Source organism: Ammospiza nelsoni, chromosome 1 (genome assembly GCF_027579445.1).
Source record: "Ammospiza nelsoni isolate bAmmNel1 chromosome 1, bAmmNel1.pri, whole genome shotgun sequence".
Taxonomy (NCBI): Eukaryota; Metazoa; Chordata; class Aves; order Passeriformes; family Passerellidae; genus Ammospiza; species Ammospiza nelsoni.
In genome coordinates this window covers 28,466,089-28,538,177 of record NC_080633.1, presented here as the reverse complement: position 1 = coordinate 28,538,177, position 72,089 = coordinate 28,466,089, and the positions used below count along the sequence as shown (strand labels likewise).

The 72,089-nt window shown below is 41.5% G+C and overlaps 1 protein-coding gene and 1 long non-coding RNA gene across 3 annotated transcripts; both read right to left on the bottom strand.

The window, feature by feature from the left end:
• Positions 1–33,000: 33,000 nt before the first annotated feature.
• LOC132080215 (uncharacterized) lies at positions 33,001–59,874 on the bottom strand. The gene is made up of 3 exons (XR_009419530.1): positions 59,796–59,874; positions 35,436–35,486; positions 33,001–33,246 (listed from the first exon to the last, which is right to left on the bottom strand). It is a non-coding gene; the product is annotated as an uncharacterized LOC132080215 (long non-coding RNA).
• Positions 59,875–68,301: 8,427 nt separating this feature from the next.
• Positions 68,302–71,519, bottom strand: ARL4A (ADP ribosylation factor like GTPase 4A). Of its 2 annotated transcripts, none has more exons than XM_059472611.1 (2): positions 71,469–71,519; positions 68,302–70,825 (listed from the first exon to the last, which is right to left on the bottom strand). In XM_059472611.1, the coding sequence occupies exon 2, from the start codon at positions 70,757–70,759 to the stop codon at positions 70,157–70,159; it is 603 nt and encodes a 200-aa protein (XP_059328594.1). In that variant the 5' UTR covers positions 70,760–70,825; positions 71,469–71,519; the 3' UTR covers positions 68,302–70,156. The 2 variants fall into 2 exon arrangements, with proteins under 2 accessions (XP_059328594.1, XP_059328587.1); XM_059472604.1 differs by lacking the exon at positions 71,469–71,519 and adding an exon at positions 71,052–71,291.
• Between the last annotated feature and the right edge of the window lie 570 nt (positions 71,520–72,089).

Here is a 72,089-nt window from a genome sequence, read left to right as displayed (position 1 = left end):
TGTTAAGTACATTCCATCCAACTTACGTTTTACATTTTCACCTTCAGTCACGGATCAGTTCTCAAGTACTCTTACCTTCCCAAGTTTCTTCATTGGTTTGTTTTTTAACAGTAATCCTAAACAGTATGCCTGGAGGGGGTAGATTGCAAATGCCATGACATTTTCTCTTTCTATCAGAGGAAAAATTTGTAAGGTATGAACAGCCTGTGAACATTTTGGTATCTCTTCAGACCAGATCTAGAACTGTAGTCATATAGATAATGAACTCAATATCAAAATTTTTGTATATCCCATCCTGAATTATAAGTTATCTTTAAGCATTTGAGGGAGCCAGAGTTCCAAGAGCTTGGAAGCAGTCTTTGTACAGGTAAATTTCTTTCATTATTTTCTCCATAACAAAAATCCTGAATTCTACCCCTAAAAAGACAAAAAACAAGAAAACAAACAAGCAAATACAACGAGAACAAAAAACTGGAAAAAATCACCAAAAAACCCTTTTTGGATGTTGAAGGGGAAGGATCTAAAATGTGTAGGAGCTTCACTACTTCAGCTGCACAAATTCCTGTTTGCATATGCTAAGAGAGGTTTCTTTATATGCATTTCATTTCAGAGTTCTCCCTCTATGAATTTTAATGTTTGGGAGTTTTATTTTTAAATTTTGCATTAGATGAATTCTAAAAGATGGCTGTGATGATGAGATGTGCAGGCCCAGATCTGAGTTGAAATTGTTACTGCACAAAACCTGATTTGAATGGAGCTGCACAGGAACATTTTTGAATCAATTCTTCATAAAATAATAGTTCATAAACAGTATATAGTAAATAGTTCAAAAATAGTTCATAACATAGTTCATAATATTTTGAAACACATATTCTAATAATCCTTTGAGGCCCCATATTTTGTTTTAGCTCAACAAGTATTTAATCCTATCCAGTGATCTATCTTTCAGCCATGAACTATTCTTACCAGAAAGCTTATTTTTATAGTCATTTTCATAGAATAATTCTTTTCAACTGCTTGAAAATGCATATCTTTAAAATAAAGGTATAGGTAGGTCTGCACAACCTTAAACAAGTGCATTTTCAAGTGAAATTTGACATAAGATGCCTGAGAGGTTTAGCTTCTCTTCACCACACATTGCTGATAAATTCCCATTTTTGCTACAGGCTTTGCCAAGTGGGTAGTTTGACATGTCTGAACACAAGAATCAGAATATAGAAAATCTTGGTATAAAGAAACAGTCCCTGGGATTTGCAATTCCCACAATGTCTCTTCTAATTGCATTTTTACCCCAACTGATTTGTCTGCAATTAACAGTTCTGCCTCCCCTCTCTTTGACACTGACTTAATTTCTCAAGAAGACAGATTGTTGAAAAATTTGCTCTTGGCTGAAGGATAAAGACCCAAGTGCCCTCAAAAAAGGGCAGGGAGAAGAATCCTTTCCTCGGGCTTTTTAGTAGAGTGATAATACATTTATGCTCATATCTTCACAGAAATGAAGGCCAGGGACTTCCCTGGTGAGGAGCCTTTATCAGTCAGACACTATCACTTTCCCCCAGACTCCTCATCTCAGACCTGCATGGTTAACACCCCTTAGTCATTTAGTACAGCCTCATTTGCATGGAGCGCAATGAATTACATTGACTCCAAGGCCTAGGCTATTCAAGAGCAAAACTAGACAAAGTCATGCATATCATGGAGTTTGGCTGGCAAAGACTGCTTTAGTAAAATAGCTTTGGTTTTTGCAAATTAACAAAATTCAGCTTCCTACAGCCCTTACTACACTGTTTTGATGCCAGGTGCAATTAGCCCATAACAAAAGGGTACAACTGGCAAAAAAGAAAATTTAATAGCTGAGTCACAAGCAGTTTCATTCCCCTTTCTTCAAATTCAATAGAAATCATAAAGCAAAGACAGGTTAATTTCCTCCTACAGTGAGTTATTCTGGATAGCATGTGCAATGCATGTGATAGCAGAGCAGAAAAAAAAAGAAAAAATCTAAATACAAGCCTTGACCAAGTAACTATTACATATTTCAGTCTTATCTTTTCCTTTGTCTCATTGTTAGTCAAGAGGTTCCGATTCAACACAAGAAAAGACAAATGTAACACCTCATTGTGTTTTGCATCTGATAATCACTACAAAACCTGTACCACGGTCTCAGCTTGAAATCCTAATGGAATAGATCCTCCAAGCCTCTCCAGTCCAGTTTGAAGTTTACCTTCAACCACAGTTCCCAAATTTAACCTTCTATCCCACCTCAGACAACAACCTGTGGTTGGGGATTGTGGTTTAAGAAAGGCTCCTGGAGAGCTACAGAAAGCAGAAAATATTCCCACCTCCAAAGTAGGATAAGATTGTGAGCTTGTAGAAGGTGAGCAAAGAATGACCTTTTAGGAGTTCACAATAGGGCAGGTATGAAATTCAAATAGGATCAGAGGCAAACAGCAAAATCCCCTGTTGGCAAGAACAGGTCCCTAAGCATGGAGTGGCCTCATCTGTGTCTGTTTCAACCATAAGAACAAGCTCTTGAATGCATAACTCAATTCCATAGTTTCCCTCCCCTCTAAAACTTCATCCTCTATCTCTCCATGCACCTGCTGTTGCTTTACTTGGAACACTTAGTTCTGCATTACAAAATAATAAAAAGCAGTTTTGATAAGTGATCTCAAAGCCTATGCTATTTCTGTAACACGCAGGGATCAGGCAAGATTCAGGATTAATAACTAACCAGATCAGACCCTGTGGGAGCCAGCCCTCCCTCCCACTCTGCACCAGTCCAAAGACAGGAGGTACTCTTAAATGAGGTTGGCAGCATCTACTACAGCAGGGTGGGGAAAATAGAATAGCTCATTGCATGCCAGCTTTAAAAGCAAACTCCCCAGGGTAAGCATACAGACAAGGAGCCTCTTTCAGTTCTGCATGGTTCCTGATTTTGTTCCCAGGAGAGCCTGCTCCTCCCAAGCAGATCCATTTGCCTGCAGTGCCATGGGCACCCCGACCTCCCTCTCCCACTGGCACTGAGGTGCTGGCAGTGCAGGTGGGCACCTCCCAGCTACACCTGGCTAAAAACAACCTTGTGTTCCTTAGCAATCCCCATCACACTGTAATGGAGGGCATTGACTGTAACTCCTTATCACAGCACTTACATCAGGAAAAAAATTGCCCAGGAAAGAGCTAATTGTCTTGCCAGGCCCATAGAACACATGCAGACAACAGGAGAGAGGAAAGCCCCTGTCTCAGGCTGAGACCTCATGACAGAAGTTCTGTTGCAAGGCCTTTCTCCTCCCACACCAGGCTGAAAAGCCACCGTACACTCACTGACAACCTGGCAGCTCAGGGCCACCACGCCATGCAAGGATGCTGCTGAGGCAGTCAGGGAAGCACTCCTCCTCCTCCTCACAGCCTTACAGGCCATGTTCCCATGTGCCAGACACTGTTCCAAGTGCTGTCCTGCCACAGCTGGTAAAAGCGGCAGGGCACTTATCTGACCCCAGTGCTGGAATTGGAGGGGAAGCAGAGCCTGGATGGGTCACTTGGCACCAGCCCACACCAGGAAAAGTGTCAGAGATTAATTGATCCAGGAAAAAATGGCAAACTCAACAATACTCCCAGATACAGCCAGTTCATTAGGCTGAGATAGAACCACCACTGCCATGTCCAAGAAGGACATTTACTACTACTGTCATACCACCCCTGGCAGGCTCAGCATCTGAAGCGACAGACTTGAATCACCTTTTTCCACAGCCTGATGTCACTGTTGGTGGTGTTCTTACAAACAAAGGTCAGCCTGTGAACTCACAATGCTACATGGTGTATGTATATTTGGAATAAAGCAATCATCCTGCATTTTGCTGCCTAATCTACACAGCACATGCAGGACTGCTGAGTGGGGGAAACCCAACATGTCTATATTTACACATGCATGAGGAACCACTCAGAAATCAGCTCTGCCTGCAGAGAGATGGGGAAACAGAGGTGGCAAACCTCCAGAGGAGGTTCGAACACAGGGCTGATAATATAGAGATGGTTTTGTCATTGCTGAGTCGAGACCTTTTCTGCTTTTCCAGCTGCCACACTGGCAAGGGGACTGGGGGTGCATGAGGGGTTGGGAGGAGACACAGCTGGGAGAGCTGACCCAAAGTGACCAAAGGGATTTTCCACACCGTGTGACATCATGCTCAGCATATAAAGTAAGGGGAAGAAGGAGCAAAGGGGGATGTGTTTGTCTTCCCAAGTAACCATTATGTGTTATGGGGCCCTGTCTCCTGGACATCTGCTTCCCCATGGGAAGCAATGAATTAATTCCTTCTTTTGCTTTGCTTGTGTGTGTGGGTTTTGATTTCCCTATTAAAGAATCTTTATCTCAACCCATGATTTCTTCATCTTTTACCCTTCCAATTCTCTCCCCAATTCTGTTTTTGAGGGAGTGAGTGAGTGGCCCTGTGGGGTTTGGTGGCTGACTGGGGTTAAACCATGACACACAGCCTCAGCCCACAGCAGTGGAGATGCTCAACATTTGATAGTTACAGTCAGGTCAAGGCCACCAAGGCTGCCTCTGACCTCGGGGTCATGCAAAACTGAAACTCTGCAGCCTCTCCCCATCTCAGCCCTGCAGCCAGGCACTGGGAAGAGGCTGAAGAGTGGAACAATAATATTTTCTTAAATCAAGGGATTTCCCATAAGTTGGGTACACTGGAGTATTCAGAAAGCAAAGGTCAGAACAAATGTCTGCAGTGAAAAATCTATAAAGAAGGTAAGTTTAAAAGAACCACTGAAGGTGACTTTTGCACTTTCTATCCAACACCATGTTTCCCCTCCACATAGTGCTGCTTCTTTCAAGACCAAAAGCAGAAATGTCACAGTGCCATCAGACCACTGCATTATCACTTATAGCACCTTTTATTTCAACTTCTTTCTCTTTCTCTGAAAATCCTTTTCTCTTTCTCTGAAAATCCATGTTTTACTGTCTCAAGAGTGTTATATCCAAGTTCAGTTGCAAAAGTATTTGGAATCTGAAAATAAAACCCATAAAACAGCAAGGACCCAAAATGACACATCACCCCAAAGCAAAATTCATATTACTTTCTTTACACTTCCCTTATGGATGTAACTGAGCAGTTCAAAACATAATTAGATGTTGAAAACGAAAAAAAAAAAAAAAAATTTTGTTATGTTGTACTTGTGGGGTTAATAAAAGAAGTATTCTTAGTTAAAATTAGGTCTGTTTTAACTTGACAAATGCAGAGTTAGTTTCAGGATTCCTCAGTTTATTCTAGTGAACATCAGTGCAGTCAAGCATCTTCTGTTAAGACCAAAGAATATAAGTGCTTCACAAGGGCTCTTTGCAGAAAAGGATACTGAAGTGATAAATTTCTGGATTTTTGCTTTATTAAGAATCTGGAAACCAATACACATGTTATCACAGTACTGAGCCTTTTACAAGGACTGGAATACAGCTCAGGTTAAAAAACAGACAAGATTAAGGCCTACATCACTACTACAGTTAGTAAGTGACCTGCCCCAGGCTGACAATCCTTTATGAACTCCATGACCTCTTTGGAGGTTTTAGATGGGACCAAAAGGACACTAGACAGTCACCTGGTATTAACATTAAAACTTTAAAGAGAACAAAGAAAACAACCTAAACTATCATCCTTTTAATATGTAAACTATGGTAAATTGGAAGACAGCAAAATCATCCCAGTCTGAATTGTTTTTCTTCTTTGAATGCTTGGCTTGCTGCTCAGTACAGAATGTTCCATCTTCCACTTTTTTTTAAGAAGACACATAGGATCTTCAGAAAAACAGCACATGCTCACAGAGAAAAACAAATCTCAAAGGACTGGCAGATACTTGTGATTTCTGAGCAGCAGTGGGGTTTTCTAACTACAAATTGTTCAGATGTTGTGGGCTTGACAGAATCTATTCCAAGCTTGTTGTTTCCCTGCTCTCTTTCACAGATTTGGAGTCTCTGATGAATGCTATGTGTACCAGCCCAGATGCTCTGTTCTAGCTATAAAACAGTTTTAGTCAGCTAACTGGATAAGAGAGCCTAAAATAGTGCAGCTCTTTACTCTTTATCAGCTTAACATTTTCCACTACACACCACTAGACTCTCAGAAGTACAAACCAGCCTGGTTATAACTGACATACATATTCTGGGGTATTGTTTAATGTTGCCTTAATATTGGATTGAAAGTAACTAGGATTTAACTTGTCCTGTCATTCTAAAATCTTTGTCCTGTCATTCTAAATTGTGCCCAAATATCACAGCTAACTGAGCATTTAACCATTACAGCAATTACTTGCAAATTAACAGTATTTGGAAGGATTTGATCTTTCTTTCAGTTTTAGAAAAGACCTTTAGGAGTTTTGTGCCTTGTGTCCTCAATCCAGTTCTGTTTTCTAGACTCTCTCTAGACACTAGAAAGAGCTATATTGTTTTGTTTATTGTTTTTATTGTTTTTTAACCATTACTATGGCCATTTCTCCAGACCCCTAAGATCAGAAGCAGAGATCTAAAACTTCTCCTGTTCTAATCATGGCAGAATCACGTATCAAATTTTAACACCAAAATAATTTTGACATGTTGAATCTCTCAAATCCCTTGTGGCACCATGCCTTTTGGCAAAGCTTGAGACACTAGTCACGCCAATAAAGCAGTTTGAATTGAGCTGCCTTTTTGCCCAATCCCACTAAAACCATAGTAATTGGTTCAGACAAAGAGGCTCAGCTGTTTCAATGAGGACTAAAGCTACCAGACAATCTTGACAATGGCTTTTTTTCAAGCCTGGCAGAATGAAATGTAATGCAAATGTTCCTATTCTTGTTACTGGCCTGGAACATTTACATCTTTCCAAGCTGTCTGATTTTTCATGTGTGTTCACATTCCAGGACATGTTGACCAGTTTCAACCAAATGTACCAGAAGGTGAAAAGTTCCACACATTTCAGACCTCATTATAATCAGACTCATTATAATCAAGAAATCCTTATAGGAGGAAGATGAATGCCTCAAAACCAGAAAAAGATTCCCTCAAACTCAAACCACTTTAATCAGAAAATTAATTAAGAGACACAAACCCTAAGAAGACACAACATAACAGCCAGAACTTTGTCTCATGGAACTATTTGAGTTAGCAATAGTTGAGTGGATTTTTAACTCCTTATAGAAAAATTTTTCCAGCTCTAGGAGGGACTGCTTGACTTCTTGTGAAAGTAGCAACACCATGCACATTCACCTTGGGTACTCAGACAACACTCCCTATCAGAAGTGTTATATCAGAACCTGCTCTTTTGTGGCTCACTCAACACATCTGTCTAGATATGGCTCTCATTTTTATCAAAACCAAATATAAACACAACAATGCTCCCTACACGAGTTTCAAGTCTTATGTAAAAATGTGACACCTTCAGGATTTTCATTATTCTGTATTATCACACAACAAGCCACATCAACACCAGGGACATAAACATGCAGTACCAGGGACAAAACCTTGGTAGTCTTTTAATATTAAAATAGTGATAGTATTTTGGCATCCTTATGAGAGTTTCAAATGCAATTTGTTTTCATCAACCCTTCCCAGTAGTAGTTTGACGTTTCAAGAAAATTATGAAATAAGTTTTATTCTACATTTTGAAGTGAATTATTTGATTCTACCAAGAACATCTAAGGAGATAACTAAGGCAAAATGTCAAAGTGAGGTTTTCTGTCCAGCCAGATCAGAATAGCTTTGTTATTAATCTTCTTTATAAACAAGATTGAGGATATCTCTAATTGGAAATTCCCTCCTGCCCACCCTCTCTTCTTCTAGTAGGACTCTTCTAATCTACTTGGGAGCAGCAATCATACAGAAAATCATCAAACTGATAAAGTTTTCCATCCCATCATTCTTTCTTCCTTTTGCTGACCCAGCACCTCTCACATTCGAGTCTTTTGCCTGCAATGTAAATGAGCAATTAATTCAATCTAATCTAGCATCCCAATGAAATATCCTTTTCCCTTGCTGAATTCTTATCCTATGGGACTTATTCTCCAGTTCTGCAGTAATCTCTTCCAGGATAGACAATCCACATCTAAAAGAAACATTACAAAACAATAAACCACTTAAAAACAAATTAATTTGTCAGTTTATGTTATATACTAGAAAGAAACAAGAGCTATGCATTCAGAAGAGGTATGAAAAATTCTTCACTTTTGCAGACCGTTTTGACTCTATTCTAAACACAGAAAAAAGAATCTCCCAGTTTCCCCTTACTTGGAGCTGCTCTGTAATTTATTTCTTACAGAAACCTCTGAAGCATTGCAGACTCCAGGAATTCTGCAGGTGCCTTTAACTGCAGTGCTGCACATTTCTAAGTACAGAAGTACATTTGGGTGCTACCAAAATCTTTTCACCCTGTGTCTTCATCAATAAGATTCAACAGCTTTTTTGCAACTGAAGAGTTTTAATGTAGCTCAGATCTCTCTGAAGTGGCAGACATACGGATTTCCCCTGGCAAAACTCCTAATGACGAACAAGTCTTACAGTAACCAGACAGGAAGGTGCTAATTTCCCTTACTCTGACAGAGAGGTGCACCTCTTGGCACAACCTGGATTCTGCTCTCATCTGCATCTCAAACATCCACTAACTGTGACAAGCCTGCTGTAATGTAGGATAATGTTTGAAGGTCCCTCAAACTGCAGCAAAGTAAAATTCTGCATTGAAAGAAAGGCAGCTTCACCACGAAGAACCATAAATCTCTTTGTATATAAATATGGAAAAAGCAAGTAGTTGTGCTGTATTCACAAATACTTATATTCCAGTCAGATACATGGTATTCCTGACAGTAGAATTAGTCTGAAAGCTGGCTACTACCAGAGTCATAAACAAGAGTCAAACACTGCTGCCATGCTCCAGTAGCCTCTTGGTTTCTGGCATACATCTGAACTAGCTGACCTGAATAAAAAAGGAAAACCAAACCAATACAACAAAAGAAAAGGCAAAAAATATTACACACCCCCAAACAAAAAACTTGATTTCAAATTAACAAGTTTGAAAAAGTTTGTCTAGCCTCTCTCAAAACGCTTAGCAGAAGTTCCTGAGTTACTGCTGATGTGCAAAGAGGGCTCTCTCTGTACAAAGGGGTCCTGTACTATCAGGATTCAGTGAGGCCATGCAAAGATCAGTCAATCTTTCTGTGGTTTTAAGCATTTTTCCTCAGATTTGTCAAAAGCATGCATGCAGTTACACATGGTTTCACACTTCCTATTGTACAGAACCCTGTTCTTTTAGGTACCACATCTCAGGCTTAAAGAGCAGGGAGCCATAGGAAGATAGAAAAGTCCTTTACTGAAAAGGCATTTCTTGTGAAATTCTCACCCTCTAGAAGAATGCTTCTCTTAGAAGAACATAAAATATTCTGTAACAGAAAGGGGAAACATGCTGAAAATCCTCATCTCAACACCTACAGGATAAAAACCAAAACCACTAGTCCTAGGGAGTGTAAACCAGCACCCAGAATCTGAACTTCTGCTTCTCATGTGAAAGACAATCAAGTTCCCTTTTGTTAAGAACATACTCAGTGAAAAATAAAAAAAAAGGGGAGGGAAACTGAAAATAGGAAGCCAGGCTACAGCTACCCACTTGACAGCAACTGCAAGGGCCAAAGAAATATCTCTCTGTGAAGAACAGACTTAGGTTCTTTGCAGGGTTTTTTGGCCTTCTTCAGAGCATCAACACAATATGCTCTGATACCAAAGCACGATGTAGTCTGAGATTTCTTGCAATTGGGGCATATAAGGCATTGTAAATAGAATTAGTGGTGGCACTAATGGGTCTGTCCTCCATCATCTGACTAAGAAACAGTAAGACCAAAAGGAAATAACAAGGACCAGTTCAGAATAGCAAAGATCTAACTGAAGGCCAGGATACAATGAGCCTTGGGAAGGTAGAAAAGACTTTTGCCTCTTCCTACCGGAGTTTTAACTTTATCTATTCTAAGAGCACTTAGGGATTTTCTCATGCCATATTTCCAGCTGGAAGTGCAGCAGAGATGACCAACACCTGAGATGTGGTACAGAAGCAGCTGCAAAGTCTGTTTGCATGTATTAGGTAAAGGCTGAAAGTCAAATGTGTAAAGGAAACCAGAGGTGGTTTGAGCACAAAGTAAGAAACAGGATTTATTCTCTTTCTTCCTCCATTGAAGCCTCATTCCTGTTTGTAACAGATGGCACATCAAGCATGTGCTGGGTGATCTTTGCTAACATTTCACATTTTGGAAACTGGCTTCCTTTAATCTGGCTGTTCAGGGAGGTACATGTGACAGTTGTAGTGTGCAAAAGCTGCAGGGCTGCATTTCTGGACTGCTCCTTGCTTATAAAGAAAACACTCTCCCAGTGAGGAAAGGTTAGGAGGGAATTGAGAATGAGGGAGACAGGGATGGAAGTTAATACAGTAGTTTAGTAGTTGGCTCAAAAGCTTTAGGGGAAAAGCCCTAAGAGTCAATAAAACAGAATAACTCCTTGGAAAACCTGCATAAAGAAACCTATAGGGGCTTACAGGCTGTAAAACTCCTGTACAGGGAAGCTTTTGCAGGGAGGCTAAAGCCTTGTGTCAGAACAAAGGGAGACCCTTCCACACTTCCAGATGTGGGGTATGAGTCTAAGGCAAGAAAGGTACAGATACTTATCTTTCCTTTCCATGCTTGTCTTAGCAGATAGTGACCCGTTCTGAGCTGTCTACAGTTTTAGAGGGAAGAAGGAAAGGAGACCAGGGGGAGTCCAGTACTGCATAAATTGAAGCTGAGCAGGGGGAGCAGCCAGCATTATGACACTATAAAGCTGGACTGGATTAGATCAGCTAATATAAACCTGCTTCTTACTGCTTGCTAAAACAAGAGTGAAAACTTTTGATGCTGTGCATCAGAAACAGGCTTCAAACTTCACAGCTTCATTAAAGTGAAGTGTTTGGTTAAACATCTTTCTTTTAAATATTTTTATTTTAATTTTAAGCATCTATTATTTAAATGTAAGATATAAAAGACAAAAGGTCTTGCATTTAATTACAGGTTATTCCTTTCAGTGGAGATATTGCATTATGTAAATGGTACCTTTTGACGTTGGAATAGAAATTGCCACAAGGCCCTTCTGGGATCTGTTCTGATTTCCCAAGTATTTGTTCTATTTCTATACACAGCTGATGGAATTGCACTGAAATAAGGGTTTATTTGTTGCTATTGCTGCAAAAGGGAGAAGAATGGTAAGCAACAAATGAGCAGTGCAACAAAAGCCTCTAAATTAGGCACTTCAAAGACTACAGGGTGAATTCAGATGACTTCAGCACTGCAAAGGTATACAGACCAACAGGGTGATTCCATGAACTTATGCTAGGAATTTATGGTTCCCCTACAGTCTATAGAAAGAACTGGATACCTCTGGAGAGTAATTCCAAAGCATATAACAGCTTTGGCTCCAAATTCAGCCATTCCATAGGAAATCAGAGCAGGCATCCTGTAATGTACATTGAGTAATTCAAGCACAGGCACACATCAAAACCTGGTGTACAGGCATGGAGCGACACCTTTATTCTCCAGTGGATATCCCAAAAACCAGCACACACACTTATGAGAAAAGGTGCTATGTCATTCTCTTGACTTGGTGCCATTATCACGAGAAACAACTGACATAGATGGAGGCTGAGGACTTGTCCACACTGTGGAGCTGAATGCTTGTGAGGATGCCACAAAAATCTGATACAAGGGTACTCCTCGCGGATGCACAGCACTGAGGGGTAGGTGTTTCAAAAGTACTATCACATTCCCACAACCCCTCAGCCTGCAGGAGTGCATAATCCAAGACCAGGTGAGGCATCTCTCAGCTGCAATTTGAAAAGATGACCCTAAAACAGAGTTTGGAAATAAATCTGACAGGTTGAAGCAAGAGATCATGCCTAAGCTGTGGAAGTGTTCTCCTGATGGCAATAACACAACTTCCAAGAGGAGCATCTATGCCTGAGAGTTTCTCTGCTCCCAGGAGAGTGGCCGGCTCAACAGCACTAGCTGCTCTGCTGGGGGTGCTGACCATTGACACAATTTTAAAAAGCAGCTGGGTCTTGCAGTGTCGACAGGACTGATCCGCTGCTACCGATTTCCCTGAGCCCTTCTGACCTTCCAATGAGCAACTAATGAGACACAGCCCCAGCAAACCACATTTGAACACTCTCAGGGGGCTCCTGCTTCGATTTGTACCAGTGCTCCAGGACAAGAGGCATGATGAGACCTTTGTCTTCAGAAGCAAATTAAGGAGGCTTTTGCTCCACTGTTTCCCTTCCATCCTCCCAGGAACAAGCATGAGACTGACATGGATGAGGAAACACAAGTGGCCCTGCCAGGGACAGAATAAGGGAGTGTGAAATCCTCATTCAAATACTGCTATTTCCAGCTGATTACGTGACAAGCACAAAAGGGAATCTCAGCACCGCTCACAATGAGCCCAAGAAACTTGGCAGGTTTCTCTGACGCGGCTGGGAAGCAGCCTGCTGCCGTAGTGATTCTGCTCCTCCCTCAAACGCACTCTGCTGGGAAGGAAGGAAAATTTGGAAATATAAACAGAGATCAGGGACCATTTGCAAGGGGACTTAACAAAAATCTTCTCTTTAGGCAGAAAAAACGTGATTGCTTTCAGTGGGGAATAAAAGAAAAAATAAAAAGAAAAATATCAAAGTCCTGCAAAAACTTACTAGCTCTGTTTAAAACAGCATAGGAATAGTAAATGCAGAATTGCTCTGAATTTGCTTCTGAAAGTCTATTTCTAAGGGTAGCTGGGGTGTGACCAGTATTTTTTTCCTCCTGAAAAGATGCCAGCTGCTGCTACTTTGGGAACACCTCTGAGTCAAACAAGTGGGAGCATGTCAGGTGCCTGTTAGACTTTAATTCTAAGCCTCATGTAAACATTTTTGGCTCATCTCCACAAAGGTGAGAGTAAAGTGTCTCAGAGTGGATTGTGCTTGCACTAGTGGAGATGCATCAGTGCTGACAGTGAAGAAAAAGGGATGTCTTGCAGATGAATGCAAGGCAGCCATCCTTTAGATCCCCTTCCTAGTGTGAATCAAAGGATGATGGGTAAGATAGGGAAATCAGAAGAGGTCTGGGAATAATCAGATTGAGAACTCTATTCCTTTCATTGTAATCTTTTCTGAGTAATAATCTTTAAATTAGGTTAAGGTTATTCTTTGGATCGAGATACAAGGTTTGAAAAGCACTATTTTTATGTCAGCATGAAATATCACTACTAATACGGACTTCTACAGATGTCATATTTCATTTCTACATTAACAAAATCTTAATTGGAGGAAATTTTTTAAATTTTTGACATTCTATGGAACCTTGTGATAATTATCCTGATGCCAACACTTTAAAGGGGAAGGTCAAAAGTCAGAAGCCAGTCACATGTCATCAAGAATGTCCTCTGGAGACTTAGTCTGCTAAGAGTCTTATCCTAATCCTTCCAAGGTATTCCTTAATAGTAACAAATCTGCACTGAACCCTCTGCAGAAAACTCCTGTGCAGAATGTAATGCCTGCTCAAGTAGCTATTTATTGCAGAAAAGGCAGAATTTTAAAGAAATTGCTTCTTTCATACACTGAGATTTTAGCAATAGCTATGAGTATAATTCAGCTTTGGATTTCAGATTTTTCTTTTAGTCAGGTTTCAGATTGTACTGTTCCAATACAGAATGAAATAATATTTAGCCTGTGACCTTTAGTCACAGAGACTCCTGGAACAGACAGCCTAATATCAGTGGTGTGCAGCAGGGCTGAAGGACACAGGCTACACCACGTGCGCAGCCCTTGAGAAATCTCCCCCACAGAACGAAGAAAGGAATGAATCCTTCTCCATGCCCCCTTGCACCCCCTCCCCCATTTTACTCTGGAACACCACAATTCAAATATATGTTTTGGAGGAGGGGATTAGTGTTCAAATAAGTCAACATGGGCTGTTTTCTTCCTGCTCTTAGTGCAATAGTGAAATGTCATAGAAAGCACCAAATACTAAACAGTTTAACACTTCTTTCCTCTGTGCCTTCTGCTTTTTCTTATACATTTTTAATTGGGCAAAGAGGACTAATGCAAATGAAATTAAATTATGGCTATTAAACTGTGTCTCCTGGGGAAGGTTTTCAGCATGGTTAGCAGGGAATAAGGCAAACTTCTCCTTTAGCATTAATGAGAGTTTTGCTCCCGGTTCCTCTACGCACAGTTCTGACAGCACCTCCTCCTTGACAAGCCCTTCAGCTTTCAGTGTGTTTGTGTGAATCGAGACTGGGCCTGTTGAGGACTGTGACACACACCTATTGCTCATTTATAACTGCAGAGATAGGTAGAGGCTCGGGGAGATTACAGAAATTCAGAAGTGTATTGTTAAAACAAGGAAGCAAGTGCACAAGAGCTGCAATTGCAGATAATCTCGTAAAGCACAAACACAGAGCATGGCTCCTCTGTCCAAGAGGCTCTGGAACACACCCTGCTTCTCCCTGGCTGCCCAGACACCCCTGTGCTGCTGCTTAGGATACCCCCACCCTCCAGGCTAAGGGAGAGCAGAGCACAAAAAGCCCCCCAGCGATGCTGGTGGTGGCACTGATGAGCCCAAACACATCCAAGGCCCCCAAGAGTGCCAAGGCCACTCCCCACACCACACCCGGGTTACAGGGACATCACTACAGTGACAACATTCCTCACTTCAAAACAGTTTTCTCCTGTAGGACAGCTAGGAAAAGGGCATTGAGTTGTTCTCTTTGTTTGGGCTTTTTTCTTTTTGGTTGGTTTTGCACTACACACAATTCACTGCAGAAGAAAAGCAGCTGCCAGAACTGCATTCCTGTCCCCTGGCTCCATAAATGACAAGACCCTCAGCTAAAAGTTTTGCTGGATGTAGGTTCTGCCCTTTTGACTCACTTTTTCTTCTTTCATTTTGGCAGAAGTAGAAAACAGGGAAATGAGAAATTGATATAGATTCCCTTTCCTTCTTGACTTAAAAAAGACTCCATTTTTTACATATCATGGTCAAGCAAAACAATTTATGAAAAGATGCATGGTTTTCAGACACTCCATGGAACTAATCTGCCTTTCTGACAAGTCTTTTTACTACATACTATCTAAATTTAGTTTAACTTTTAGTAATTAATAAGAGGAGTATCAGAAGCATTTCAGATAAAAATTTGTTGGTTTTTTTTTCAAATCACCTGAAAATAGTCATAGAAAGGACATTTTCTATTATAGAATTTCCTAGTCAGATAACACTTTCTGCTTTTTGGATCTATCATAAAGTGTGTTAAAAATTAATATTTTTTCACATCTATAACACTTATCTGTAAGAAGATAAACCTACTTTTAAATTTTTATTTAAGCTTGTATACTACAAAAATAGATAGTAGTTCAGAAACACATCCCTACAACCAGGCAAGAACTGAAGCAATAGCTTGGTGTAACTTAACTTCATATACAATGCAGAAAGAATTAAACCTCAGAAGGAATAAAAAATAATTATAGAACTTGGAACCTAAACACACAACCTGAGGCATTCAACTGTCTGCTTTGCTGGAAACTAGGAATAAACAAATGAACCGAACACGTACTGGTTTTTACAGCTACCTCTTCATAAAGAACACATTCCTTCCAAAACCAGCAAGAAACAGAAACGAGTTGGCAAGAAGATGAAATCCCTTTACACACAGTGTTTACGTTGAAAACGCAGGCAAAAAAGAGAATGTCAACTGCAGCAGCTCCAACCTTGTTTGTCACTAGATTAACTGGAGAGCCAGCAAGGACAATGACTCCACCATTCATGCCTATTAGGCTTGCTGTGAAAGGCTCCATTCATCCACCAGCTGGCACGGTGGAAAGATATCTAAAGATGTGAACAAGGCAAGGGGCAGAGGCAGCCTGGCCCCGCTGCAATCTAAAACCAAAGCTGCAATTAATTATATATGGAATGCAGCCAGGCTCTCCTAGCATTGTAATCAAATGGGACCACACAGAGAAAAGAAAACCCTTTATCACATCACATGCACTCAGAAAGACAGACAGACACACAGAGCCCTCCCTATAGGAGATTATTTTTTCCAATTCCTCACGACACTATTCCTGTTGACAGGCTATAGTGAGTTTATATCTTAAAACTTCAAATAAAACAGAAGTTTGCTGCTTCTGTTTTATTTCCAACAAAAGGCTTACATGCCTGTTTGTGTATTCTTTTATCAGCAAAATCAGCCACTTAACAGAATTTTTCTTTGTTTCGTATATGCTTTTTGCCCTCACACTCATAGCAATAATTTAATACTATTCCAGTGCTTGTACCCTAGAGATATTTAAATCTACAAGATTATCACTCAAACCACTTGCAAGTTATAAGTCTAACCTGGGAAATTCCTGATAATCCCAACCACACATTGGCACAGCCCACACAATTCATGATGCTGTAGGCATGTTTTAAATGAGACCAGCTTCAGCTAATTTCCCCTTAGTGTAATTCTCTAGGACTGCACAAGCATTTTTCCTTTGGGTAAAAAAAAAAAAAAATTATCACAAAAAGCATGGCTCTAAACCAAATGAGAAAAAAAAAGTGCCCATGGATAGCCAGAATGATGGAATGCCATCAATATCACCCATATCACAAAAGCAACAGCATTCCCAAAATTTATCTGCTGTGTGCAGTACTAAACTTACATCTTCCCATCACAATCATTATTAAACACTATTACTGTACTATTTTGAATATGTAACCAAATTAGGACCCCAGGATGTACTCCCTGGCATACACATCAACAGTGAGATACTCTAGCTGAAGTATTTGCAATCCGATAAAAACCCAATCAATCCAAAACAAAAAAAAAGTCCATTTTACATTTCTTTTGCTTAAAAGGTGGGCACAAAGGCAGTTGATGGCAGAAACAGGAAGCAAAGAAAGCTCATCCTAGGCAGTGATTTAACCCTATATGCATCCTCCTTTATATTAATTATCATTATTTCTGTAATTTGATTATTTTCTTGATTAATATAATTTCAATATACTTATTTAACCATGTAATTGCTCTTCAGAGTGCAGCACTAAAATCAATGAGAAACATCACTTAGAGAGAAAGAAAATGAACTACGGTCTTTGCAGGATGAAGTACAAGTTATCTGAAGATGGGATATTACTTTAAGCTTATTTTTTTACAGTGCAAACGTATCTTGGATTTCAAGGTAGAAAAATATTGAACAAAAATTAAACTATTTTTATGATGAATAAAAAGTTGTGAAGGCAAAGACAGGTGTTTAAACAACACAGATAGTGAAGGCCTGCATCTGTTTTGTTACAAATTACACAGAACCGACCCCAAAAACCCTTAAAAAAGGTAATACTGCAACAGCCATTTCTTATTATGAAGATATGTTATGCATTCACTGTGCAAAATAAAATGCCATCCTGTAAAAGGCTGAGCCAGGCCCAGTCCAGTGCCTGCAGTGTAGCTCTTGTTTCACTGCCTGCTGTACTTGTTGGCAGATGTTATTTTCACAAACTGTCACCACGTATTTTGACACAAAGGGAAAAGGGGCAGATTCAATGTGCATTCATGGATACAGATACTGCTAAAATATGCAGACATCTAAATCCCCACATAATCCAGCACATAATAGAGCACCAGTTAGCATCTCTCAGGAACACTGGGCTTTTCAGGAGAAAAACACAGGTCTAAGGATTTCTGGAGTATTTTTGCTTTGTTTATCACTGATCATTCAGCGCATTCATAGGACCACAACACATCAAAAATTCAACCTGAAAAGGAGAAAGAGAAGTTTCAAAGACCAGATGTGGCTGCACCAGCACCTGTTCAAATGGAAGCAGAGACTGGCAGAGGAACCTGCTGATGATGTGCTGCACATAAGTGTGCCTGAGTCCCTCTCTCCTGTGGATAGCCTCTGTGCAGGCATGTGGGAATATTATAAGCAGCAATGAGTGAAGGGAGGGGCAGAAGAAAAGCACCCTTTTGAACCTGAACCCCCAGGCCCCCAAGCACAGCTGGCTCAGTACTCAGAAAACCTACATGGAGAGGGGGATGGAGACACCCGAAAGGAGCTGCGGGCAGCAGTCTGAAGTTACATCATCTCTAGTGCACTGTGAAATTTGAACTTCTCAAAGTTGGAAAAATAGAAACACCTCCACAGCATGACTGTGCAGCAAAGGCAGGTGCCTCACCCCACATGGGGAAGGAGACTCAGCACTCAAGCACAGCAAAGTGCACTAAAAGGAGGCCCAGTAAACTGATCTTTTGGTTGTTTTGTTGGTTTTTAATCTCATGCTGGGTATTACTGGGGAAAACCAGGTTCCCCTGACTGTGAAAAATTCCTCCATTGAAAAAAGTATCATCATCCTTCATAGGTGTAAAATGGGTAAGGGCTATATTTTCAACATAATTTCAAAAGAGTAAATATCCACCAAGTTGGATTTTCAAATGCTTGTAGGTACTTCAGACTACTGAGAACTACACAAAAAGAGAAAGAAGATAAAATAGTACTCTGAATCCAGGATAACTAATAATTTGAGTCAGTTGTGGTAGACTTGAAGCATGTGGAAGGACTGGATCTACTAGCTGACCACTGCAATCCTCTCCGCAGGGAAGCATCAGCAACATTTTGACCATGTAGGGATCTGTGCATATGAACAGAAATACACACGCACCTCAGTCCTGTTAAACTGGAGAACCCACAATACAACGAGGAAAATATTTTGAGAGCAGTTGTCCAGTGATTTGGGGGATAAAGGAGGAGTAAAAGAACCAAATAAAAAGAGGTCCCCTATAAAAAATAAACAATTGATCTGTAAACATTGAAGAAATGCCACATTCAGCTGGACAGGGTTTAAACTTGCAGTGAAGTCAAATATCAGATATGGATATCATGGGCAAGTGTAGCCCAATACAATCTCTTGCCTTAATTGAAGAGGTTGGGAAACCCACAAGTAGCTCAACATATCAGTGGGGGATTTATCTGCTTGGTACCTCCTGAATATATATCAAGGACCAAACTGTAAAAGGAACTGTGACTGTGCAAGGCAAGTCTAACAGATACGGGGTCAAGGGGAAGAAGAAAGCCAAGATACTGGAACCAAACATCAAATCTCCTGTTCTAGAAGGTGTAATTAACCATTGTGCCTAATAGTCCTGTTTGTTTCACTGCATGTAAGGCTGAATCCAAAGCACTGCAGGCCAGGGCCATTTATACTGCTGGTATACAGCAGAATGCCTCTCCAGGCAATTCCTCAAAATTTTAATTGCTTTTAATTCCTCAAAATTTTAATTGCTTTTAATTCTCAGTTATTTGATGGTTTCCATTGTTCTAAGAAAAAAAACATGTCTTTGAAGACTGAAGAAAAAATATGGAAGGCTGTTCTACTTCGATAACTCTTTAAAGTATTGTGCCATCTCTACTCTTGATAGTAAACCTACCCCTAATTTTCATTAAAAATGGTGCTTCTTTTGTAATCAGAGCAAGAAAAGTCAGCAAGTATTTCACAACAACCCTGCTAATGTAGGACTTTATTTCCTTGTACTCCACAGAAACTATTTTGGGAGCACAGAGAGTTGTGAATACATTGGGATGCAAAGTGCCCAGCAGCTCCAGTAGAGAGTGACTATCCTCCCATCCAGCAGCAGCCTCCCATCTGCACACTGCTCCAGCGTGACTTATTGGCCTTTAGGAGGCCACTACAACCAACCCTGAATAATGTGTTTATAATATGTAAAGAAGAAGAAAAGAAGTGTTAATGAGAAATCAGCTCATTGTCATCTCATTTCTTCCACATATTCAGTTATTTGTCATCTGCTTGTGTCCTCTGACTGACAACATCCATGCCAGCTGCTGGCTGAATGGGAGCCTTCCAGCATGCCTAAATAGACTGTTTGTCTTCATTAGGGCTTTGTACAGATTCATTCAGCAAGGACTTGCAGACTGTCATTAGGCAGGTCCAGTCTTTCAAGTTCTGCTTCCACAATCCAAGATATTTGCTTTAGCAGACTTTCCCCTGCTTTTGTTCCTTTGATAGAGGAGAACCAGTTTCTATTACCCCAAGTTGCTGGGTTTTTTTGTTGCGTCCCTCAGCTGTGGTTTCCAGGCATATTTCCACACTGCACTACAAGGGGAGAGGGGAAATGCACACACACACTCTACAGCTTTAGGATAATAGATTTCTTTGTATTGCATTTATTTTCTCCCCGCCTTTCTTTCATAAAACAATTTAATAATGAATCCATATCAACTAGATGACTGAACAGCAAGGAAGAGAGACTTAGCCTGATTTTTGATTTTTCTGCATCAGGAGACAGATGAAATGAAACTGTATTAAGTAGATTAAAAAGGCACATAGCCTCAGTAGCTGAAGGTGAATAGAAGTTATTCTTAAAGTCAGGGCAAGATTATTGCTATATTTCAAAACAAACATTCTTGTCCTTCAGCATGCTTGAGAAAGGATGTGCAAAGCTGGAGTCAGGCTTTAGATGCCAGAGGATATTCACAAGAAGCAGCAGCTGTTTTTTCTTTGAATTATTAGAATCACAGGCTGAAAAAAAATTCAAGCACAATAGTAGGTCCTTCTCCTAGTTATTCTCCTTCTGAGGACAGGATCAGTTACTTACTTTTACCTATAAATATGTTATGGTTTAACCCCAGCCAGCCACCGAACCCCAGGCGGCCACTCACTTCCCCCAAAAAGAGAATTGGGCAGAAAATCAGGAAGGTAAAAGATGAAGAAATCATGGGTTGAGATAAAGATAGGGAAATCAAAAAGCCACACACACAGGCAATGCAAAACAAGGAATTAATTTGCTGCTTTCCATGGGCAGGCAGGTTTTCAGCCACCTCCAGGAGAGCAGGGCCGCATCGCATGCAGTGGGTACTTGGGAAGATAAATGCCACCATTTCCAACATACCCCCTTGCTCCTTCCCCTCAGTGACATGATGCCACACGGCCCAGAATATCCCTTTGATCAGCTGGGGTCACCTGTCCTGGCTGTGTCTCCTCCAGCCTCCCGTGCACCCCCAGCATCCTTGTTAGCCTGGCAGCAGGAAAAGCAGAGGGGCCTTGGCTCTGTGTAAGCCCTGCTCAGCAATAACAAAACCATCTCTAGATCACCAACCCTGGGCTCAGCACAGATCCAAAACACAGCCCTGTCCTAGCCACTGAGAAGAAAATTACCCCACCCAAAACCAGCATAGCATGGTCCTGTGGCATCAAGCTTTTGACTACAATTCACCACCTTCTCAGACTATCACAGGAGATATATACTAACCATAGGATGTATGTTATGCATTTCCCTTTCAGAGGTTGCTCTTCAAAAAGAGTCCAACTTCATCACAGCTCCAAAGTAATACTGAGAGAAAACAGTCCTTCAGGGGACAGCCACAGTCTGCTATTCTGTTAGATATCTACACAAGGCACCAGAGCTTTGGAAGAGGTACTGATAGACCATTACCAGCAATATTCAGGGAAAAAAAATTAAATGTAACAAACAACGCTACCCTTAATTTAAAATGTAGGACTAGGTCATCATTGTGTCCATATAGATAGAACAAGCATTATCTTAAAATAAATTAGGTTTATCTATTGTGATGCAGCATATTTATTTCAGCAATCTATTGGAAGAATTCTTTAGGGTAACTCATAGCTTGGATGTCAACTCATGATGACTCCTTGAAATCACCCTTAAATATCTTTTTGCTACATTTTATTGCAAATCCTGTAACTTGAGTTTACTGGGGAGTAAAATGCTGTTTTCAGAGTATCTATACGAACACTTTAGCTTTCATTTAGTTTGATTTGAAAATAATTAGGTCTAGCTTTATGACTTTATGCTTGTAAAGAAAAGGTTGAAAGAGTGCTCAAAGGCACAGGTAAAGAGAAAAAAATATGTATTTTGTGACACTTGTTCAAGGAAGGTATGTGTAAATGACATTTTATTGAGAAAGAGAGTAATGGTTTAAATATTTCTGTAAATTACTTTAAAGGGCATAATATTCAGTAAAAATGGAGGAGAACTTAGGAGGCTCAATAACAAAGAGAAAAAACACCAACTAGTTCTCCAAGAGAAACAGTCAGATCATTCTTAATAAATTAAAACATTTACTGCCAAAGGTAGATTTTCCAGAGGAATGAAAACATTCCAAGAGTTCTAACACACAACCTTTAATTTTTCAATTTGTTTTAAAGGTTGAGAAGTTTTTTTATTGGATTTTCAGAAAGCACAGCCTGGTTGTTAACACTGTTCTCTCTCTTTAGTCTAGGATAATGTATACATATTAATGCATTTATCCATCATCAGAGCAAGTAAAATAACATGGAAACAGGAGTTGTTTCCTCCAATCACAAGGCAGGCTGTGCTTTCTCCCAGAAGAAATCCTGCATTGCACTGTCTCCTGAGTCTCTTGCAACAGTCAGACCCATCTCTTCTGGGAGAAAGCACAGAGTCCCAAGAGGATCCTTGTGCAAAACAGGTTTTTCCAGTGGAAAAAAAATGGTTATTCACCAGAGAAATACAAAGCCTGAAAGGTTCTGAGTAGAATTAACTTTTTTCAGCAATTGAGGTAGATTTTGGTAAGTTAGGTAATAAAAAAAAACATGCATATTTATACCTCATTTGTAAAAACATACCTTTCGCCTTGGACTGTAAAATGGATGCACCACTTCTACCATACAACCTGAGGAATTAAAATCCTCTGTAAGAAAGATGCCAGGTACTACCTACAGCCCACAAAATACACAACACTCAATTTACATCCTTTGGATTGTATGACTGAACTAGCAGATTTTTTGCGCAACTATTTGATATTATAAATACCCTGTTTCCCCACAGGGAAGTTAAAAAAATTCAGTTTCACCTTATTTTGTTAAAGTTCAGGAAAGAACATTCTCAAAGCAGAAAGCATAAAGGTCTTTCAGGATTTCCAGTTGTCTTTTTATACCATCTAGGCGTTGTCTTCAAGATTGACATTATGTGTTAAGTAGTAGAATATGCACAAAACAGACAACCTCTTCTTTTACTTGCTCTCTCTCAATATCATCCTTTAACAAGACAAACAATAGTACATTTCCAGAATTTTTAGAACAACGTTGTCTTCTTTAAAGATGACCAGAAGGAAGATGATTTGCTGACTGTTAAAGAATATAAGGTTCTACCATTCGTTGCTTATTCTCTCTCTTTATCTATTTTGGTGTTTGGGTTTTTTCCCTTTTTACCACAAATTTTACAATCTAGAAATTGTTTCCTTGTTTACAAAATTATAGAGAATTCCTCTACTCTGCCATTATTTTTCTCCACAAAAATAAGTCCTGAAGAGAATTTCAATAAGGTATTCTAGTGACTGAGTCTTGATTGTTGAAATGCATTGTAAATTCATTCTAATATTTATCAGATTATATATGGTATTTATTAAATAATGTATTTATCATATATTTTACACTTATTATATAAAAATATATTTATTATTACTTCTAGAATTAACAGTCATAAAATTCATTGTTCCCTGTTGGCTAAATTATTTTGAGACATGAAGTTTCCTTTTCAGGGAAAGGGATGACAGACACAACTCAACACCCAATATGCTTTCCTGTCCCAGGTAGGGTACAGCACATGTAGCCTGACAGACACTCAATTCCTTAATTTTCAAGAAGACTGTGGGGCTGAGAGCAGGAAACATGGAAGAGAATTGTGAACTTGAAAACTGTGGTGTTCTTGATACAAAGTGGTTATTGCAGTCTGTTTGTTATTTCTGAGGTGAACAGCAAGAGGGACTTGCATCACTGCAAACATCACGTTTGACATCCACCTGCAAGCACAGAACAGCTTTAGAAGAGTTTGTTTAAGGAGGATGTGGAACTTGTACCCTCCAAGCATTCGAAGAACAGAAATAATAACCTTGCTTCTGCAAAGACTTGAACAGAACTATAACTTTCACAGGTTGCTACTATCTTTGCATGCAAAAGCTAAAGCACCCTTAAGACAACAGTCTCTGTTTTCCCAAGCCATGCTCAGAGCAGGCAAAACAAAAAATCAACAGTCAACATTATTTATTTAAGCCATAGGAAAAAAAAAAAAAAAAAAAAACAAACTTACATGTGTGTGTTGTGATTTGTTTTAAGGAAAAAGAGCTTAAAAATCAAAAACCTTATTACTAATTTAATATACTCCAATTATTTCACTTTATTTTTCAGAAGTCCTACTTTTAGAAGAGTAGATCAACTAGCCTCACATCCCAGAGATGATAAAAAAAAAAACACAGGAAACCCGGTCAACAATACTGAGGAAGTTGTTTCAGGAAAAGAATATTCTCTTACAAGAAAATTACAAGGTTTCCCATGCTTAAAGACATCAGTTAAGCTCTTACTTTCAGAGCCTAAGCTGACATGAATAAGCAATATATCAAACATCTCCCAAACCACAGAAGCACAATGCTTCTCTACAACCAGCACAAGAACTCTAGAAAAGTCAGTTTAGTTCCTAATAAAGTTAAAATTCCCTCAATTTTTTTTTAAATAGGTGAGCTAGGAGAAAAAACAAATCCCCAATTATATCCACAAATAGATCTGACCAAAATTGTGTCATGAAAAGAAAAAATCCATAGAAATTCTATCAGAAAAATGGGAGTGAGAAGTGGTCCACATCCAGAACATGGAAAAACTTAGTATCAGAAGGTGTAGTAGTAGCAGCTCCATAGCCTCAAAGTTTATGTGTTTGCCTTTTTTCTCCCCACAGTTCTGTAATTGTACAGACTCCTCCAAGAGGAAACCAAGAATTAATGCTTCTAGAAAAAAATAAATTGATCATTTTAGCCTCTCTCTTTATCTCTTCATCCTATTATCCTTTGCACCCACACAACAATGTGCTGGAGCATCCTCTCATGATCCTTCAAACAATACCAAGTACACACTTTGAAAAGCAAGCTTTGTTGACTTCTACTACTTGACTGGATAATTACCAGGAGTGCATTGCATTCACTAAAACTTCCAAGAACCCATTTACCCTATTATTAAAAGTGAAAAAAATACTGCTCCTAACTTCTTACTCTATACACCATGTTGCACCATGCAATGTCTAGAAAGTGTGATAAGGGCAGTATATAAAACTACCAGCTCATAGATAGCATCTTTGCTCCATGATATGGAATTATCCTGCTGATACAACACTACATATTGTCCCATTCAGCCTGCATTTATTCTGTAACCACAAGAACTTCAGCACAGGCAGAGTATCAATTATGTTGCATGTTAATGAATCTGGAGACACTTTTCCAAGCAGTATTGCCTACAATTGCTTTTCACAAGTCTTTCCCCCCACCCCACACTCCTTGTGTGAATGCCACTTTGCCTAACCCAATTCCAAGCTGCCCTTGTTGCCAGCAACAGCTGCACTCACAGCACCCTCCTCGAAGTGAAAGCAGTTTTACAAATGCCACAATTCTGCTTTCTCTTTGTTGTCTGTGGTGAAATGCTTACAGCAGACTGTGGGTGAAGCTCCACTTCTTCAGAAATAAGAGCTCTAAATTCCCAATGGTGTTTAGCATGACATTTTCTCATGTTACCCTTCTGAAAACCTGCAGCTTCCCCACTGCAATATGCTGTGCTACCAACCGAGCCTCAGACAAGGTTTCTGGGTCCAAACTTTGGTTTAGCTGTCAGGTGATGTTATCTAATGTCCCTGACCTAACAACACACTCACCCTTAAGGGCAAGAATGGACTTGGTTAAGCAGTTGTGAGTGTCAGCAGAGATACAAGCTCAAAACCAGGGAAATGCAGAGGAGTCCCTGGGGAATATGGACCCTTTCTTAACTTAATGAGTGCAGTCAATAACCTCAGCAATTTGGTGGATAGTATCTGCAGGTTAGGAAGTTGATCTTCATAGCTTCTGTGTGATCTGTTGCTCACCACCAGCAGGGATTATCTGAGCAGTCAGAGTAAGAACCTTGTTCTGCCCTCTCCTTCAGTGTAGTCATTTCCTGGCAGGCAGGCAGGATTATGTAGCTATTATGTGTGGCAAGATGATTGAAAGCCTAGGAAACCTTCTTTTAGCAGGTCAGCCCCAGTGGTGCCAGAGGTGTCCATAGGGATTCACATGCAAATAGCCTCAGAAATGACTGATGGGGATGAAGCAGGGAGGAGAGGAATTGCTGTTGACATGGCAAGGTCCCACATATCCATGAGAATAAAGACAGCATAAGAATTGTACATATTTAGACCTTAGCATTATTCATACCCATCACCTCTCACTATTGTAGGGAAGCAAACCACAGTCAGTGATTCAGCAGCACAGGCCCTGCATGCACAGCACTCCTGCTGAATGCAAATGCAACAAACAATTACTAATTTCTGTTCAGCTTTGTGCTCATTCTCCTTGGGGCAGAAACTGGCTGTTCCACTCACACAGCATAAGTGAAATATTTTCTTCTGGTCAACACTTAGGAGTGCAACCAAAATTTTTAAATTGTTCTGTTCTTGCTACAGCCACTGTTCACAGCTACAGGGATACAAGGATAAACAAGCAAGGGATTCTGTTTTGAGGAGAGACACACTTAAAAGAACATTATTTCAGTCAATTTTCTTCCCTTATGAGAGACATCCCTTGGAATATCTTGAGGTGTATCATTTCCAAATGTTAAGCCTTCATTATAAACCTTGACCACAGATATAGTGGGGGATTTCCTGGCTTTTTGGCAAATTTAATAAATACCTGTGGTGGCCAAAATCAAATGTTTGCTGCCAAATGCTAATAAGGAGCACAGGACATTGGATTGAAAGGGAGTGCAAAGTAGCTGAGCAAAGGCAGGGACTGATGGGGAATCCCAAAGTAAAAATAACATTGACACTGTTTTTCCACTGTTTTTCCGTATTTAATCAAGAAATCTACATGGGTACTATGATATCATCAATAATTTGAAGACTTCAGAAAGAGACATCTGGCATCAAGTTAAATATTCCTGCCCTATCTCAGCCATGAGAACCAAGATGCCTGTAGGAAATGCAGGGTGAAATTTTAAAGATGTTCACAATAGTCTGACTGGTATTCACACCTCTGAGCCCCTCCTGAATCCCACAGGAAAGTCTGGTGTACTTTTTTTGTTTATGCTAATGCAGGGGTCAAGAGGCTGCTAAGGCATTTTGTTTCCCTTTAGCATTCAGCAGGCTCTCCCTCTGCCCTCTTGATTGAGCAGCAGTTCATGTTAAATCAGAGGAACACTACAGTAAAACTCACCCTTGGGACAGGTATAGGAAAACCAAGTGAGAGCATGCAAGAGAGCTCTGGAAAGGACAGAGTGAAATGAAATAGCATTTGGATATCTAGAATGGAAATCCAAAAATGGAAGCTGTAAGTATACTATAACTACAAGTGTATATCTTCAGTTTACAGCTCTAATAAAACCTCAGCAAAGTTGATCTGATCTGTAAGATCCCATTTCTTCTGCAACAAAACTTCTTTTAGAAAATTCAGAGGCAAACAAAAGCAGTAAAAACCACCAAACAACTGCCATATTTGATTTGGGAAAAAAAAAAAAAATCAGGCCAGAGGCAGATAAAATATCAGTTTCCAAATAAAATAAGACAGAAAGCAATTATTTTTCATAGCCACTAGGAACAGGAAAACAAGAATGCTAGCTTAATTTCCAATAAAATTAAATACTAGAGTGAATTCTGAAGGCACTGAGAAAGGGTTGGAACACAAAGTTAAGACTAGCTAGGGAGAGTGGAAAATCATTCCTGAAGGTTTTCCAGAGCAGGCACCAGCAGAATGTGCTCTAAGGAGGGCTGAGTACACTTGACCTCACACTAGCACAGGCACAGATTAATTGGTCCCTGACATTCTCCCCAGCACACAGCTCCAGACTTTGTTGAAAAGGCAGAATAGGAACTGTCTTATTTAAAGAACAAAGCAAGTTTCTGTTCTTCCTTTTTCTTCAAGGAACACAATATGCCTACCTCTGCTATCAGGTTATCTTTGAAAGCAGTCTGCAAACTATGGCTGCTTTCAACATTGCTGCTGAAGAAGGGAACAGAAATTTCTGCTGTAATTTGAAGTAATTTTCTACCACACACTCCTGCTCATTAATCAACAGAGCTTCAGTGCATACTCGTATCATAAATTTCAACTCCTTTTTGCAAACTTTGTGGAGAAGCCTTGTACAGCCCTCAAGCAGTTTATCCTAAATAAGGTGTGGCTCTTGAGCAAATTCGGCAGAAGAAATAATGAAAAAAGAATCAGTAAATTTCAGTTTTGCTTCTTTGTACACTAGCATTGGCCCAACAGAAACTGCAGCTGGCCCAGGGACTGGAGCGTCGTCTCTGACACGGATATGAAAGCTTAGTGGAGGAAGGACCATGCACACAAAAAAATTAAGTAGTTTCAGCTTTCTTTCATGAAGTTTATCACAAACCTACAGTTTATTAAAAAACATCCACAATAATACTGTTTGTCCTGCAAGCAGCAAGGAAGGAGCAACAGAAACAGTTTATACTATCCTGACTAACTGTGTTTGGGAGGGAAGTGTTCAGGCCCACAGTGAGGATAAACAGCTCTATTCTAAGCTCATTATTTGTAAGCATAAAAAAGGATCTAAGTCATTCCTTTTCTGTCTCTTTTATACACTTTGAAGTCACACACACACTTTGGCCTGTGTAGAGTGGTATCCTGCAGACCTCTTTGTATGTGCATAGCATTCCAAATCACTTCTTCATTACAAAATTCATTTTCTGTCTCATCCAAACCAGACCTTTCAAGCTATTCTTCCAACAGGACTTAAGATATGACACGACTGAAGTTATTCAGCAAAACTTGCACATTCCTTGCTGCATATATCAGGGTCACCAAGAACATTTGCTTTCCCTTTTTGCATGGTTGCAGCAAGCAGATTTCCCAGAACTTTCCTGAATAACCAGTGTTACCTGTTGATTTCATGCCTTTTCCTGCTGTTTTCCCTTTGCACTGACCTCCTGCCCTGTCACTCACAGCTGCTTTGCATTTCTTTTGGAGTTTCAGCTCTGTGCCAGCTCCTTTCCCTATGTTAGCAGTCAGCCTCCCAAAAAGTTCATCCTTCTCCTGCCTTCCATGTCCTACTACATCTTCATTTCAATCCCACATCTGTCGCACCACTGGTGCAAAGCATACCAAACATGTTCAATACAAAAATCACAGCAACCCACTTGCACCTACATCTCTATATTAAATATGAGCTTTAAATATATTACAGAGGCAAACTTGTATGATTTGACTAGTTTTTCTTTGTTTCCAGTAATTTATAAAGTTCTAAAGTAATTAATATTTTTTAGAATCTTCTCTGCAATGAGAAAGAAAACCACACATAAAAAATTCACCTACTTCCAAAGATTGCTAACTTCCAGTCTTTGTGGTTTCAGAAATTCATTAACATTGGAGATATCTTATATTTGAGTTAAATCACTTAAACTCACCATAATACTAAAACATTTGTTTTATAGGTTTATATGGTGAAACATCTTCTGTGCCAAACTAGGCTTCTACCCTGTTGTAAACATGGCCCTGCTAGGCAGCAGATCCACTCTGTGGTTTGTTTTCAGCTCAGTAAGCATCAGAAAAGTCATTACTCTGACAGGAACAACTCTACTCTGATCCACATGGCATCAATCTGTCCTGGCCTTAAAAAGTGGAGAGGTCAGTGACCTGGTAGAAAGAATGCTAAAACAAATGTCATGACTAATTAATTAATTGATGGAGAAATTTATAGCAGGGGAGTGAAGGATGTCACGTACATAAATTACCCAGTTCCCATGTGAAGGGGGACATGCAACACCTTAACTGCAAGTCCCCTTCAACATAGGCAAGTTTTAGCATGATGCATTCATATTTCTCATGAGTAGCCTCAAAAATTTTGCAGGTCAATGAAATACAGAGGGAGAGGTATTAACATTTATCCTTTGGAAACAGAAAAAAGTTTCTTTGTTTCTGCACACCTGTCTCTAGCATATGTCTGTTGTCAACACACCGGATGTGTAAGGTTTTTATTTTTAACCATAAGCCTAAGGTGGCAGTGGATGCTTTCAGAATGATGGGCAAACTGCATTCCATTCCTAGGGGAGCAGCCACCTCTCCTAACAGGGCTCTGGATAATTCAATACCTGGCCCTGTAATTAATAGGGAAAAGAGGTGAAAGACTATCCTTTCCATCTGAGCCAGTCTAGGAACTGGTAACTCATGATGCCTGCACTGAGTGAGGGTTTCTGTTGACAGGTATTAGCCAAGAACTCTGGCATGCAGGCATGAGTGCCAGGAGCATGCCTGAACTTGAAGAGAGGGTTGCAAATAGTAATTCAGGACTAATTTATTTACATCTACACCTCTCTGGAAGAAAATAAGAGATTATCACTTAAATGCTGCTGCTTCACTTGAAATCAACACACCTGCTTTGGGCAAAGAGGCTTGCAAAACTTCATAGTAAAAACAAAAGAAAGAAATCACATTCCTCTATTGTGCCAGCAATGAATACAAATAAAGGCAAAAAAAAAAAAAAAAAAAACCCAAAACAGAATAAAGTTGGAAGATCTTTTAAGTCTGAACTGTTGCCATATACTATATTTTGAATTAACCATCAGTTTCAGCTCGGAAGAGTTTAAGAGTTTTGCTAAGCACACTAAACTCAAATCTCACATGTAGGTCTTATGGAGACTTAAGCTTCACATTCCTTCATGCTTGACACTCCTAGTAGTGACCCAGCTAATATATATGGCCACACTACTGCTTCTGCTCATTTAAAATAAAATGCTTTAACAGAGCTGCCACCCAGAACAAGACTTAAACCCCTTTTCAGAAATGAAGCTCTCTTGCCTTTCCAGCATGGTGTACAAGCTCTGGGCTTCTCCTTCACTCTCAGCAGGGTGCTGCCATGAGGCTATCCATCACACCCTACTCCACTTTGTGCAGAGCTGTTTACACCCAGAATGCCAGCTCTGATAATTCTGCAGCAAGTTGAGGAATATACTATATTTTCCTTTAAGCCCCAGCTACTATATATGTTGGGTAAAAAAACCCCAGCAACCCTCTGACAGCGTATTTCTGGTTTACTGCATCACTCAGGTTAGGGAGATGCACTGAAACGGGGCAAAGTTCTTGGGTTACCAGCAGCACAATTACAAGACAAAAGACAAACGTTGTGCTAATTACATGTTCCCTGACTCGGGAAGTTGAAGCTTTAAGGACAAAACCCAAACATCCAATGACTCAGCAGCACAAGCTTCCTGCCAGCACACAAGAGCTGGTTTTCCTTAGGACCCTGTGCTTTAAACGGTCCTGTCCCTTCACCTTAAACGCTGAAATGTTCTGCTCAGGAGCCACCAGGGAAAAGTTTAACCTAAGCCAATCCCATACAATTGAAAAGGCACTTTTGTTTGCTAGGTAAATGGTATTTGCCTTGTGCTAGGCTGTTCATTCACTGGCTTTACAGGATCTTATTCTTTGACTTAGAAAAAGTGATTCCTGTTAGCTGAAAACAGCATCTAGCAAGGATGACAGTGCTTCATAGAGGAGATAAGTAGATCTTCTGACAGGCCAACTGACATGAAAACAAGTCATAAATTTGCTGCAAAATCAAGTCCCTCCGGATGCAGTGCCTGAGCGCATTTGCTTTGTAATTTATTTTGCTAATGCATACAGAATTATTCAAGCTTCAAGACTAAGAAGTGAGGTTATTTGTTTTTCTCATTACACCTGTCTTGATATTCTTTTCATGAAACAAAGTTCCTGAGGTGTTGATTCATTAATTCTTACTCAAGTATCTCATGGTAGCACTCTGGAGAGTATGGCCAGGTACAGAGTCCATGGATCCCATATCAATGTTTGGAATGGGGGAAAGCACAGTGCAGCTCAGACTACACATCTTCATGAAATTCATAACTCCGTTTTTCTGGTCACAAAGCAAAGAAAAATGATGTCTTCTGCCACAGTTCCTCTATTTTTCCCTGTGTTTCTGAGATGCAGAGCAGAAAACAGAGGGGAAAATAAAATAAAATAAAAATGCTCCAAGCTACTGCCTCAGCACCTTAATAAAAGGGAATAAACCAATAAAAGGCAAATAAAAAGTAAACACACTTCAATGAAGTCTGCAAAAACTTTTCAGTTTGAGCCTAAGGGGTTTGTTTGCATGTATATTTTATAAATAGTTGGCAGAGTAAGTTTGCCATCGTGGACATTCAGAGTAAATTAAAAGTAAACACTGAAGATCATTTAGAAAAGCAAATTTTGATGCAGTAATCCCAATATGTATAGGACTTCCCACAGTTACCTTATCTAAAACTGAAGTCTCAGACTATATGAACAGCCCTGCTGAAAGGGACAGTGAAAGGAAGTGAAGTGTTTTTCTGGACTATTATCTAACACTGAACACTCTTGCCCAGCTACCCATGTGATTTATCTGTCTGATCATAACAGCTCAGCTTTCAAATATCAAAGGTTTTCAAATCATTCTTAGGAAAGCAGCAGCAGCAGACCAAGGCCTTTTCTATAAAGTCAGAGAAAATACCTTTGGGAATAAACGATCTTTCCCTGGAAAACTGCTGAGAAACCATCCCAAAGAAGGAGCTCCATACTTTGAGCCTTGCAGCCTGGCCCTGTGCAGCCAGAAGCAGATCAAAACCAGTGACACCAAAAGCACTCTCATGGCAATGATTACTGTTGTGTGGGGCCAGACCACCAACTGGAGCAGTTTTAAGGGCCAGGTGAGAGAGATGAGACACACAAGCTGAATCCCAGTGCTGCAGCACAGCCCTGCTCAGGTGTTCCTGCCAGGATTTTCATCTGCGTATTCCTCCCCACCTCCTCTTCTGTTTCCCTGTGTAAGAAAGGGACAGGAGGATTACGCAGTGAGCTCTGTCCTGACTGCAGGGATGACTGGAAGAGGTCGTGTCCAGCAGGCAGCTCCAGCTCGGGGCAGTAAGGGCAGGAGCTCCTGGGGTCCATCAGCAAGTTCACACAAGTGCAGTGCCCAAAAGTGCCGTACACAGAGCTCTTCAGTCACACCAGCCCTTCTGACAGCCACAATTTCACCAGCACCATGTTTGGCTAGAGCACAGGGAAAGGCTTTCAGCAAAACCCTGCTGGAGTGGCACTATCAGCAGTGGCCTCTCAAGGGAGCACACTGACCTCCAAACTTGCAGTACTGTCATCCTGACCCTATGGTCCTACTCACGTGAATTAGCAAATTACCACCTTCATGTGACTACAAAAGAAAAAAAGGGGTTTTTTAGTAACTTTTGAAAAAATAAACAGCTTCCTACCAGGATTAAACTGAAAACATGTTTCTATGGTGAGGGCTGATTTAAAAAAAAAAAAAAAACATGAATTCTTTATCAAAAGAAAACATTTTTCAGGCACGCCCGAAGATATTGCAGAAAAAAAAACCTCTTACTTATCTACACAAATATAGCAGGAGGCCAGACTCAAGAGTAGAAAACATAGCTCTTTGAAAAGAAAACTGTGGATTAGAGATACCTATAGCCCTTATAAATTGCAAGTACGTAAGAATTTATTCAGCCTCCTGAGGTTTCCAGGTAGCAGAAAACAACTGGAGCTATGCAAATCATTTTGGAGCTGCCCTTGGTATACATTTCTCCTCGATGTAGCACTGCTATGTTTCAGTTTCTAATTCCATTCTGCTCTAATAATAAATTCTCTTCAGAGACCTTGACTTTCCATAGAAAATTAAGCAAAATGTAATATGTATTCAGACACCTGGTAGCACATTTGCATATGTGAGATAATGCATGCCAAGATTCTGCAAAATAAAAGAAACCAGTAAGTTTGGAAATGGACATGTTTCTGTATTACAATCCATTTGAGACAGAATGAAGGCTAAAAAAATTGCTACACTACAACTTTATATATCCACTGAATTGGTGTGTTTGTTCATTTTGGTCATAAAAATATCCCCTAAATTTGATCTTTCAGAGGGTACAAGCGCTATCATTGACACCCATTAAAAAAGAAAAAAAAATAAGGGAACAGTCTCCATGCTACAAAAAATACTAGAAAGGGAAAAAATAAAAAATTGAAAGAAAAGCCAAACTCCTTGTCTAGGAAAATCCAGAGCAGTTAAATAAAAGGTTTCCAGTATAAGAGAAAGTGAAAGCTATCAGGTATAGCTATGCCATGGTTTAACCACAGCTGGCAATTAAGCACCCCACAGTACTCACTCAATACCATCAGTGGGATGGAGGAAAGAGAACTAGAAGGGTAAGACTGAGCAAACTCATGGGTTTGCATAAGAACAGATTAATAACGAAATAAAATAAAAATAACTAACTGTAATAAAATGAAAACAACAAAGAGAGACAAACAAAGCCCAAGAAATAAAAGAGATGCAAATGAAAACAATCACTCAGCACCAAAACACCAATATCCAGCCAGTCCCTCAGCAGTAGGTCCCCAATCAACCTTCCCCCCAGTTTTATTGCCAAGCATGATGCCATACAGTATGGGATACTCCTGTGATCATTTGGGGTCAGCTGTCCTGGCCGTGCCCCCTTCCAAATCCTTGTGCACCTCCAGCTGCTCAGTGCTGGGATGGGGAGCAGAAGCAGCCTTGGCTCAGTGTAGGCACTGCTCAGCATGAACTGAAAGATGCCAGAATAATCCCTCCATACTGACCCACTGCATACAAACAGCTCCATCCTAACCTCCATGGGGCAAACTGACCCCAGCCAGAACCAGCACCAGCTATCCAATATTAACAGCTACGCCTGTCTTGCCTCAGAGACTCATTTTTGCACTGCCTCCCTCTACATATATAAACACATTCAAACTATATCATCTGTCAAGAATTCAGCTAGCTGTACTTCCCTCAATTTGACTTTTCTGGTAACTATAACAAGGATGCTGACACGTAACCAAAACCAAACAGCCACAAAATCCCCTCTGACCTTCGAGCCATCCTTTGAATTTGACCCTGAAGAACACACTCTGAAAGCAGGTGGGGACTTTGGCTGACACATGCTTGCCCCAAATAGACCATCTTCAGTCATAAGGAACATCTGCCTCACACCTGCATTAGGTGGGAGGCAGTGCCCTTAGGAAAGCAAATAGGGCAACAGGGGAAAGTGAAAAATGAACTCATGAGCAGAGGTTTACATTAAAGCTTTTTTTTTTTTCTTCCAGAGCTACAAGAAGTATTAGAAGAGTCTCTATATTCTCCCTCTGGTATCTGACATTGGCTGCTGTCCATCTCAAAAATATGTAGGAGAGAAGCAAAAAGATACATCCTAAAAAGTCCTCACCAAAACCAGAAAGAGACCTTGGGAAAAAGTTACAAACACAGAGAACAATAGATTGTGTGTGGGGTGGAAAGGCTGAAAGTCACAGAGGAGGTAACTTCAGAAGAAAAAAAGAAAATAGGAAGAAAGAAGAAAATACCTGATCGTTATCCAGCAGCACTGAACAGCAGCTGACAGCCTCTGGAGGTACCTGTCCCAAAGAGAGCAGCAGACATGAGAGCTGAGCGGGTGCTTGGGCACTGATGGAGAAGCCTGGAGCCCCCTCCCTGCCTGCGAGCAATTAACAAAACAAAAAGGCTTTATGGCAGGAGCCTGCATCTGGAATGCTTTGCCTGACTGCCACCCCCAGCCTGTGGCTTTGGGCTGGAGGGAGTCTGTGGGAGGGAAGCACGGATCCCTTCCCTTAGAAACATCCCCTGCCCGTTTAGCGGAGACAGAGCCACCATTTCCTTGGGTACTATCCTCACCTCTACCCTTCACTCCGACAAAACTGACGCCACTTTTATGTTATCCATAACTCTATAGAAACTTCTTTTGCAGTACTCTAACCTCGTTTTTAGCCAGATGCCTCACCACTGAACACCCATAACCCAGGGCTATTGAAGAGTACATTGTCACAACAGACAAAACACCCAGTTTGACCTGTCCTTCTTATCCACTTACTGGAATGATTAAAAAAAAAGATGGATAGCACACTCTTGTTGCTTGGCTCACTCAAAGTATAGAATAGTATGATAAGGATTAGTGCAGCCTACAAGAAGCTAGTGTTGAATTTGTAACAGTATAAATAGCTGCAGCTTCAACCTTGTGAGGATAAGCAACCCAGTAAACATCATAACAGCTGCAGAACAGCAGAGCTACCCTGACTAGGAACCATCCTGCTCAAACTAAATCCTGCTCATGGAAAATTGAGTGTTCCATTGAATGCAATTAGCTGTCTCTTGATACTGGTTTTAATGAAAAAATGACAGCTGCTAATCCATAGAGTAAATCTTCACATTTTCAGCTTTCAAAGACACAGGATTTTGTCAAGCTTGAACTCACAGTCTTTCCTCCCCACCTCCACCCTCCACATCACCCCCAGCAGTGACAGATTTGAGAATCTTCTTTACAACTTCCCTGAATAATAGCTAGCAGGGCTTGGTTCAAGAGCAGAGTATGTTTTTGACCGAAGAGCCAAAACAGAGAGAAATAAATCATTTTCTGTGCCTGCAGCTTCCACGGACACATCCTGCTATCATTGCAAGTTGGGTGTGTTCTTATTTTATTCAACATTAAAAGATCTTTTGTTGGTTGTAATTGATACAGTTCTCAAGATACTGCACAAACTCTGTCAGTCTAAAATTGTTTAAAGAATCTCAGCATAAAATAAGAGTAGATATCCAGTCCAACCTCTGTTAAAGTCAGGGAAAGTCCCCTGCCCACATCAATAATTTTAGAAATAGTTCCTACTGTGAAGACAGTAAAGAGACTAAGCAGAGTACAGTGAGGGAGTGTTCAAGTGTAGGATCTAAGTTCAACAGATTTTGAACACAAGTTTACACATCAAACCCTTTGCTAAAGAACATCTGCCTGGATTTGCAGCTCTGCGATGCTGGAGCCCTGCTCTGCTCTGTGCAGCCCCTTGCTCTGTGGCCCTGTGCTTCCAGCTACGTGCTCCCAGGCAGCTTTCCTGAGCACAGCTCACTGCTGCTGTCCTGCATAATGCACTCCTGTAGGGAATACTGCTGCAGCTTGATGTTGGTTTTTATGGACACACAGATCTCAACTGAGAATTGAGTGACACGGGACTAACTCGTTACTGATTAAAAAGTTAGGAAACAAATTATGAGATCGAAGTAAGTTATTAAGAAATAAAACCTCACTAAACCTAATATCACATCCTAGACAGTTAGAAACTCTTAGCTGGAGATGCTGAAAAGTATCTGGCATTGAGAAAACAAACAAAGCATTTTCCACCTTCAAAGCCCTTATGTCATTAGTGAAGAGACTTTTCAGCTGCTCAAGCAGATAAGATGCTAGATAAACTTGTATTTTAGGAAATTGAAATTTTTTTAGTCCAGGATTTTTCACAGTACTGGACTAAAAGAGGAAATTAGTTCCCTTATGCTTTCTATTTTTCTTAGCATATCCAAGGCCTAAGGTTGTGTATTTAATCAGACATTATGAGACCTGCACCCTCCTAGAACAGCAGCTAGAGACAAAGCAGAAATCACTGGAGTGCCTAATGGTGTTTGAATTATCTTATGTCATTAGGCAAATGAATTGAGGACTTTCTGTCAAGATTATCTGATGAGGCAAAAAAAATCCACAACAAAACTTTATTTCTGTCGGAGCTGCAGAGCTGTCTGAAGTGTATTCCTACAAAAGGGACTATTTCCTGTTGTACAGACTATTCTTACACAGCTGCTTTCAAGGATGTAGTCAGGATTTCCAGGTTTATCAAGGCAATGCTCAAAAATCTGATGGGTACCAGATGCAGAGGATACACTACAGTACATATGGACTCCTCGTGGTGAATTATTGGTACCTATAGGTTTTACCTCACTGATTCCCATAGCCTCAGCCATTTTTAAAATACATCCTGTGTTGCTAGAGCTGGCCTGCAGTTTGGCATTGCTGAGAAAACAAAACATACCCTCTGACAAACACATACTAAATTAGTTAATATCATGACTGTTTATACAAGGCTGTATTTGTGCTGGTGTATGTGCTAGCACTCAGACTGTGAATAACCCTAATCTGTTTCAAATTCAATTACTTAGAGACTTGCAAAATGCTGCTTATCAGGCATTAATACTTCCCTATTCTTGCTTTACCACCTGCGTCACAGCTCAGAAAAGAGCAAGCTGAGCCAGAGAAAGTGAGAGTCACATGGGCTTGCAAAAGTCCCACGGGACTACCTCTTAAGTCTTCAGTCTCCATCCCAAATCCTGGTTTGTTCAGCCTTAGGAGATCCCTCAAACATTTGAAATACCACAGGGGCTTTCCTAATTAACCCTTGGTTATATGATTATACGTAATAAGCACCTGAAGGCTGCATTTCTCTTAATTCAGACACCTTCAGGGAGACCCAAATTCCATTTCTCTCTTCCAGGAGCTGCTGGCAGATACTAGATAATGACTCCTCTCTCTCATCTAGCTCTTGCAGGACCTGCCAAGAGCAAACTGCTGCTTTGCAATCCAAACAGGTCTCTCACAAGGGCAGAACAGGCCCATGAGTGAAAAGAAAAAAGAGCTAGAAAGAACTATATATGAAGTCCTTTTCTTTGGGTGTTTGGTTGGGGCTTGGGGTTTTTTTGGAACAAGTAAGATCTCCTTACCACTCCTGTGACTTTACCTTTCTGAGAAAGGAATGCATAGGAAATAAGAAGTCCTAGAGCTAGCTGTGCTGTGGACTAAACCAGCTAATTAAACCTTATAGACACTGAGTGTGTTTAGAGCAGTTCTATCTGATAGGATTTTACCTATTGCACTTGCAGCAACCTTTCCTGGCCAAAAAACAAAACAAAGACATTTTTAAAAGGAGCATCAGATGTACTTTGGAGATGCTACTGATGGATCAATGGCCTCCAGAACAAGTTGCTATCCCCACACTCAGTGAGCAGAGTCTCAATGAGACAAAGCCAGCAGAAAAAGAAACCTGATTCTTTCAGATAAAAACAGCTCTGCCCCTTGCTAAGAAAACTAAAGACAAAGTCTTGGTAGTCAATCAAACATATTCAGAATCAACTGTCAGAAGCAAAAGTTACTTTTCTTGTCAGGATTAGGAAAAGCATTAGTAAAATCAAGGTCATTCATTAGGGTAGTAAAACAGCAGCAGTATCATGAACATGGGATATGACTTCTTGAAGAGCAGTGAAAACTCATTCTGCCCCACTGGAGTAATCCCTGAGAGGAAAAGAATTGGGTTGTATGTCAGCAGCATGAGCAGCTGGAAACTATGAGGTACATCGCTAACAGTTACATTTTACATCAATTAAACACCTTTCATCCAAACCATCTTACAAAATGATGAAAGAATTATCATCATTTTACAGAGAAGAACTGAGAAGAAGTGAGGAATGCAGGCTTGGTGTACAACTCACTTGGATGGCAGACAGGCATCTGTTTGCACTGTATACTGCAGGCTTCTGCCAAGCAGATGAGAGTTTCTTCAGTTCATGTGCCATGCTGGAGAAGAAATGCCTGCATGAGCTTGTCAGGACAGCACCAAGCCCAGCCCAGCAGAGAAAGCCTCTCACCATGACTTTGTAGCCTCAGGCACGGCCCTACCTCAGCTAACATGGTCACCTGGCCTTAAACCAGAAAGTCTGTGCTCATGTGTGCCTTTGTGTCAGATGCTGGAGGAGGAAGGGAAAAAGAGATTTACAAGCCTGACTCTATAGAAATTAGAAATTAATGAGAGCTTGACTACTAAGTCAGTAAAAGCCAGATGTTCACCACAGAGCTGTGACTCACATTAACAGCACCCAAAGTCACTTTGTGCTGTAACATGCAATGGGCAGAGACAAATCTTGCATTGCACAACCTCAGCCACACCAGAGCCCAAGAACAGCTTAGGTGTGAGTCCTCTAGCATAGAAAACTGCAAGTGGCAAGGGTCCTTCTCAGTTTTGTTCCAGACTCAACAAATATGCACCTGCACTGTTATACCAGCAAGGCTATTTTAATTTAGAAAGTCAACCGGTGCTCAAATGGACTGACCCACTTGGAATGCAAAAGGCAGATCAAATTTATTGAGTAAAGAATGTGCTGTAAGAAAAAAAGCTTTCTAGAGCCTTCTGAGAAAAACTCCTGGGTAATTATCAAGGGAGGTAGATGTTCTGCTGCTCAGGAAGCTGAGCCCATTATAAAGGAAAAAAAGTCCACTAAACATAATAAAAGGCTATTGTTAAAAGTCTCTGTGTAAAAACAAAATGAAAGCATCAGGTCACAGGGTAAGAGGAGTGGCTCAAGCACCTGGTCCCTACTAGGAATGCTATTTCCTAAGAATTTGCAACTATATACTCAAAATGAAGACACTCAGATGAACTATCCTTTTTAGATAATGTTCTATTATAGTCTGAATAATTCCAATTAAATTTTCCCTACAACTCCCTTCACATCATCAGCTTAATTTTTTTTTGTTACATTGAATTGTGTCACTAAAATATCTAATTTTAAAAAAACCCGCCACCACTGGTCAAAGAATAGATGTGAGATTTTGGCATCAGTGCTCAACCTTGATTTGCACTGACACCAGGAAAGAGTTCAAAGCTGCTCTAATGCAATTTACAAACAAGAACTTCGTTGTGGTTAACCCACTGTGTGAAAAGAGGCTGCTGTCCTCAAAAGAACAATGTTATCTGAGAGAGGTATGGTGACACAGCCAAAAACTAACACAGACAAACATTGTTAATTGTATCAACTTTCAGCTAGACTGCAACAATCTGGAAAATATGTCCCCACTGGCCCAAATATTTTAGAGCATGAGCAAAAGATATTTCTATCCCAATAAAGGGGGAAATTAGATTATTATTTGCTGACAGAACCCTTCATATCCCAAACTAGCTGCAGACCATAAAAACAAGCCCACATTTTCAGAAGGCAAAGACAAAACACACCACTGCTGCTATGTATCCCTGCCAGGGAGAAGAGTGTTTGTGATTCTGAGGGCAACAAAGGCTTTTTGTCTCGGAACCCTGTGCATTTTGCCACGTGTGCTATTGGGAACACACGTTTCAGAGCAGTTCAGAGATGCCACGGTCCATCACATCATCCTGAGTCACCTTGACATTTCTGATTATGCATTGAGATGATAGCCTCAGGGCTATAAACCTGCTTTTTAATACATTATTAATGATAATGGCTGTTAGAGACTGCACAGTCCTAATGCCTTGCTTTCCTCTCTGAAATCTAACCAAAGTATTGTGCACACATTGCACAATTATATCCTTTATATTAGCTGCTTCAGAGACTCGAGTGTCTCAGCACTACCTGGTGCCTGCACAGCAAAGTGTGCTTCAGATTCCCAGTTCCCCTTGCTCTATGAACCAAAGCACAAGGGAACTACAAAGGTACCAGGACTACATCCTCTAATATACATCTTGGATGTGTTTGTTGCTTCAGTTAGCCCTGCAGTTGCAGAAATAATCTAGGCAATGTATCTATTCAACATCTAGAAAAATATGTTTGCTCATCTCTCAAGTTGTACACAGAATGGAAAAGTCATATTAATAGACAACAAGGAAGTTTAGTTAGGTTAAAAAGAAAATCAAAATCAAAAATACCCTGTCTGAAGATGGCCACTAGTCATGGATGGTTTGCAAGGACAGCAGACTGTGCTGGAGCTTCATTGTCTTTGTGTGAACAGCAAGCTCTGAACATATCCTCTGATCTTTCCACTGACCTAGAAGATGTCCTGCTCAAGGGCTGCATCCACCCAAAGAGCAGAAGGAGTTTATCCTAAAATTTTAGTGCACTGGTCCTACTCTCACCTGACATCGTGCCCACACACCTCACCCTAAATCTATTGATGAAAAAAGCTTGAAAATAACCTCTTCCCTGTAAGAAAACCAACAGCATTGCTGTTTATCCTTCTGAGTCTTTTCTAGCCCACCACGTTTTCCTCAGCTCCCCTGCTCATGAGGTGGAGCAGGGAGGCAGTCCTGGGCGTGCTTTGCTGAGCTGAGGACAGTGATACACATCTGTCTGATGTGGAACTTCCTCTAATTACCTGTCTAATTACGTACAGAAGCCTACATACAGCTGAGTTTGGGTTGGTTCTGGCTGTCTTAAGGACTACACTAAATCTAGGTCAGAAATTTCATATCCATCCCTTTTGCTCAGTACGTTAGTCGAACCTACTTGTTACAGGCTGAAAGTCTTCCATGATCTCCTGGAAGGCGGTGCTATGTGAATATTAACAGCGTTACACGGATATTCATCTCAGGCTCCGATAACATTGTTATCTCCCGAGCTCCTCGCTGCAGAAACAGGCGCTACGCTCCCGCTCAGCTTTGCACATCAAAGGCAATGCGACAATAGCGCAGCTTTGAAGGAATGCCCGAGCTGGCCGAGGTTCAGAGCCGTGAGCAGGCAGGCAGGCAGACAGACAGACAGAGCGTTCTGTTGTTCTGTTTATCCGTGCGGGGCCGCTCTGACTCAGCGCGGCGCGGTGGGAAAGGAAACGCGCTCCCACCTCCGAACCCCACCGAGGCCGCGCTTGGAGCCTGCCCTGCTCCGTGCTGTCACAGCACAGGAGGAAAGGGGCACTGCCAGGATGAGAAAAAAATAATAATAATAAAAATTTAGACAAGGTCAGGGAGGAGGAAGGAAAAAAAAAAAAAAAACCAAACCACTTGGAAGAAAAACATAATGCAGCATCAATGCACTTGACTCTTTCTTTGACCTCATGCTGACGCTCGTCTTGCACAATTCACAGGAGCGAATGGAGGCACACACCGTCCCTCCTCCTGCAGGGAGCTCGGCAGGGCCGCAGGAACGCAGCCAGCCCCGGGAGCCGCCCTGGCCTTGGCAGCTCTGCAGGCAGGGATCGAGGGGAGGGCAGCCTCGGAACCCCGCACGTTCCCCCAAACACTCGTGTGTGTGTGTGTGCATATGCACGTGGGCCAAACAACCGACACCACGAGTTCTTTCCTTCAGTGTGCTTTAAACAGATGCCAGAGGTCAGGAATATGAAGTTGAAATATGAAGTTCTCCCATGCTATTTCAGAAAGTCTCATTTCACTTTTAGACAGGTTTTCAGATATTCAACTATGTTTTCTTCACACTGAAGTACAGTATTTTTTTACATATGTTATGCAAGCAGACACAGAGACATGACTTTGAAAGCAAGAAAAAAAATGCAAAACAAAATGGAAACATTAAATGAGAGCATAACCACACATTTCCTGCTGCCTGCATGTGTTTTACTGAGAACACCACTTCTCAGGTCCGGCTAATCAGCATTCATCAGTAAAACAAGATATCAGGGAACAGTGAGAGCCCTAGAGGTGTTTATCTTCCTCTTCTCTGAACCATGAAGCTTTTCAGAGAGTGTTTTCACAAGACAAGAGAATTGTTCATGAGTATCTTGTAGATCAGCAGTGTGATTTGGGAGCGACTGCCAAAAAGCACAAAGGACAACAGAAATGCTGCATCTCTCAGGATTCTCTAGCCTTTGCCTATCTGTCCACTTGAGATCCTTGTGACTTTTTATTTTGTCCCATATCAAAAAAGAACGGCCTGTTAATAGGTAACAAGAATCTGGAAAGATTTTTGCAATGCTATAAATAGCCAGAGCCCTTCTCTGGCCAGCAAAAGCAGTCCTGTGTTTATACCCAGAGAATGTAGACAGAGGAAGATAATGGTTTGTTTTGTTTAAGGTGGAATGGCTTTGGCAGTGAGCAGTTGCATTGTTACTGATTTTATACAGTTAAATATGACAATAAAATCTTCAGAGTACATTTCAAGGGAGTTACAACACAGACTTGAACACATCTGAAATAGAGCTTGCATATGCAATCATCAACAAACACACATAGAGCCACAGTGACTAACACTGACAGGGTGCTTCTTTTATTTGCTTGGTTCTGCTGGGGCACACCAGGGAATGGCAATGCTCTGAACCTTGTGTTCATACAAGAATCTCACAGAGCTGGGTTGGATTAGCACATCGCACATATTTACACTGGAGTAACGTTACCTGCTTGTAAGTCTGCTTCTGCATAGTGCTTAGCTTTGTCTACTTCAAACAACTCTTGTTCTAGTCCATTCACCCCTCCATAAATGCTTGGCACAGTTTCAGTTCTCCTCCCTCTCCCCCTTTTTTTTTTTTAATAGGCTTTGTCAAGTCTGCTCCTAAATCTTCCTGTTTCATTTTGTTTCAGGGTCATAGCTGAAGTGGTTTAAATTAAACAAAAGAAAACCCAGGAGTTACAGGTCAGTTGCTTTTAGGTAAGACTCACGAGCTTAGAAACAAGGAGTTGCAGCTCAGATAACAGCACACTTCACCACGTAAACTATGCTGGCTTCCTGAAAGGAAGGGGACACACAGTACTCTCCCTGCAGCTCCAACACTTTTGCCATAGTCCCAGCTTTGACAAGCTCTCCCTCTCTCTCCCCAGAGCTCCAAACTGGCCAGCTCTGCAGCGCACAGCATGCCTAAGGCCTGTAAAAATGATTATATAATACTGCAGTACAATAATCTAGAGAAGGCAAGAAAAACACCACCAGCCACACCAGAAGTCTGTTGCCAGAAACAGCCCATAGTGAAATACCCTTCAGTAACTTGCCCCCAAACTGCTGCTGTTGGGAGACAGCCCCTGCTCTCTGGTGCAGTGTGAGCCTCCTGCTTCCCAGCCCAATCCAGGCACATGCTGTGGATCCAGACCTGGACATCATCTATCCCCTCCTCACTTCCATCTGCCAAGCCACACACACTTATCTCCTACACAACCAGAGTACAGTGGCATCAGACCAACATCATTTGGGGGCTAATCTAAAGCAATGTTACAACATTTACATTTGGGGGCTAATCTAAAGCAATGTTACAACAATTTAACATTTAAGTTCAATTATCTTAATCCATTTTATACACGAACATAAGCTATACCTTGCCTTGACGTGTGTGTATATTCACTCATCAGTGTGTGCTGCTCTTGAAATGTACATTCAGGAAGGTATATCCTGATTACTTAGAGTAGCCCTAGTTAGAATCCTCACTGGCTAACTCTGCAGGAAGACATGCACATTAGTTGAGGAGCAGCATTGGGTTAATGCAGCTAAACATTTTCTCCCCAGAGCTGACATGATCTGTACTGCACCATGTGGACATCAGCCACCACACAGCTGAACAGGAACTCTGAGCTTCACTCCCAAGACTGGGCACACCCATGTGTTGGCAGGTTGATGAGGGCAAAGTACATACAGATAAATTCTCCATTAAAAGGCTCTCCTACTGGGGAATGTAAACTTCAAGGGCACTTGGCAAAAACCAGTAAAATAAAGTCACATAACTACAAAAAAATCTTTAACTTCATAAAGAGTAGTGTTCATTAAATCTTACTCTGGAACAGTTTAAGGCATCCATTGCTTGTATGTATGGCACCACATATTCAAATCCATTTCCCACAACTCAGAAGTACAGTGGTCAGAAGTACAATAGATAAAAAGCATCTTTTGCTTTTGTTACTTCGGCTGAGATGCCACTATGAAAATAAAAAGATAGGAAAAAGAATAATCAAAAATCACAGTTGGTGACAAAAATTTAATTTATATTTCCAAACGGAGGTCCAGAATATTACCTAGGTTTGAAGAAAAAAAATTAAAAAGAAGGGGGGAAAAAAAGCTCTGGACAATACATTTCCTTTTTGAGGAATCTTTGATCAAGCATTTTTCTTTGGTTTTGACTGCTCACAGTGTTGAGCCCGAAATTACTCCTTCACTGAGCATTACATCAACAGTAATTTGTACTCTTACTCTACGATTTCTAGTTTGTTACCCTACTAGGGATGACAAAGCAGGTCAGCAGGCATGACTAAGGGCAGCAGATACTAGACATAATACACTCCTGGCTAGAAACTGCCATAAATGTAACAGGCACACACCAATGTTTAATAAAAATGTTGCTTCAACATTGGAAAGTGCAACGCTAAGCTAACATGACTCCAATAACAAAGCCATACACTGCAGACACTGCCACTGTAGCTCATATGACATGGGTAAAGTTCTCATGAACTTTATCAGTGGTTTCATCCATTCTGTGTTGAAGTAACATCTCTTTGAAATCAGGTTAATTATAGCAGGATTTGACAAGATTTTAAAAAGGACAGAAGACAACTGTGTGGGCATAAAGCGATTTAAACCAAACACCACCCACCTACACACTGCAGGGAGACCTGTGCAGACAAGAACTCATGGAACCAGATCTCAAGTACCAGTCCAGGACAAAAAGCCAGTTTAAAACAAATCTGACTCCATCCACTTATTTTAGCTCCAAACTAACATTGTGTGTGACCAGTTAATTACTGCATGCTGGTTTTAGTTCACTGTTTTTCAGAATTAATGTGAAATGGAAAGATTCTCCCACAAGCCCAGTAGCCATCTGGTGCTATTGCTGTACTTCATGAAAAATTCATTGCCTTTTTATCATAGTCAGCTATTTCAGCGATTGTAGAGATTTATGTTTTTAAGCAGAATATTTTATTCACTATTGATGTTTGCAAATCTGCTTCAGCATCACAGTTCAACAGATTATGTTCTTTCTGGCTTCATCCTGGGGATTTCTAGCAGCCTTGAAGGCAGCAGAAGCTGTAAAAAAGTCAGTTTTAGTAATAGATTTATAAAATGGATGTCACGGTGTTGTCTGTTTTCCCAAGCTAAATAAAGCTAAACTCAGTGCCAGTGAAACATGCTCAAGCACTAAGAGCCTCATTACATCTCCAAGCTCTCATTCAGCCATTCATCTCCAACAGAGCTATCTGTCATGTAACACACAACTGAGTTTGATACTCATTCTAGCTCAAAGAAATTTTATTTTTCTTCCTTCATGCTCTACTTGCAGGAGATTCTGCAGCCAGAAGTGTTTCAGCAGGCTGCACAGAGACCAAAACCAAGGTAGTGGGTTAAGGAGTGCACAGGCTAAACCTCTCCTCCTGAGTGCTGAGAGGAGTCAGCAGGGCAGTCATTGCTTCCTGGGCTTGGAACCAGTCGTGGAGAGCTTGGCTGTAATACCCTGCCTTCCTCCTGCCTGCACCACACCAGTAGGAGCTGCCTGTGCTGTGGCTTCTGAAGCCCTTAAAATTGGGCTTTTTCTTCCCTCCTCCTTCAGGCTGACAGGAATAAGGCCAAAAGAATTCAGATAATGTAGCCCAACAATTCCTTTAATCAGAACAAATCCTTGTGAGAGTTGGCAACACCTGAAGAGTGGGCGTAGAATACACCCCCAGCAATTCAATGCACAACAGGCTGCAATAGGAAATAGCTACTAATACTGAAAAGGAAGTGAGTGAATATTCATAAGTTCTCATCAAAAATAAGATTACCTTTAGCAGTCCCTTTACATACCCACAAATCCTACACAATACTTCTGTCTCAAGCACTGCAAGTTACCTCAGCCCTGGGTATTCATATATGCTGTCAGGGTATTATTTCTGAGTTTTAATCTTAAAAATATTTCTTTTACTGAAGCAAAGTCCCAAGCAGGTATTTTGCTTTGTTTGAAAAAAACTAAACTCATTCCTGAATGAGTCAAAGAGATGTCACAAAAGCACACCAAAAGCAGAAGGTTTAAGGAAACATGAACAATGCCAGAATACATGGAGGGTCCTAGAGAGGCTGAAGCTGTCTCAGAGCCAAAATTAATAAAAAAGTGTAAGAGGAAGCAACAAGGTGTTCCCCTGGCACAGAGTCATAAAAAGCAATTTTATAGAAAATGTGGGTCTGTTGCTGAGTGGGCTGGGGGAACTTAGTGCTAACAGAAGCAGAAAAGGCCTTTGCTGGTGAGGTTTGATTTCTGGCCTTTCTGGTTCCTCTGCTCAATGCAAGTGCCTGGGAGAGGCTCATTTTGCCACACGAGGCCAGTGAGACTGCTGGCCAGCACCACTGAGATGCCATCCTCAATTGCCTTTAAAGGCCATGGCACTTTCAGGAGGGCCCAATTACTTTAGAAGTGCAAAAAGGTCAGATTCTTCTTCAAGGATTATATTGGGAAATCACAGACTTCATCACAGTCCCTGAAAGACTGTGGAGCAAGTCTTCAAAGCCATTTCTAAGCACAATAAAAATGAGAAGATCACAGAGAACTGGCAACTGGGGAGTTACCAGAAGGAAATAGTGCTCAACTGATATGATCTCTTTCAATGAGGAAAAAGGTGCCTTTGAACAAAGAGTAGTAGATATCCTTTAGCTTGGCTCTCCCAAAGCTTTCTCAACAGTATCCCTCAGTATCTACACCAGCCAGGTCAGACCTATGGGATGAATGGTTGGCAAATAAGGGAACTAGAGAACTGCAGGACCCATTTACCGGGCTGAAAGAGTCATCAGAAGCCCTTGAGTCTCATGGGGAGGGGGCAAAGCAAAGATGACCAAATACCAGCCCAGGCTGCCCTTTGTACGATCTCAACCCTTGAGATTACAAAATAGTTGGGATTAGAAGGGATGTCTGGAGATCATTTGTCCAAACCCCCTGCCAAGGCAGGGTCATCTGGAAAAGGTTAAAAGGGAATGCACCCAGGTGAGGTATGAATATCTCCAGAAAGGGAAATTCCATAACCTCCCTGGGCAGCCTTTTCTAGGGCTCTGCCACCCTCTATGTAATGCAGCTCTTTCTCATGTTATGGTGGAACTTCTTGTGTTTCATTGGTTTTGTATTTTAGAGGTATTCACAACTTGAGTGTGTAAGGCTCTGAGCAGCTGTACCCAACCTCAGAGCTGGACCATGCATCCTGCAAGAGTTTGATTCAAGGGTCATGAATGCCAAGATCCTGACCTTTTTAGTCCAAAGATCAAGAAGATACCCCAGCACAACCTCACGTGAAGTTTCTTTCACCTAAAGAAGGGAAGAAATAAATTGAAGTAACTTTCAGAGACGCTCTGTTCTCCCTACTTCTCATTTACTTTTTGAGATAAACTCCAGTGTGTTGGAGAGTTTAAGCAGAATCCACAAACATGCAGAAGAGATTATACTGCCAAGTTCAAAAGAGTAAACTATGCAAACTGCAGAACAGCTTGAACTTTTAGCTTTCCTGCACTACAGATGATTGCACAGCCAGGCCCTAGCTGCTCTGTTGAGCTGGCTTTGCAGGAAATAACTACACGCCTAAACAAACAGTAATAGTAGAGACGTAAGAGCTCTCCTGCCTGTCATTCCAATAAGATCACCTGACAATGCACTTACAGGCAAGCCAGTCATCCAAACAAATCATTAACTTGAAGTTTCGAGTAGCATGGAAGAGACTTTCTGCTTTCAGCACAGTTCTTTCTGGGTCAGGGCAGAAAGAGACCATGGCCTCTCTACACACACAGCAACCTTCACACAGTAACATTACTTCCAACTGCAATGGCATAAGGCAGGTGGCTGCTTTAGTTATTGCTTTAGGCTGCTGATAAATCATTTCCCAGGGGAGGGACTGCAGACACTGCACCTGCATGAATTCTCACAGACTACTAACACCTCTTTCCAAAGTCAAAAGCATTAGCACGGAAGTGAATATCAACAGAAGTGAATAAAATCTCCTATTTTCTTCCTGTACATCCTCTGGAACTGCCTTACCCACTTCAGTCTCCAAGAAAAAACCTAAGAGTAAAGAGGCTTCAGCATGGTTGTCTAAGGCATTGTAATTTTATGGCAAAAAAAAAAAGAAAAAAAAAACCCCAAAAAAATATAATATTCAAATCACTTTATTCCCATTAGAATGGGTCTCATTTAGATGTCAGCAGTAGGAAACCTCAGAAGCAGAGTAGCCCCCACATTTTGTTTCATTACCAGTATGGTGCAGTTCCATCCCACTCCTGAAGGATGGGTGTCTTACATGAGTCCATACAGCACACCAGCATCTGCTCACTGCTCTCTTCTTCCCATTTTCTATCGTCCTGTATTCCTCTAATTCCTAGTCACCTTATTGAAATTACAAGGCTGAGTATTGACATTTTGGTCTGTGTTTGCATAGCCCATGCACAATTATGTGCAGATCCCTAAATAGGTTTTAAGTACAATGTTTATACAAATTAGACCATTTACATCAACTAACAGGGAAAACACTGGTCCTGTTTCAAGCTCTAATATACTTGCAGTCTCAATTCTAAGAACAAAGACACCGGTGAACACATGAATTGCAATAAAATCATATTCCAACACTCCGCACCTGAACTTCTGTCTCATAAAAAGGCAAATAGTCTGGCTTCAAAAAGTGAAACCAAATACAGTTAGTGGCCAGCCAAGGACAAGAGATTTCAGTCAAAAACCCCTCCCAAGAAAAAATAATCCTAGCCCTCATGAGCCTGAGAGTGCTGTCTCCATCAGTGCCAACCATGGTTGCTCATTAGTATTCCCAGTGCTCGACAAGTTTGGTTAATGGCCTAAAGCTCCATCTGTGATAGGCAGTATTTACTTAACGAGGAGATAGCCCACAGGCTTCAGTGGATTGCTTATTTCTGCTCATGCTGTAGCAGGCCCACAGACTTAATACAGATGGAAGGCAGAAGATAGGATGTGGTTCTCCTTAGCTTACACAAGAGATTCTTTCTGCTAAGAGGGCATAGAATAAGAATCTGAGTGAACATTTGCTGAAAGGGGTGGAAAGGCTCCCATCCTTTTCTGCTCACTGTTTTTCTCCTTGTCTCCATTTCTAATTCAAGGCTTAGTGCAAGCATATGCAAGTGAGCAAAATACATATTTTTGGCCACTTACATTAAATCAGACCCAGAAGTTCAGTTTTAGCTCCTTCAGTTTAGTTCAATCTGTTACCATATTGCTCTGGTTGGGAAAATCAGTTAAATAGTTTTTTGCTTGCTGTAGGTAGATATTTTGGGCATCTAGCTCATTTTTAAAAAGAACATTTTTTAGAAAACACCCCCTCTGCACACACAATTTGTTCATAATATATTTCTAAGTTTGTCACAAGAAAGCATCTTCCAGTGCAATAAATTTAAACTTTCACTTTGAAAGGGTCTTAGCTAAATTGAGACTGTTCACAAAAAGATAAATATAGGTTTTAAGATAAATACTTTCCTACTAGAACATTCAGTCACAGTGTTACTGTAGTAACAGTCATACATACTTGCACCTCCTCACAGCTAAGGAAAAATAAGAGATGGATGACTGTCAGGCAAGTGCTGAAGCAGAGATCTCGGATCACATCCAAAAAGTGGTCACATCAGCTGAGGTGGCACTAAGAAGTGTGACTGATATTTCAATAACTCACTTTGGTTTTCATTAAGCAAGGAATGCTGATTAACATAATTCACCTGCCAGGTTTAGTGAGCTAAGCTACTCCAGAATAATTTCCTCAACCTAGAGCTGCCCCTGAACACAGTGCTGGACACCATTCGTAGCCATTTGCATCAGACAGAGCAAATAGGAGTCCAAGGCTCCTGCTACAAGGAGTCCAGAGCTTACTGCACTTTCAGATATAAAGAAAAGACAGATTTCCTCAGAATTCAATTTAATTTCAGCAACAAAGGCTATATACTATTACCTGTCTGTCTGGAGCAAAATAACCAGAATTAACTATTTCATCTACAATGACCAAGGAAGAGTGCAAAGCCCACAATTTTCCTAGAAGTCCAGCTTCATTATTGTGGTTTGTTCAGGCTCCTTACAGGCCCCATTTGCCTTTGAAACATGCAGCGCTTGGCCTGTGTAGAGCAGACCTGGGCTGTTAGAGCTGCCCGACCTAGTCCTGTGATGCTGATGAAAGGACTTTGCCTGTGCTGTACCCTGGCGTGTGCCATAACATACACTTTATGTTATGGGGGGCAAAGTGTCCATCATTTCCTCCCAGGTGTGCCAGAGTCACCCCAAGCACAATCCAGAGTGTGATAACAGACTTGGGCAACAAGTGAGTCCTGAGGCAAGCCCCAAGCCCACAGCACACAGCCAGGAAGGCCTGTGGTGATGGTAGAGCAGTGACATCAAGACAGTAACACATCAAGGGAGCAAGTCTTTGTAGTCACCATGGCAGATGACAGGCTAAGGATGTTGGAAGGAAAGAGATCACTTTTTGGGCACTGCAAAGGCTCCTCCATACATGCAAGTGGCTATAGCAGTGCTAACAGATGCAACCAGCATTGGCCCCATATGCCTTCATAAACCTTGGAAGGAAAGAGACTTCCAGATAAACATCTAGTTTCAAGCATAAGTGACAATCTTCCCTTTGAAATTAATCTTTTCTAACTGATCATCCCCATTAGTTTATATGATCAGATTCAGATTAGGTAGGATGAGAAAGACCCACTAAGATCACAGACATACATCCCCAAGATAGACTAGTAAAACTGGAAGATCCTTCCTTATCTGCAACTTCATGGTATGAGTAAAGGTTTTTTTATCGTGGTATAATGCTTTAACATCACTTACCTCCCCAGCAAAATTATACCAGCACAAGCATTTTTGTCTCTTGTGATCACATCCACAACACCAGCACACGTAAAAACAAGGCCAAAGTGTCATTCTGCATCAATGCTTTGCCAGCTGAAATTTCAAAGACGGAAGCACAAAGTCCAGCACGTAAGAGATATAACTACATCCTTGTTGGATCTTCCTTTTTAATACCCATTACCCCCATTAGAGAATGACTGCTGCAGAAAAGATTACAAAAAGAACAGGTGTATGAAATACTAACAGTGCAAGGATAAGACTGCAGCTGGGGACAGCAAGCAGGCAAGTCTCCCACGAGAAGGAGGGAGGGAGATGTTCCCAAAGGCACTACTGATCCCTTACATTTGATCTTATCCCCCACATCACAATCTACGCATTGTTTTTGGCAAGATGACAGGTAGATGGGGAACAATTTAACTTCTCTATCAGTGGGATGGTTTGGCATGGTACAAGAGGCACGTATCCTCACAAGTACAAAGTTGGAGGGCTTAGCAGAACCACCCTGTTTGCTTAACAAAGTGACGTAAGCCACACAACCACGCAAGCACAGCCTTTGTTCTTTCCTCCAGCTATCCCTGTTTTGCCTCAATGCCCTCCTACTAATTTCAAATCTAGCCCAGTAGTCTGCAAACCTTAAAGCAAGTACTGCATCTTTTTAATGCCCAGGTGTGTTCTGACTAGGCACCAAGGGTAGCTAATCATAACAAACCTGAATTTAATTGTTGACAACTAGAATGTCCCTAGAAATGCCATGTGTAACATATATATGGTTTTCCCTTAATGAATTCTGCTTTAGGAGGCTGAGCAGATTAAAGAAATGATCATGCCCTATAAAGTACATATGAACATCTATTTATACCAAACCATTAACAGATGGTGTTGTACTACCACAAGTTCAATTCCTAATGGAGATGGTTTATAGATAAAAATGATGAAGCCTCCTGTTGAAGTGCTGAGTACATGCTACTCTTGTAACAGGATTATGGCATCTATTAGTCAATTCCATTGAGGATAAATTCCTGATTTCTGAAGTGTGACAGACAAAACAATTACCTCATACAAAACAGACTAAGCAGAACATAACAGATATTTACCTGTACATCACAAAACACACAATTAAGGTAAGGAAAATCATACCAGTTCTTTTTTTTATTATTACATATCTCAGCAGGCCTGTTTCCAGAAATTTCAAGATCTTTTGTCATTCTGCTATGCAAACAGACACAGAAATCACAGCAAAGTCAGCCAGATATAAAGGCAATCCACATTCCTCAGCTAAGACTGTTTTCTCTTTAGATAATACAGCAGAACACCACTATTTTTTTTTTTGGTCTAAATAAATTTAGAAAAGGCAAGACTGGGTGAAAGTATATGAGGGACCAAATATGAGTTGTGATTGTTTGTATTTATAATACAATTGTTTGTATTTATAAGAAAACTACTGTTTTCTTTTATAAGTCCAGGTCTGGCCTGATACAGGCAGCACCACAGAAGGCAAGTGGGTGAGCCCCAAACTGACTGGGCAGGGCACAGAGGGATGCTATGGATGGCAGACAATTCCCCCAGGGAATTCCTTAGCCAGGGGAGGCTAAGGAACATGCAGCATCCGATGGGGACAGCCCAAGCTCCTAGTGCTGTCACTACAAGTTGTTAATTTAGAAGGGAATGCAGAAGCTGAAACTTCCTGAAGTACACACCCACACATCTTTAAACCCTAATAAATCCACACACAGGAAGCGAGCCGATGGTTTACCGCAACAGAGGGAGCTCCTCTGCGTCAGGCCCAGTTTACACCATCACCAGAGAGGCCTCAACAGTGAGTCACCAGTTCCCATGGGTCAGATGTGACCAGCAGGACACACAGACGCTCTCTGTCAGCCAGAGCACCTCCTCATGCTGGAGTGAGAGCACCCAAGGCGCTCAAAGCACCTGGAGGTGGCACCTCACAGGGCAGACCTGCCCAGATGCAGCAGCCTTGCAGCACACAGCTCTTTTCCAGCCCCAGGAGCAGCCCCTGGCTCATGGGCTGCCCCTCTGCTGGGGAAGGAAGAGAATGGCAAAGCTCTGGGGCCAGGAGACATCAATTGCACCCTCCTCTCCTGGATTACTAGGTGATCTAATTACTAATCAAAGAATTTGACAGAGGAACGGTAGCCAACACTGTCATTAGTGCATCTTTTAAAGAGTTATTTATATCCATCTCAAAAGAAGCTACAGCTCACCTCCATCTGAAAGGAAAATAAACACCATCTGAGCCAAACAAATGGTGTCTCACTTCAGACATTCAATTCAAAAACTTAGGGAAACTGGAAGTAAAAATGACATTTTGCTTTACTATCACCATAAGCTTTCATACACATACACAAGACCTGAGTTGAAGCTGCCAGTAGACAATATCTACTAGATTCTACAAATATCACTTCAGAAACTGAATGAAAAGAATTTCACAGCAGAATTTAAACTGCAATATTACTTAATGTTTCAGAAACTTAGAGTCTTTACTTTGAGAATGAAAAAAAATGCCACCAGTACACCACACAGTGATATAACAGAAAAAAATCTCAAAACAATATTTATAAGAAAATTCTTTAGATTAAGGCAGACACTGTTAAGAACTAAGGTTCATCTCTTGCTTCTGCTTAAAACAATTCCAGCTCATTACTTCCATGATGGCAGCCAGTGAGACCAATGATACCTGACTAGGAAGGCTTTCAAGTCAGTAACAAATTTTTTTCAGCCTTTTAAAAAAAAACAAAGTACCATTTCATAGAATTATGTTTTGTGCACATTGTTACTGCTTAGCAAACATCAAGGCCCTGATTTCATGACCCAGAATTCTTCAGCAGCACTAGTTTAAGGTACTCCCACTATTCAGCCCTATCTTCTCCACATGACTCCCTCCCTCCCTCCAGTTGTGCTGGCATGGAGTCCAGCCAGCTGCAGTCTGAATTGAGAAACTGGAAGATAACCCAGGAATTTCACTGAAGCCAGATCAGCTCACTGTGAGGGCCACAATACAGCTGCACAGGTAACTGTGCCAGCATGCAAATCAACATTTCTATTGAATGCTTCACACCAAAGAGCCAAAGAATCTAGTTGTTTACATTTCTGAAAAACTTTTAAACTCTTCTGCTTCATCCTACACATATTCACAAGTCAGAAATTCCATTTACAAAACAAAATCTAGCCTTAATACTGAGCTTAAGAAATAAATACACCATAATCCAAAGACTGAATAATCCTTCCAAGTTACTTTTAAAGACCATTAAAACCATTGATAAGTAAATGCTAATACTGGAAATAACACCCTTAAAAGATGGTAAACTTTGGTTACAGGAAGGCCTTTATCCAGACAATATTTCCTGGGAGAAGCAGCACTCCATTGGATTATATCCCTTTTTCTTTATCACAGGGAAGAAATTTAGAGATTGTTAATACTTGGAAGCCACAGACAAGTTTGTAAGAAGAGACACTGAAGTAGATTGCCACAAAAGGACCATGCACATGTGACAAACCACAGAATTGGCACTGTGTTGTGTTGAAGCACTAGGAAAAGGTGTCGAGTACACACTGCCCAGACCGGACCTCTCCACATGCCTTGGACAAGCAGTGAGTAAGAACAGATCCATCTCCTGCTCTTACAGAGAATGCGGAGCTCGCAGATAAGATCTGTAAATGTTTCGGCCAGAAGCTGCAACAGGACCCACTGTTCAGGGCAAGGCTTGGCACTGCATTTCCAAAGGAAGTGCTTTGCTCCCCATTGATTATCAGAAGGGCAAAGGGGCAGGGAGGGGGAAGGGAAGGCTGGCTTGTCCCTGCCAGATATCTCTATCTGAACACCTTCCAAAGTGAGAAAAGCTTATTGTCATTTGCAAATACGCCCCATACAACAGAGTAAGATCCGCAGGGAGCTGGTCTCCAGCCATGCCTGCTGAGGAGCTGGGCAGAAGCATCACACCAAATACCCCATCCCAGCTCCTTGAAGCACCTCAAACAACTCAGACTCCTGAGTTCTCTCAAGGTGTGGCTGTTCCACGGGAGCAGAGGACTCTGGACCACCGGGTTTCCTGCAGCACGGGCTGTGGCTGCACATGGAGAGCTGCAGGGCTGCACTCCAGGCACACATGGAACTGCCAGGAGACCCGGGCTGTGCTGGGGAAAGGCAGGACAGCCTGGTGTTACCTGGTGTCAGAGCCCAGGACATTCCTCTGACTGCCCTGGAGGACTTGAGACCCTGGCAGGGGGCTCAGAGACCTTGGCATGGAGTCACAGACACCAGACACCTGTGCCTTCGATTTTAACCCGTGGAAGCAATTACCAACTTTGTGCGAGGAGTTACAAGGTACAAGGGTTTGAGTAGAATGATAGTGAATTTATCACAGGGTGAAAAAGTAGAATTTTGGGGCTTTAGAATGGGGGTTCAGGAGGCAAGATGGAGGGATTTGGGCATGTCCTGTCCTCCTCCTGCTTCTTCTTAGCCTCCATCTTCTGCTGTGATGGTGGCGCTTTTGGATTGGTTTAGAGTAGAGACAAACTGTCTAACATAGGTGATAGGTACTGGAAAATTATTGTAAATAAAGTACACGTGGTTTTTAGTATAAGATAACACCACCCTGAGGGTGGTTAGTGTGCCATGAACTGACCTGCTGGACAGACCTCAGCAGGTCTGAAAAAGAATGTTATAGATAAGGAAAAATAAACAACCTTGAAAAGCTGAACCGACACATCTCAGCTTCTTCTTCTTTGGTCACTAGGCTGGGAAAAGAGAGACTTTCTAACACCTTGGGATTATCTCAACCTCAGAGACTCCACCAACCTGGGTTTACCCTGGGAAAGGGCAGAACTGCCAGAGGGACTTCCTGAGGATCCCTACTCCCCCCATTTTCCCTGGAGGAAAGCATACACATCCATTTGTAACCAAAGCCTGCCCAAACACCTACCAGCCAAAGAGTCACCAGTGAAAGTATCCAAAAGGGAATCACAAGGAATAGCCACTGCTTTTTTCCATTTTAACTTCAGCAAAAAATAGATCATTTCACCAAACCAGCACAAACAGAAAGAGAGCACCATGGTGCCCGGAAAAGTCATAATCAGCTCAAATCACCAGCAGTGATACCACCCTACCAATAGTTCATGCCAGAGTGGCTCTAATCCCTTTGCCCAGAAGAGACTCTGAGCAGCATGGCACATTTTGGAGCTCACAGGTCGGATGAAGCCTCTGGGTGCTCAGTCAGAGGGGAGCATTGCTCTGCAGGCCAGAGACACCCACACTGACAGCCTCTAGCTCTAGACATCCTGACAGCTGACCAAAGAAATGCAGCAAAAGGCTCTTTAAACACAGTAACAACAAATTAATCACCAAAGTCCCCATCAAAATATTTATCAAGAGATCCCATCCTGGTTTTCCATTCCTTATGGAAGAGTAGCAAGGTCACTGCAATACTTTCAGTGTTCTCTTTGAGCTTTAAAAGGCAAGAAAGAGGGAGAAAATTCAGGGTTCTGCTTGGATATGGTATTAGGGTTTGAATCAAGCTTTTCACAGTCACAGTACAGTACACGGATGGAAATGCATTAGAGTCCAACACCATCCCTGCAGGGGACAGGACTCTGATATATAAGGGGGAATACAGAATTGGATCCTCACTCACAGGTGACCTGCTGCTGGCACTGCAAGAGCTTTTAATTGCTCAGAACACACTGTCTGGGGGAGTCCCACCACAGAGCGGGGTAAGGCAGGCTCACAGAACTCAAGCCATGCCAGAGTTTGTTAAAAGGAGGGGTTCTGGCTGCCCAGAACAAGCTCTGGCTTTGCAACAAAAGTAACCTAACACCTCCATCAGCTCAGCATGCTGGAACAAAGCAGCTCTCCCGAGCTTGCCACCAAGCTCATCACCAGCCCTGCTCCAGACGGCATCCATGGAGCTTCACTGCTGAACTAAACGGCTTGATGGAAAGGGTGCAACTGTAGGTCACTTTGAGCAATGAACAAACCCCCACAAAAAACAAAAAAACACCATACAAAAAACCCCAAAAACAAACCGAACCACAGACCAAAAAAACCCAAAAACCTCACCAAAAAATGTCCCAGCAAAACCCACACCCCTCACTCTACGAAATATTACTATTACCAAACAAAACTTAGAGTCACTTGTTAGGTGAAGGGTTTTTTTTGGCTTTTAGGGTGCTTTCTGGTGTTTGGGTTTTTTAAATTTTTTTTTTAATTCTCTTTCTTTTTTGGGGGGAAGGGGGAGAAGGAAGGGGAAGGTTGTTGTTGCTTTGTTTTAACAATAAGTCCTAAACATTTTCATATCTTTTTCCAGACTGTATTTTTTTGAACTGAGTTAAGTCTTTGCTCCCACATCTCTACTTTCATTTTGCAATAATCAAAACATGCTAAAAAGAAAAAACAAACCCCAAAAAACCAATGGCCCAACAATCTCTATTTTAGAAATGAGATGAACGCTTGCTGGGTTCCAATCCTAAGAACAAAAAATCTCCTAACCACTCTTCCCAAAACATTCAATTGCAGCCTTGTTGATCCTCTAGTTCTCTGCAGGGGTGTAACCCCTGCACCACACTCCTCTTCTTCAGAACTGAAAACTCTTTGAATGCCGGTGCAACCACTTACTAGTGCTGAATTTGCTATGCTATGCATTATTAATTCACTGCCCCAGGCCTGAGAAGCAATAGATAAAGGTTTTCTAAGCACATCTGCAGTGGAAGAGAGAAGGAGAGCTAAGAGGAACAATGCAGGTTTCCAGCAGGAGTCTCAGTTCAGTTTCGATGTCTTCACAACCCAGTTTAATGCACACAATACACAGAGTGAACAGGATGTTTAGGGAAGCAGATAATATCTGCTTTGGAGACTATGTACAGTTATTTTCTCACTAGAGATAACTGATAGGGTGTCATAGCACCTGGTCTCACATCAGAGATAAGCCCCCAGGAGGTACACCCTCACTGTGCTTTCGCATGATGATAGGATGATTTAGGGGAGGCAGAAATCCCTGCAAGCCTGCACAATGGCTTTCTTTTGAGATCAAGCAATCACTTCAACAAAACAAAGTCTCACGCTTTCCCCAAGCCTACAGGAATACACAATATGCTCCATTTAGTCCTTTGCTAAAGCTCATAACACCATACCCTAAAATCTCTACTTTCAAGGTATGCGTCTCCTTCTACCTCAGCTTCCAGCATTCTGGCTGAGTTTCCTAAAGAAATGAATTGTATGTAATTCCAGAGTATTATCTGTAGTGGATTTTGAACCTCATCGGCAACAAGAAGTTTGACCATTATGGATACATTAGAAAATATTAAACTAGCACAACTTTCACAACACAGGGACAAGGAAGCTCCCTTTTCACACCCCCTCCAAAGTTAGGGTTTTCTCATCAGAAAGGTTTTCAGTTATTCATACCTTATTAGACAGAAGGAAACCTGGAGGCACCACAGCAGGCTATGGAGCTCATGGAGTTCTCTACTCAAATCCTGTTTCTATGCTCAGGTCAGCCCTAAAGGCCAGCTAACAAACTTTAATGATTTCAGGCTGATTGCCAGTAGCCTTTCTGTGGTCACAGCAGAGCAATTGCAACTCCCAACACGTGCAGAAGCAGGTGCAGGTGCTGCTAGACTCAATTACAGTATCAATGGGATGCTGTAATTGGGTGGGGATCTACTTGCATTTGCAAAAAAAAAAAAAAAAAAAAACAAAAAATGTTTAATACTTAAATTTTTTCTAGATGATTTTCCAGACAACAGTTTTGTTGCACAATTATTCAGCCTTTTCTCCCACCCACTGAATTTGATGGAAAATCTACCTTTGCATGTACAAGTAGCTTTACTGAGACACTGTAAGAGGAAGTAATTTGGTTTATAATTTCTCTAACAAGAATATCTGGACTGTGAAATGTAGTGTTCATGGTAAATAAAACGTTTCACTGCACTTTGTAAAATAGATATTATTTCATATCCTGGTCTTTGTATTTTCCTCTACAAAGAGTGTTGCCATTGTCCAACACCTAGGAGCACTGGGGTGGGTTTGCTAAGCTCAGCTGCTGTAGATTGACACAGATTTCAAATGGCAGACACCTGCATTTTCCAGCAGAGGAGCTGGCACAGATTTGGGGCTATCATTTCAGATATAAATATAGACAGTTGGTGTAAAAGGCAGGTGTCTATATTTGAGTTAATCAGTTTATGCTCTCTGTAGAGCAGAGAGAGAAACAAGCCACAGCACAGGGTGATTTATCTGACCTCCCTCAGCACTCCTGAACTAATATGAATCCCACCCTAGATAAACATGTTTCTTTGCATTAATTGTAAAAAGACCTAGAGATGTCCCAATTGAAAAAGAATGCCTCATTTTTATAGCTCTAACATTAAGTATTTTGAATCCTGACTGCTGTGCCTGTGTTACACAAAAAACACACAGCATTTCTTCAGCAAGGATATTATAGATGTGGTAAGCTTCCCATAGGTAAATAAGAGAAAGAAATCAAGTTGAGTGGAACAATACTGTAAAACTGACCCTAAGTGCTTGAAGTGAGCAAGGATTTTCCAACACAAAGTAGATAATTACGGCCATCCCACTGAAAATGGGATTTGAATGGAAGGAGAAAAAAAAAGTGGCGTTTTTTTTTTTTTTTTTAACTCTAGATGTTTTGTACCCTTTATAAAATTGGCTGGGCAAAGAAAGGCTGAAGAGTGTGTATACTCTTCTGAGCAGATCGGTGCTCCTTGGTGAGGAAGAGTGCTCTGTGCAGGCATGCACGTGCAGATGAAATGGATGCAGAGGAGGAATAAAGCATTGCAGATTCAAACACTTGGATCCTTCACCCCCTGTGCAGAGGCTTAAGTGAATCTATAAGGAAAGAGCCAGAAGTGATTTAGGTCATACTAAAGCTGTCACTAATACAGGATTTCTGTACTAGCTCTGCCTTTAAGGAAAAATAGACATCTATGCAAGATACCATACCCAGGCAAGCTACGCCCTTAGTAACCCTCAGGATAATTCTAGAAGGAGTGAGCAAACATCAAAAGATTCAATACTTCTATTGAGACTAGAGCCTGCTCCAATTTAATTTTTTTATTGTTTAGAAAACAGCCTGGAAATTTTACAATCATGGAGGGGTTTTTTCCACAAGATGGAGAAAAACCTGCATTTGATTTACTTCGACATCACCACTGTAAATGTACTTTGTAAAGGAGAGGACTTGAAATTATTAATTAAAAAAAAAACAAAGGAAAAGTGTAGTGTGTTCATCTTTTTGTTCTCTGTACATGTTCAGCTTTACAACTGCACAGAAATAGCTCTGCTGACACTGATGAGAGAATTTCACTTGCTGTGAGTGAGCTCTGCAAATTTGTATGATGTGTGTAGGCCTGATTTGCAAATGTTAACTATCGTGACTTAAAAAAAAATTTCAAAGGTTTCCATTTGGAGCTGCAAGTTCAAACCATTTCATTTCATAAACAAAACTAACTTTGAGATAGAAGAAGTAGCAAAACACAAACTTCTTTTTTGTTTATTTACATTCCCCTCTAATATATATATATTTTTTTTTTATTTAATGTGGTAAAAGGCAAAATGAGTACTCTGTGCCAAGTTTCAGACACGTATGAAGTTTCAAGGCTTATTATGTTATTAAGCTTCTGAAATAAGGACTTGTATTTATAAAAAAAGTGCTGACACAACCTGCACTCTGAGCAGTGGTAATGCCATCCCCAAGAGCATGGTTCCCATGCAATGTGAACAGCCCAGATCTCCTTAACCTAATAAAATGAAAGATTTAAAACAGAGGAAATAATTTCCAAGAACTATATTTCTGCTGTCATGTTTGCAGTCACATTTGGGTTTAAAAGATGGGAAAACACTAATCTATTTATACGTTCTCAAGTTACACCCACAAAACAGGATCCCAGAGAAATTCTCACAAACAGGGTTTGCAAGAATACAGCAGAAGTGTGTGTAGGTAGATGTGGGTGACTGGATGGATTATGTATGTAATCAACATGTAAAGCTCTGTAATACTGGAAATAATAAATTGTTGTGAAGGGGTAAGAGTGGAAAGTGCATTTTACATGGATTATCTGCCCTAGTTCCTGTTCTTATTTTTGGAAAGCAATCAGCTCTTCGTGAGAACTCAGCACCACGCTGAGCCACCCTGGGGCTTTTCATGGCCCAGCCCTTCACTTTGCATTATCATCTGTTAGCAGCCACATCCTGTGCAGACTGATTCATTACAGCCAAGAAAGGCTGAGGGAACAGGAGACCCTCTGAACCCTGAGGTCTGAAATCACACTATCATACTTCTCTCAGTGCACTATATAAAATAAAGCTGCTTTTTCAAAGGCATTGCAACTCATTTTGGTAATTATTCCAAAGAAAAGCTTATTTTAAGACAATATGTTATTTTAACTCAAGATCGTTGCAAATCACTGTTAAGTCATATGCCTGATTTGGAAGACCATATGTTCATCCCAATTTAATTTAGACATAAAACCAAATAATTTTGACCACTTTTGCTTAATAGCTATGGTCAAACTGAAACTAAAATGAGGTAATCATAAACTGATCATAAACTGAACTCATATACTGATACCATATTCATACTGCTTATGAATATTTATTCATTGATGTATATGAAGTACATTATTTTTTTCAACTATGGTAATATTTTTGTTTTCTGTGAAGCTGAAGTGCATGCAGTCAGAGATAATACAGTATGTTAAATTGTATTTTTAAACTTTAAAATGCATTACTTTTGAAACTGTATGATTTCCTGATGCATAACTACTGAACACAAATATGTTTCAAGTCAATTGAAAAATCTGAATTAGTGTCACAGTTTATTACTTTCCATTTCACTGTACTTCTAAATATCCTAATATCTCACAGCAGTTTTAAGCATGAATTTAAATGTAAGAGCAACTACAAGATTCTTGTTTTACACATAGATGAAGAAACTTCAGGGATAAAATGACCAACAGATAGTGCCTGGGCTGGATGTACTAATCTTCAGGCTTAAACTTCCAGTTTCCTGCATTAACTCTGGGACTTTAAATTACATTCTTTGATATATTTGTTTTAAAGTTGCAATGTACACCTGAGTCTTTGTACAGAATTTTTTCTGCCTCCCCTCATGATTACAGCAATAGCAGGACATAAGAAAACTGTACATAAGCCAGTTCTATGACAGAGTGGCAGAAACACAATTGCTGAACCATGTAGAAACACAGTTTGCTGGTACCAGTGCTACCATAGCAAGCAGTGAGGGATGTGTATTGATGTGGCAATAGGAGAGCTGTCAGAAAGCATCAGTGTGGGCACAGTCCATGAATCCCATTTGTCTCCTGTGTAACATGACTGATTACAGCTAAATTACAGTGACTTTAAATGTACAAGTCAATTTTCTAAGCTAATTAAAATCAGGGAGGCTAGCACTTCTAAGGTTAGCAAAATTCAGCTCCTATACACCATACTCAAGAACAATGGAATATATATTTTATATATATATATATATATATATCTGATTTTAAAAAAAATTCATTGGCTGGAGTTCAAGGGAACAGTGCTACTAATAATGCATAGATTGCCATTTTACTGTATCCCTTATAACAGGAACCAAATAGGCATAAACTGTGTTTGCAGAGATATGGATATGTTTCCCAAAGAATCAAGGTTCTATTAGAAACTAAATTGAAACATCCATAGAAACAACTCAAAACAGCTGAAAACATACATCATAGATTTATATATATTCAGAAATACTGTGGAGACTTTACACCTTTTGTCTGCAATCTGTTGAAGGCATCTTAGAGATAATCATGCAACTGGTGTCAAGAGAACAACAGCAGCCCATGCTTCAACAGCATACAATAATTCTAAGATCAGCATAGTTCAGCTAATGCTAGAAACAAGAGGATATTTTTAGAAAATTTCCCTCTTAAAGGTCATCTACATCCCGTTGAGCCTGCTTTACAAAAAGACTGGTTTTACCCAACCAAGTCACTAAAGTATAGGTGGGCACTCTTTCTTGATCCTCTCCATTCACAAACTCATCCTTTTGACACCCAATTCATTCTTGTTCTAATATCAAAACAACCTGTTAAAGCTTTCAAGGCAAATGACACTGAAACAGGAAAGGGATGAAGATGCTATGCTCCAAAGGAAATCATACTAAATTACCATTCATAAACTGGTAACAGAAGATAAGTGGTTACAGGGTTGGTGGTACCTCTGGACTACATGTAGGGTCTGAGGTATCAGGCCTCACACCTTTACTTTGTCTGACCTAAATTCTACCATTCTGGTATTTTTAGAAAGAACCTTGGAATACAGCAGCTTGTGAGCCAGCCAGGAGCCCTCAGCACATTTAACAAGGCTCAACAGCCCTGCTAACTTTCTCTTTTGTCAATTGAGATTAATGCAGTGATTAGGTGACTTTCTTAAATGAGGTATTGTTTCATTTCAGCAATAGGAAAGCTACAGTGTATAAAATAATAAAGACTTTGAACCAATTAAGTAGTCTAAAATCATATCTATTTCTCTAGGGCTCAATGTGTCTTGAAAAGCTGGGAAAACACAACAGTTTCAAATCCTCTCTCCCTCCACACACCCCACAGCCAACAACTGTACTTGACCTTCTCCTTTCTAACTATTCTGTCATCTTTAGCTCTTAATTCTAGTGGAGCAGCTGTGTAAATATAGCCAGAACTAAGAAACCATAATCTTCAAAGCTCAGGGATTATTCTCTCTTACTTTCCTGAGCTTTTTGCAAGCAGGTATTTAGCCTGGAAGTACTGTCGAGCCTCCCTGCCTACCTTTTTGCCTTAGATTTTGGGTTTGCCTTTGAGTAAAATCAGTGTGTGACTACTCAGGCCCATGGGGAGCAGGCAGGCAGCATCACTCACCCACCCAGAGGCTCAGGGCTCATTCCCAGCCAGCACCAACAGGACACTGGCAGGGAGGAGACTGAAGTCCTTCATGTGCTGTGTGGGTCTTTGGTCAGCCAGGTCTAAAAAACTGCAATTTTTCTTTTTTACAGATGGTTTAAGAAGACTGACTAATGGTTTAAAGAAGGGCAAGGCACCAGCTATATATTGGCCTTTTATTTTGTTCTCAGACAGGCAGGATGGCTGTGGGAGCCCACATGACAGCCCCCAGCACCAGCCTGCTGTGAAGCCAGGCTGTGTATTTCCCTTCAGTTTATTCACACAGCTCTGCAGTCTCATACTGCTCCTAAAAATAATCCCAGCCTGCAGAGCAGCATGAGGGGCAGGCCTTCACATATACCTATGTCAGTCAGGATTTAAAAAAAAAGAATGAGCTTTCCTCAACCCCCAGACTAAACAAACAGCACCCTACACATCCCTCCCAGCAGCAACAAGGGTTGTTTTGGCTTGGGGACACAAATCTATCAGAGCAGGCTGTAAACTGTGACCCTCTCAAAAGATGAGTCACCCAGCAGTAAAGTGAAAACACTGATCCTAAAAGCACTGATTCATGCCTAGATTTCTCTCTCAGAAGTTAGGCAGCATTATGAGCACACATTTGCCAGCCTTCATGCACTGCAATCTGACAGCTGACTCACGACTGCATGTCAGGACTAGTGCCCTATATATGGGGGATGCAGGTCGAGTACGTTTTACACACTCTGCCTTACCAAGTCCTTTGTAGCATCAATTTGTAGTATCTAAATCCTCCCTCCATGTTAAGAATGACACTCACCTCTCAACAAGTTTCAGCTAGACACTAATTAACACTCTGCTATTAGTAAACAAATGATCCAAGATACAGATAACATCCCCCCAAGGGAACAAAACTGCTTCACTCAGACCTGCTGAGGTCCGGAAGGGCTTAGCTAGCCCCCACCTGACTGCTTCCAGCTCCTTGCTGGTTTGTGACCACAAAGTCCTGGGAAATGAACTCCTGCAGGCCAGACTGCTCTGTCAAAGACTAAAGAAGCACCCAAGTCAGGCTGGGAAGCATGGGCTGGCTGTGGGTATTGCTTTCCACACAAAGAATCAATTGTGTCTCAATAAAACATGAAAATTTGAAGAGCAAAATGTTTCCCTTTTTTTTTTTCCCCAAATATAAATGCAAATTCAGTACAATGCAACTTAAAAGTGATCTGAGAACCTGGAGCCTCATCATCCCACGGTATTTTTCCTAGTTGAAACAGTCTGATGCTCACACACAGCTAGAAATAGCTAGATTCTGAAGGCTGGTTAACTGTGATTGTGTGTAAATAGCTGAGGCAATGCTGTGCAAACTTTCATGAGCTAAGACAAGTGATAAGGTGACAAGACCTTAAAGCTTGTTCAATACCACCAATTCAGATGCAATTCCTTACCTCCTTAGAAAAGCAGGTTAAGATAGTCACCTGAAATCTTGCAGAACACAGCGTTCATCTGTAGCCCTTTGAGCAAAAAGTATTTTCGATTTAAGATTTGTAACTCCAGCATTGTAACAAAATGACACCTGCTTATTCAGCTACTCTGAAGATTGTCCTACACATATCAGTATTTAGGCCAGAACTGACAATTCATCTTATGGAAAAATGTAATCCACATCTGGCAGGACCATGCCAGCAGGAAATCAGTTCAGATGCTGAATGCTCTCCTGCAATCATTGTTTTGTTCCTAGTTGGAAGACTGCCATAGTAATACAGAACACTTTCAGAGGTAAAGCTACTGCATTTGTATACTGTACTCTCAGGACTGTCACTATAAAATTCCAGCAAAACAATTCTAACACAGATAAAGGCATAGCTTGAATTTAAAAACCATCCCTAGAGTCTTCTACTTCCAAGTCAGTATTAACACAGTAAGAACCATGACATTTTAGAAACAGTACTCTCTACCTTCTCTCACCTTTCCCTCCAGAGTGCTAGAGTACAGATCTGTCAAGTCTTTGTAATTAAAATCATTCACTGCTGTTTTTATGCATAGAAGAGTTGAGGGAGACAGCCACCAGATAAAACACTAGCATATTTAATATGCAAAACAAAACACAGTTGTTTTTTTTCAAGCAGTATGCCTTTTCGACTATTCCCAATAGAAGCCTAATGAGCACTGAAAATGGAGCAATTAGTATTTGGTATCAGTTTGTTTACCTGGCACAAAGAGCCAGCCTGCCATCTCACCTTCCTTAGCCCAGGAGCACAGTGCATCCAATAGGAAGGAAAGTATTAGCCAGATTGTACCAGTTATACACCAAATCCATAGGACTCAGCATCACCAATACAGCTTTTTCCTCAGGACTAAGAATAACCTACATTTTGATGTGCCATCAGTTACATAAACAAAAATGAAAATATCAGGGTTTTGAGAGAGAGTATTCTGGTATTTTGGGTATTCTGGTTCAAAATTAGCCATTTTCATTTGCAGGCTAAACAAAGTTTTTCCTGTGTATGCTTGGGTCCTGAAAATAATTAGAAGCTTGCCACATCAACACATTCTACTCATTGCTGTAACTTCTCAGAAGAAAATTCACCCAAGGTTTAACTGCAGATTAATCCCTCAGACAGATTCAGATACACATGGCTAAAGACATTAAATCAAGTACCACCTGAGAGTACATGTGATATATGCCCAACATTGCCTATTAAGTGCTGCACATAACACAAAATAGGCTCAGCTAAATACAAGATGTTTCAAATTGTGCAAGAGCCATCACTTTGGAAAAGAGTCATGGCAGCAGGTATTTCTTCCATGAATATAAAGACATCCCATTGATCCAAAGTTTTCAATGAGATACCTCCAGTTTCTAACACTGTGACATTTATAAGCCTCACCACATTTTAAGACTTTGGTTATTCAACAGAAATACTGATGTGAGTAACAGCAGAACTAATGTGCATGGAGGTTGCTAAGAAAGTACCACTGCAGCACAAGAAGTCAGACACCTTCTCTCTGCAGGCTTGTTTTCAATTGTTTATTGAGGTTTAAGAAGTCATCCACATTTCTATAAATATAGACATTACTTGAGTAAGTGACTTACAATGTCACCAGTGCAGGTACATATATAACCAACATACAAAAGCTCCACTGGAAGCTACTTCAGTTTATTCAAAAAGGACCAAGATGTCATAAAAAAAAACAAACAGCTGTCACTTTCAGTTATCGAAGACACTAAAGTGCATTTTTGGTTATCTCCTGGTCGAACAGCTGCTGGTTAAAAAGCTTGATTTTTTTTTTTTCAACATAGCTAAATTACATTGATTGACATTCGGTTTGTAGCTGTCATCCTCCTGATACATGGCAGCAGGTAAGAAAAATGTATTACTTTGCTGGTTGAGAGGAGGAAATTGATTTTGCTAGTTTCTACTTTTTTTTTTTAGTCTGGTATTACCAACAAAAGTTTAAAGATAATCTATCATTCTGATGAATTTCTACAGCACCACTAAAGTTAGTCTTAAAAATCCAGGCTCTGCTTTAGCCCTTTTAATTGCTAACCAAGTATCTAAAGAGTCACTTGAAGCTCTGTACCAGTAAGAAAAACTACCCTCCCTTTTCTGTCAAGCACTATCCTGCCCAGTTAACACTGTTTGCACACTCTGTAAACAAGAACAGCTTAAAGCATAATTAAAGCAGAACACAGGCCCATCTTGAAGATCTTCTTCCCCCTTTCCCTCCCCCCCGCCCCCGGTAGTGTCTAATGTTTGAGTGTATAAAGCATTATTACATTCCTAACCACAAAATACTGTAAGAGTCACAACAAAAAAGCATACGTTGCAAGTGACACAGCAATACTGCTTTAATAAAATGGGATATTTTGGGGAGATACAAGATGTGCTCTGCTAATTTTAACTCCATCTTTACCTCATTATAAGTATGTTATATTGCCAGGAAAGTCACCAATAGGGCAAAGAATGCTGCACTGGTTAGAACCACAGCAGCCACAGTTGTTCTTTATAGCTCCTTTACTGCAATTCATTGACTTTTGATGCTAGGAGGACATAAAACTCACCATTCAGAAATAAATTACTAATTTTGAGTAACAGTTTAAACCTGATTAGAACTGTATAATGATGAATGGCTACTTCTAAAGAAATAAGAACCTTATATACCAAAAAACATGCTATATGTTGAGAAACCACTTTTTCATGCTCCATCGTGTTGTTTACAGTTTTTACTTGTCAAAGTCTTTCTTTTACCAGTTGAAGAATCCACAGCACTTAAAATTTCAAGTGTTTGAACTGAACGTGAATCAATTTCAAAAAGTGCCAAATTAAAACAAAAACCTACACATGTAGCCAAGCTTTCATAAAAATCCTCAAACAAGGTAAAAAACCAGCCTCAACGAAATTATGGGTTACTAGCTTCATACATGTTTTTAAAGCTGTATAATGTTCACCTAAGCACTCCACTTACGAGCATTAGAAGTTTAAAAACACAGAACACCTTCAATGCAAATTGCTTGCAGAGGGCACCCTCAAACATATGACTACAACACTAAGCAGAAAACCCTCGTTTTATTTGGCTATTTAGACATCCATGTCACATATACCCACCCATCCATTTCCTGATAGCATTACATCATCTATTAGGGCTTCTGAAATAATACAGAGCCAAAAAACTCAGAAGAGACTAGTTAAAAAAAAAAATAAAAATCCACAACTGCACAGCCTTCCTGTACACAGCAAGGTTGTGCAACTGATTGTTCAACGTAACTAAGCTTAACGGCATCCAAACAGGCAGGCCTGGCTTTGGAAGCTGTCTTACGTCAAATTTTGACCATGTAACTACCCTAAAAAACAAAGGTCAAAAAAGAACTCATCTCTTCTTTTTCTGCTGCCTCAACATTTTCCTTCGCTTAATTATCATATCATGTAGTTTCTCCAGTCCCTCTTTAAGTCCGTCTCCAATGATTGCACAGGTAGGCTGCAAATGCCAGGGCGTTGAAGAACTCAGCTCGCTCATTGCTAACATTTTCTCTATTTCAGAGAGGGAGAGAGAGTTCCTCAGGTCCTGCTTGTTAGCAATGATAAGGACAGGCACCCCTTGATTCTCAGATATCCTAGTAATCTTATGTAGTTCTGTTTTGGCCTCCTCCATCCTCTCAACGTCGACGGAGTCCACCACAAACACGATGCCATCGGTGCACCTTGTGTACGACTTCCACAGCGGCCTCAGCTTCTCCTGGCCGCCCACATCCCAGAAGTGGAAAGTGACCGTCTTCGAGTTGCCCAGCGTCACTTTGATTTTCTCCGTATTAAATCCTTTAGTGGGGACAGTGTTGACGAACTCATTGAACTGCAGTCTGTAGAGCACCGTCGTCTTCCCAGCGCAGTCCAGCCCCAGGATGACGATGTGAAAGCTCTGGAAGGAAGGCAGGCTGGAGAGGATCGGCGTCTGGTCCGAGAGTCCATTCCCCATTGCCAGAAGGGAAGGTGACAGCAGGCTGCCACGAGCAGAGGCGGCTCCCGCGGCTGCGCTCGGTTCCTGCCAACGACACAAGCGGCCTCAGAGCCCGCTCCGCCGGCGCCGGGGCTGCGCGGCCGCAACGCGCCGGCCACGGCGCCGCCGCCCCGACTGCGGGGGCGGCCGCGGGCAGCGCGACGCGGAACGCCACACGTCCCCCGCCCCGCCCGGCGGCTGCGGCCGCTCCCGGCACTGCGGCTCGCCCGGCACCTGCGCCCCCGCCGCCCTCGCCGCGCCCCAAGCCTACCGCGGCTCCCTCAGCGCGGGGACGGGCGCGCTGCCCGCCACCCCATGGCCACGCGCCGCCGCTGCTCCGCGGCCGCTTCTGCTGCGGCTCTCGCTGCTCCCGCAGACGCTCCCGCTACTGCTGCGGCTCCCGCTGCTTCTCCCGTAGCTGTCGCCACTGCTGCCGCTACTGCTGCGGCTCCCGCAGTCGCTGCTGCTGCTGCTGCTCCCGCTCCTCTCCTGCCTCTCCCGCCGCCACCCGTGCGACTCTCCGCTGCATCTGGCGGCGGGGCGCCTCCCAGCGCGCGCCTAGCCCCGCGCGCCCCTCCCGCGCCCTCCCATTGGCCTGGCCGCGCGCGGGGGGCGGGGAGCGAGCCGCGCTCCGCCTCGCCCATTGGCCGGCGGCGCCGGCCGCTCATGGGGAGCCCGAGTATCGTACCGTCCGCAGCCGAGCGCTTCGGCCCGCAGGAAGGGGCCGCTCCTCGCCCACGCCCTGCCTTGAACAGCCCCCGCTCCCCCCCGGGAGGCGGAGCCGCTGCCTCACGGGGCCCGTTCGGGGCAGGCCGGCGCGGCCGCACCCTCCGCCTACGGCAGCCCCCGCCCCGCGGCGGGCGGCAGCGCCCCTCCGGCTACCCAGAGCCCCGCCCCTTCTCGGGAGAGCGCGCGTTCATTGGGCGCGGGTGCCGTCACTCCACCGCCCTGGGCCGCCTCTGCGGTGCCCCGCCCCCTCTCCACACCCATTGGGTGCAGGTGCTGTCACTCTAGCGCGCCCCCTGCCGGCTCCGGGCGGTGCCTCTCCGCGCACCTGCGCCGCTGCCGGGGGCGAGCGGCCCGGCTGGGGCGGGAGCGCTGAGGGCCCAGGAGCGCCCTCGGCAGGGGCGGGCTCGGAGCTGCTTCTGAAATAAAAGTGCCAGCCCGTTTGTGCGCCCATTGTACGTGCTGTATGTGCCTTCGACGTGTCCCCGCGAAACCGGAGAGACTGGCGGGAGGGGCCGGGCATAATGTAGTGGGTGACACGGTTGTGATGGACGCGTGGAGCACAGGGATGGCAGCAGTGCTC

Excerpts from the sequence above, each read along its gene's own strand:
- ARL4A (XM_059472611.1), bottom strand. The coding sequence starts at position 70,759 with ATGGGGAATGGACTCTCGGACCAGACGCCGATCCTCTCCAGCCTGCCT.